Raw genomic sequence first — 71,005 nt, forward strand, 5'->3', positions numbered from 1 at the left:
ACCCCAAGTTAAATGTTCTGGGTTATAAGAACACCAGCTGCAATTATTAGGAATTCTGGCATAGAAGCTTTGCTTCAAATTGGTAAATGGGGGCAAGCAGTTAATGGATAATCAGAGCTGACTTGCATAATGGTGCAGCTGTTTTACTAACCCTTCACATGATTTCCCCACAGCATCCCCAGGATAGGTCAAAAAGAATTGCTGTCTGTGAGGGACTTGTTCCATGACACCAGTATGTTTGTTCTGCCTGTAATGGCTGTGTTATCTGTGTTCTGTTTTCCTTTCCTTCTCCAGCTGTGTGCTTGCTCTGCAGGAACTCATATCTGCACTGCTTGGATAGGTCTGAACTGCTGTTACTTATTTTCATGCTCTTTGTCTGGATCTTTTCTCCTTTTCTGCTCACCTTCTGTGTCTTAACTGCCGTGGAACTTTGGAGCATTACACACTGATTTTGAAGGTACAGTGGAAGCAATGGCTTAGCGAGCTTCATAGCAGGCTGTGTAACTCAGTAAAGAAATCTCTGCTGCTTAAATTCTGCTTCTGGAGGTTGTTAGGTTGTTTGTTAGTGTCCCCAAGGCAACAGGAAGTACCTAACTTCAAAATGGAGGCAGACCTACTGTTGCCATAATACAGCTTGGAGTGTCTTGCCAAATCTTAGCATGCTTTTCAGTTAAACCACTAAATATTTTCCAAGAGGCTTCGGTCAGACTGGTTCAGCAGAGTTCTGATTTGGATGAGAAGCAAAGAGGCTTTGCACAGACTGCCTGCAGCGCGGCTCTGCCTTCGTTAGATTTCCTTCACATTCCTTTGTTAGGTGCAGGATGTTTGGTTTGGCCGGCCGTGGGCTGGATATGCAACACCCAGTCTGGAGTGCCTCTGTGCACGTTGCACAGGGTTGTCTTCAGCTGGCTGTACTTGCTCCGAGCTAGTTTGGAAATGGGCTTGTAGTAAGTAATTCATTCAATCCTTAGGGAAAATAAGGTGTGAGCCGGCAGTGCCGTGAGGTGCTGCTATTGCAGGAGCCCCTTATGTCAGCTGTGTGTAGATCAGATCAGCTGGCTGCGCTGCTGGGTCACGTTAAAATGGCCCAGAGCAGGATGAGTCAGCTGTGCAGTTTGTGGCAGAGGGACTGGTCCTGCTTCCAGCAGGAAAAAATCCCCTAAAGAGCACTATTGCATCTAACAACTTCGTGTGAGTAGCAAAACGCTTGGGAATGCTCTGCCTACAATACTAGCAATTGCTTTCATGTACTTAAAACCTACATTTTACACGTTTGGTTTTCTTTTTTACTTTTATAGACCAGATTTGCTTTCTATGCACTAATGTAATGCCATCTCAGTTCTTTTATTAATCTGACTACCTGGGGAAATTGTTAGACTTTTGTAAACAAAATTTGGGAATAAAACTACTTAGATCAAACTTTTAATAAATGTTCTTAGTTGAGAACTGTATTTGTCTTCTGACTGCTTATTTCTTTAAGCAACTTTTACGGCTGTCCTTAACTCTTTCCTCACTGTCCTGCAATGCTGGTGTTCATACAGAAGAGTGACAGCATGCTGCTGTGGTGATGGAGCCAGCTCTGAAAGCACAAAACTGTCTGGAGTCTTGCATTTGTGAATGTTTCCTTTCTAGTTGTTGATGAATGTTTTGGTAGTCCAGAGGACTTTAAGTACACAGCAATATTCCAGAAATGTACGTGACGAGGTACGGGGGGACAGGGAGGACAAAGGCTGATTGGTCTTTGGAGGGAAATGGAGCAGTGCAGTCATAGCTGATATCACTAGGCAACTCCTTGCTCAGTGTTGGCTGCCTAGGTGGATAGTTCAGGCTGGAATAAAATGGACTCTGCACAGACTACTGCCCAGAGACATTTTAATCTCAGATCAGTTTGTACAAGGTTAATAACTGGAATAACTTACTTTACTGAAATTGCAAATGAAAGACTTATTTCACATTCAGAATTTAACATTTCTGAATTTGAATGTTTTGAAAGGTATTTACAAATTTTGAAAAACTATTTTCTGTAAATGTGTATTTTAAATTTTAGGTTTGGTCAAGATAAACCATGTAGAGAGAAATTAAACTTTGTACTGTATAGGGATATTCTTTTGGTGCTAAATTATTATCTGTTTAAGAACCATGTAAATTCAGTCTGATGAATACAACCCACCTGGTTTTAATTTCTATTAGTTCTATGTTTATGTAGTGCCCAGAGGGAGGCTGGGGGATGGAGGATGCAGTGGGAGGGCTGATAACCTGCCTCACCAACAGCATCCTGGGGGACTGCTTGAGTCCTGCTCAAAGCATTTGTTTCACCCTGAGCTCCTTTTTTACAAGAACTCTCACACATTTCACTGCAAGTTGTAAATTCCTGACAGTATTAACACCTTTGAATTTATTAGTTTCAATAACTCAAATTTTTCATGTCATCTGATTGCACCAAACAGTACTTCAATAATAATAATAGTAATAACATTAATAACTCAAATTTTTAATGTCATCTGATTGCACCAAACAGTACTTCCTGTCTAGGAATTTAGTTTTCTGAAACTGCAAACCTTAAATAATAGCCAAACCATAAGCTAAACAGAGGAATAAACTGTGACCATGGAATATAATACTGGGCAAAATTACCTTTCTCTTGCAATGCTGCTCCTGCTTACCAAGGAGAGGCCTGAAACCACCTCAGGAGAAAGAAAAGGGCACCTGGGGTACAAAAGAGCTGAAGGAAAATCTTCTAGATACCAAAACTGTATTGGCTTCCAGGGTGCAGAAGCTGTGGACTTTTAGTCTTTTCTGGGTCCTCTTTAGTCCCTTCAGATTATTTCTGCATTTTAAGTAAGTCAATTACACTGTTGCCTGCTTTTTAAAAATCAGGTTACTTCCCTGGGCTACCTATCAGTAATTCTTTAATCCTTTAATGTTTCAAATATTTACACAACATAATTCAAATCTGTCAGCTTCTCTGTACTGGTAAGGTGGCAGCTGAACCTGTATTTTCCTTGGAAGATGCTGCATGAGGTACTGAGGGAAGGTGGAAATCAGAGTGGGATACCCTGATGAAGGATCTCTGGCCTCTGGGTGGGGGGCAGTGGGGCAAGAGTGGGGTGCACATGGGCTGTCAGCCAAGGAGCTGCAATTTGTGCAGGTTTTGCTTATTTCTTTCTTTAAAAAAGCAAAACAAGTTGGAAGGTGCCTAAGTTTTCATTGGTGCATCATCCCCATGGGCCAAGTGCGTGGTTTTAAGGATGCAGTAGCAGTAGCTTTGTCCTGTGTGTGCTGAGGCACTTGCTAAGTCTTTTTCCTGGTTCTTCTTAGCAAAGCAATTCAGAGCCCTGGGCATCCTCCTGCAGGGGCATCTGCTAGCTCAGGCTCAGCACAAACACCAGTTTGTGGGTTAATATGCTAATTTTTTGCATTACACAGTCACTGGAAATGAGCAGAGCCAGCTCACCCCTAACTCAGGGCCCTGCCTGCCCAGCCAGCAGCAGTCACAGTCACATTTTCCCTTTCAGCCCAGTAAAATCTGGATTATTTAATACAAAAGGAAAAGCCACAGCGTTTCCCCACCCCAGGTGCCTGTTCTGCACAGATCAACACAGCTGGCAAAGCTCTTACTCCAAGCCTGCACAGAGATGGAAAGGCAACATAGATGTCCCCTCCTGGAGGAGGCTGATTGCAGGTAGGGCTGAAATGTAAAAGGAAGCTTCAGACTCCTCTTATCTACAGCCACCTTGGCACATCTTAAGCAAAATGCCAATTTTTTTGTTTCATACATGTATATATATACACACACGCGCACATATATATGTTATATATATTATATATAACATATGCATCCTCTTCATAATTTAATGAGGTACCTAATTATTTTTTTAATAATTGCTGTTGCCAGACTCCTTAAAATCTGCAATTCCTATTTTGAAGGTGGATACTAAGCTAAGTCCTTAGTAAAAAAGTGAAATGCCCCCAAATGAATTAACATTTCTTTATTGATTATAAGTTATTATTTATACATGTTGTTTATATTATTTGTTATATATTTCTTCTTATTAAAAATTCATTAATATTTAATAAATGTTTAGTTTATAAGCTAGGCTGTGGTTCTGCTGATAGGACATGAGTATGTTGGATAAAGACATAGGTTTGTTGGTGTTGACTTGTCTCCATGTTTAACAAGTCCTTTAATAGCCTTTTCCAGAGGAAAAAAAGAAAGAAATAGATGAATTTAAATGTAATTATAAATTTGTTTCACTGACATTACTAGTAACAGTAACTAATATCACCTCGCCTGCTGCTAAAGCACTTTTATGGATTACAATGCCCTAATTCTTTGGAGAAGGAGGGGATGTACATATGTGGCCCAGGAGGAGCAGAAGGAAAACCACTCTGGACGGGGGCTCTGCTCTCCTGCAGTCGCTTCCTTGTGAGGGAAATTCCTGCGACTCATTCCTGGGCATGCATTCCCCAGGCTGCTACACACGTGGCACAGCCCAGGAGAGCTGAGGTCACTGCCTGTGACGTGACCACTCTGCTCCCAAACAGCCGCTCCAGCTCTTGCCTGACACCCACCACTGTCCACCAGCCAGCCCTGGGCCAATGTCACCTAAGCCACCACTGTCCTCCAGCCAGCCCTGGGCCAATGTCACCTAAGCCACCACTGTCCTCCAGCCAGCCCTGGGCCAATGTCACCAAGCCAGCCCTGTCACCTGCCACCTGGCCAAAGTCTCCCGAGATGCAGCGGGACAAGGACAAAACCTCTCTGAAGTGCCAGCTCAGCACTACCAGGCACAGCAGCCGTTCCACTTGTAACTCCAAAAATCCTCAACACGTGTGACACAGGCCACCACCTGGTCATGCACGGCAATTTTCAAGTTAAACCACAGTAGCCTGGGAGGGAAGAAACTGGTCATGAGGCTGTTGTCACCTCCCCTCTCTTCTTGCTGCCCTGTAAGGCAGAATGAGCTCATTTCCCACCTGGCTCTGTGCCTGCTCTTCAGTTAACCACATCCAGCACTAAGTCACTTGGAACAAGAGCAGCGTGTGCTTGTCAGTCCCCAGAGGTGCCTGAAAATGTCCCTCCTGGAGCTTGTGCTGGGAGCTGCTGCTGATGCCAGACAGGAACACCTTCACCACTCACTCACTCACTCACTCACTCACTCACTCACTCACTCACTCACTCACTCACTCACTCACTCACTCTCTGCTGCAGCCCAGGCTCTTGCTGAGCCGTGGTCCTCCTGGGAGCCCCTTGCAGCCCACCCGAGTGGCTCTGCTGAGCACTCCTGCAGCAGCAGGGACACCACTCTGCAGCGACACTGAGAGGGAAGCTGAGGCTGTGGATGTGCCTGCTCAGAGCTGAGCACCCCAAGAAGACATCAGAGGCCATCAAAACATCCACTCTTAGGTCTGCAAAGAGGTGAAGAAGGTGCAGCCTCCAGCTTTCATGACAAAAGGTTTGCCAATACCCCATTCCTTGGCACAGAGGTCAAGGCCCAGGCACCAGGCATGGCCCCCACACAGTGGTGAGTATGGAATCAGAGATACTCTGGTGAGGATCCACATCACTCTCCTCCCTCAGAACTACACTTGAAGGGTAAAACCTGCACAGAAATTTAGAAAGGAGACAAAAGCACAATTTCTTTCCCCAAAGCATCCCTGACAGTAAAATAACTGGTCAAGAATCAACCCTTTTTCTCTTCCCTTTATGTAATAGCAATTGCAGAGCAAGTCTCCCATCTCCATGCCTGGACACAACCAATTTTAATCAATGGAGGGGATTTATTTCTCAGTAGTGCCATGAAATCAAGGCAAAAGATGGAAACAACATCCTGGAAGGACTTTGAGAAGCATTGGCCATGGTTTGATGGGAAGAACTGAGAGCACCTCCTCGGTGGAAACAGCATCTCCAAGGGGACAGTAGATTCCTCCCTGCATCCATTAAATGACATCCTGAGAGCTGTCACTGCATGAGGAACACAATCTGGGAAGTATGGTCACCAAAGCTGGTAACCCTGAGCATCTAAAACCACTGCATGCGAAGACTGTTAGTTAAAGGTTGCAGCTTTTAGTGTCTCCGAGCATAAAATGTCTTTCCATTTTTCTTTTGCTTTCATGTCCCAGGCAGAAATAAAGACAAGAGGAAGAAACTGCTCAGTTCAAGTACCATGTGAAATGAAAACTAGAGTAGGGGAGGAAAATAAGCTGCCTTTAAAATCTGGGATAAGATAGAGTGGTGAGGAAAAAATGCTCATCACTAGGCCTGTGTTTGGCAGGAGGGAAAGAGAGACATACACACTGAAACAGGGAACACAAGAACAGTTGGTATGTGCAACAAGTTAGGTCAGCCTCAACACACATCCTCCCTCCCTGCTAGCCTGGTGACAGCAAGGATTACAGGACAACAAAGTGCCATTCATTACCGCACAGACAAGGAAAAGCAAGCCTGTTAAGAGCAGTTCTGCCCTTCCCCTCCTGTTGGTCTTAGTGAGGCCACAGGAGCTGGGAGGGTCTAAGCTCACTTTGTCTTGGTGTAAAAACCAAACCTTGGGCCTTGTAACAAATCCCCAGTGGTTAGAAACCAGATGGCACAAGGTGTCCCTCCTATCTGCCCATGCTACTTCAGCAGATTTTTTTAGCCTTTCTGTGCTTGGTTTTCTTACCAAAATGAATACAACTACTTGCAGCAATTTCTTTTCATGCTAAAAGTTTTCTCAAACAAGAACTGTTCAACAAGCACAAAATACTGTGGCAAGCTCTGTATACATGAAACCAATACCTGAGGGACAGCCAGTCCTCAAACTTGTGCACTAGCCAAGTTTTCCATTTCAGCAAATATGGACATCATTAACCTACATACATGAACAGAGGACACCCTGTCTTAACAAGGGAACTCACCAGTGGCCAAAGACACACTTCACACTGAAACAGAAAGAGCAGTTGTTACAGAGGATCTGCTGGGAAGAAATGCTCTTGTGACTTCGATTCCCCCTGAACTTAACTCCTTCCCCCTTCTTAGAGCACAGCTGTGCATTATGAAATTGTTAAAAGAAGAAAACTCCCCTTCTTCTGCTCTTCCTTTGACACTGGTGCAGCCCAGCTCAGCAGAATCACCCTTTCATTTATGCTGCATGTGTGAGACCAGAAGCACAGGAAAATTTAGCACACAAAACTGAGGAAAGTGTTTCCTTTTGTAGCAAGGTGCGAGGTACTTGCCGTTAAAGACACACATTATTGAAAACTAAAGTCCTGTCAAATGACCGCTGACAAGAACTAGGAAATGCAGTTTTGAAACTGCATAATCAGATAAAAAGTGAAGATTTAGGGTTTCTTTGGATTCACATAGCTGGAATTCCATGAGTACCATACCTGGAGCCTGAGGTACACGCAGAAATCGTAGCTGCCTTTCTTATGCTGAAGTTAAGGCTTGCAAGGTTGAAGCAAATCTTAGAGCCAACAAGGATGCAAGGAAAACAGGCTACAGATATAAAGGAGCAGATATTCACCTTTCTGAGCCATTCTGACATGAACTGACCTACAGATCACGTATCTACAGTTCTTCCACACAAGTCACTGGACAGTGAGAGGGAAGTGCTTTCAGGCAGGTTGGATAATGCCCCAAACAAAATGCAAACTCTGCTCATCCTCCTGCTGCATCTCTGTCAACAAAAGGGATTTACTCACTCCTTTCTCTGGACAGGAGAGCAACCCTCACCCAGAGCAAATATGCCAGAAAAATTTCCAGAATCATATTTTCAAAATGACAGACATATATATTTGGGACATGGTTGGACTCAATGACCTGAAGGGTCTTTTCCAACCTATAAGACTCTCTGATTTTACTGTATCAAAACGTGTTCTGAAGCCAGAGGACATTCAGAAGTGAGACCAGCACCAGAAACTGCTGCCTGAGTCAAGCAATGATTTGGTAGATGCACAGCAACAGCTGGAATTCCATGTGTCTTGCTGGTGAGTAATCATCTGCCCAGTTGATCCAATTGACTCGAATCTCGCTCAAATCCAAGTGCTGCTCCTGTCAGTTGCAGGACCAGTGCTGATGAGAATCCCACTCCCCCAGCCCACACCATATCAGTTTCAGAGTGCCCAGGCTGAGGTCCATGGAGCAGGTTCCCACATGTCCCCCACCCTCCTCAGCACCCAGCCTTGTCCAGCTGCCTCCCTCAGCTCTGTAGTGAATCTCAGCCCACCTTACGTGTGGACACTGTGATGCAGTGAACTGGGAGGCCCTGCTGAAAGCTAAATTATAATTGAGTTCTTCAGCAAGTTTCAAGACAAGCTTTATTTATTTTAGAAGACAAAAACATCTGCAGGATGGGGTGTTTACATTCAGTCTCCTAGGTAAATTTAAATATTCATATGGCACACGTTTTCATAGTCAAGTGTCTCCCTACTGGCTGACACCACACTGAGACACCAGCCTGTGCACAGCCACTGCACAGCTGTGAACCCAAGTCCTGAACACAAAGGAACACGTTCAACTCCAATCCTCTTGTGCTGCCATGGGCTTTGCATGGTAACATTTCTTATTCAGAAGAACACTGTTCTTTACAAGATACAGATTTTGACTATCCAAAGTCTTCCAAATGAGTGGAATTTCAAAAGCAGTTCTCCTGTCTTTTCCTGTCTCTCCATTTGCATCAGCAAAATCACAGGCTGTATTTAGGTTTCTGAGCATTTACTTTGTGCATTCATCATCTTTGTTCTAGGCAATGACACTGCCACGGAACCCAGCTACAACTGCTTTGGATCCAGCCAGCCTGGGTGTTATCTGGGCTCAGGAGGGGATCTTGCCACGAAGTCTGGCAGGATCAGTGCCATTCTCTACAAAGGTGTTTTAACAAACTTTGTCTCCTCTTCAGTAAACTCTGCTGAAATCTGTCTTTGTGAAGTTGCTTTGCCTGAGTACATTTTCCCTGGGAAGTACTCCCCAGATTTAGGCACAGCTTTTAGTTTCTCTGTCTTCCGGTGATTGGTTTTCACAAATCTTAGCAGGTTCACAATAGCAGCTGGTGTGATTCCAGGGATACGGCTGACCGCACCAATCTGCACATGGAGACAGGAGCAAGTTAACTACCACCAAACCTACACGCTGCATGGAGCCACTGAGAAATGGGATCAAAACCTGTGGGTTTGCCTTTCCCTGATTCTTTCACCCCCCTGCCCCTTGGGAAGACAGAAGGGATTTCACGCTGCTCAGCCCTGCTGAATTCTCACCGTCTGGGGGCGGTTTGCATCCAGCTTCTCCCGCACCTCTGCCGAGAGTGAGGCGTCAATGGCAAAGTAATCCAGGTCGTCTGGCAGCTGCAGCGCCTCATCACGACGCACCTCTTCCATTTCCTGCTGCTGACTGACCACACACCACTCGTAAGAAGCTGTGGTGATCAGGGGAACAAGAAAGGCAGATACAGATGGATACTCATGTGAAACAAGTCACTTGCAAGAAGCATAATGAGAAATTCCACTGAGGTGGTCAAAAGCTCCTAAGGAAATTTCCAGCCTCATAGACTATAGAGCCTAATTCACATCACTGCTTTGGAAGAAGTCCTACTCTTTGATTTGTTACAGGAATTTAGATACATAGGTTATTTTTATCTTCTCATCATAACAAAGGATGGCCTATTTGATGGGGCAGTAAGGAGGAAAAAACCCAGAGTGATTTTACCCACAGAGTGAAACATCCATGCATAAAAAGGGCTGTGGCTTACGGTAAAAAGTTCACACTCTGATCAGTGTTTCATTTCTCTAAGCAGCAACATGAAACACACTAGGACAACTGCTGTCCTCTTACTGACCAAACATATACAGGTCATCACAAGAGAGCCTAATCCTTGTACTCTACCTTCTATTTTCAATCTCTCTGCCAGCTCTCTCCATTGAGCAAGCTTGCCCAGGGGCTCTGGGACAGCCTTTGCCAGAATCTCCATGTTCACATCTTGATACTGAAGGACATCAAAGGCACTGTGAAGAACAAGAGTAAGCATTTATGGCAAAAAGGAGCCACACTCGTAAGGCAGATTTATGGCTGTTCCAAGCTCAAACATACAAAATTCTTAGCTTAAGCCAGAACAACTGTAAAGCCAAGCTCAATTCTCTACTATCTCCTCTCAGTACACAGAAGAGCTGCTAAACTCTTGAAGAGAGATTCCTCACATAAATTTACAGCAAGACAGAATGGACAAGGGAAGGGAACCAAGGGAAACCTTCCACACAGACTCTGTCAGCCAGGAGGTCTTAGTCACTGATTTAAAACAACAGAAAAGATGAGATGAAGTGGGAGTAAGGGACGTAAGGGCTTTTGTGTACAAGAATAGCGACCACCTGACACCAGCCTGAAATCAACTGCTGTTTTTACCAAGGTTTTAGCAAAACTGCAACCCACTGCAAAACCATCCCCAGCTGGTGAATGTGTAAGGACAGCAAGCACTGTCTGGGCCAGTGGAGCACTCCCTTGCTTTGAGAACACATCACATGGAATAGTAAAAACACCAGTGTCATACTTATTCTATAGGCAAACATCGGATGTGTGTCCTCTGAAGGTGGTAAAGTTGGAATCTTGGAGTACTGACAGCTTCAGGAAGGATGGACAAATGCTGTGAAACCACTAGCCAGATGTGCTAAAGCAAGCATAGGTCAAACCAGAAAGCTCCATGTGTTACACTTACCTGACAGGTGACCTGCGACTGCTACTTATGGGAACTCCTGGTAGTAACTGGGACCATTTGGATATGCTGAACTGAAGTGATTTTAGTGTTGCGATCCCATCCTCTAATGCAGCTCTCATCTTAACCGCTTGCTCATATCGCTGCTGTGACACACACCCAGCTTCTTCAAACCCTGCAGAGACAGACGGTCCATGAGACAAAGGTCCACAGCCAGGCAGGGCTGGTCAGTGCAAGAGCTGCCACAGCAGAACACCTCTGTGAGTGAGCCTGGCGTCGGCGTTGTCGGGCCGCAGGGCCATGCGGAACTCCACGCGGCTGGTGAACATGCGGTAGGGCTCGCTGGTGCCCAGCGTGGTCAGGTCATCGATCAGCACTCCCACGTAGCCCTCGGTGCGGCTCACGGTGAACGGGGGCTTGCCCTGAACCCGCAGGCACGCATTGATCCCAGCAATCACACCCTGCACAGGCAAGACAAACCAGACATCCATTGCTCTCCTCTTAGCAAGAACATCAGCACATCTGCACAAAGGCTCACATGTCAAACCGCACCCAGGAAAATGCAACAGTCTGTGCCAGTAATCCAGGCTGTTTCCTTCTTGTGGCATTATGAGTGTCTGAAGGGCTTCTTGGCCCTCACTGATGTGTCTGGAGACAATTCCCATGTTTTCAACTATACCCACTGCACAGTCTCCATGCTGAAACACTTGAAAGGACTTTCAATTACTATTGTTACTGCAACTTTAGTGATAGCAACTGCAGGTACTTGTACAGATACAAGTGAAAATATCTTAGGCAAGTCTGGAGTCAGGGTGAGCAATAAAAGTAAGAACATCTCAAGAGCACAAAACGGGTCTAGCAAGAGTATCACAAAGGCCAAGGTAATATCCCTTTCTGAGTGCTGAATAGTCAGATTCGCCTACCTGAGCTGCAGCTTCTTCATAGCCTGTCGTGCCATTTATCTGGCCTGCAAAGAAGAGGCGCTGAACAAGACGCGACTCGAGAGACGCAGTCAGTTGTCGGGGGTCTAAAAAGTCATACTGCACCCCATAGCCTGTGACACAACAAGAGAGATGTTACAGGAGGGACCGTCAAGTAATCAGTGGAGCAGAATGGCTTATCAATTCTATTTATGATTTCTGAACAAGCAAACTAAGAATCACTGTATCCAGTAATTAGTTTTGCTTCATATTTCCTTTGTTTTGCTACGCTCTAAACAAAACCTGCTTTTCATTAACTAGTAAATAAATATGACCAGTAGATTCAAAACAATTCAGTTCTCTTACCTGGCTGTAACATCTTGGCTTTTTCCAAGCCTGGAACGGATTTGATCACCTGCTCCTGGAGCTCAGGAGGCAGTGTCATGGACATGCCTTGGGGGTAAATGATGTTGGAATCCAGGCCTTCAGGCTCCAGCCAGACCTGATGTTCTCGGTCTGGGAAGCGCAGAACCTTTGATTCAAGAGAGGGACAGTACCTGTAACAGTAAACAGCCATGAGCAGCACCTGACATGGGGAAGAAGTTACTTTACAGAAGCAAAGCAGGAAAGACCCACAGCTCCAAAGAGACTTCCAGCGTGTCCCCTTGACAGCCTTGCATGACACCACACACTCACCGTGGGCCCCTGGTTGTCTCCCTGACGTGGTTGTTCAGGTGGAGGTTATCGCGGATAATTTGCTGGGCCTTCAGGTTCGTGCGAGTCAGGTAACAGGACAGCTGATCTTCTGGCTGGAACAAGCCAAAGCTCAGCCTAAGTTAATCTGGTCACCACACTGTATCCTTACTAAATAACTCTGATATCTCCACGACCTTTCCCATGATGGGTGGCTCTCACTTCTGGGATCAGCAGGGCTGTCAAACCCACTGTACAGACCAAACGCGAGCGATCTGAGAGCCTGAGCAACATGCCCAAAACCAGACTGAGAACAGGATGGAATCTGGGAATCTGGAATTCAAGTTGTATCCTACATGCCGTATTCCTAATTACAGGATGGATATTCCCATTTAAATCAACATGTTACATCACAGCATTCAAAGTAATCACAGGGGAAAAAAAGCTCTGGAGTTAGAAGCGTAAGTGCTGACCTTACAGCAAACAACTAATTAATGGGTTTGGTGAATTAAAAAAAATTATCTAGGAGAGATAAAAACCTCAAAACTCTGCAATCAACATGAAAAATTCAAAGTTTGGGAAAAACCTCACCATGTGAAGTAAAGTATTCCATTGATTTTTCTGAAAAAGAGTCATTAGACTCACATTCAAAATAGTGATAATGTAGCACCATAACTCTTTAAAACTGCCACTGAGTGACATATTAGTTAGCCAAAAGTCTTGTGATTTTAAGTGGCTTTGATTTAAATCTGTGTTGGCTGAGTGTCAGTACAAAACCCTGAGAAATCATCTTGCTGCAGTTGCAGAAAGAAACTACATGGACCCATAACCCTTATAGACCCTAATCAACTGCTGAAGATCAAAATTTAATAAAGAATTGGTTAATGGTTATCATATAATTTGAGATGAATTACATGCCATAGAGCAAGTAAGCTACCTTCAAAAAATTAAGAGTCAAAAGCCTGTACACCCCAGAAAACTTCATCAACAGTAACCAGAACTGCAAATTTAATAAAGTACTGTTTAGCTGGATAAAACCTGGGTTATCCATAAAAAAAAAAGATAGATGAGATGTTCTGGAAGTAACAAAAGAAACAGAACACCTATTCCATGATGCAATAAATTGGGCAAGAACGCTACCTTCAAAAAGTTAAGAGTCAAAAGCCTGTACACCCAGAAAACTTCATCAATAGTAACCAGAACTGCAAATTTAATAAAGTACTGTTTAGCTGGATAAAACCTGGGTTATCCATAAAAAAAAAAGATAGATGAGATGTTCTGGAAGTAACAAAAGAAACAGAACACCTATTCCATGATGCAATAAATTGGGCAGACTTCTGGCAGCATCTATAAAAAATCCTGCATGTTATATAAATGTCTGACAATTATTGTTTCTTTCAACACGTTTATGGAGAATAAATTCCAGATATGTTCTCAATTATTACTCAAAAGTGTTATTAGGAAAGTTTGTCTAACAGCTTTTTGCTGTTAGATTTAAAACTTAAAAAAAGACAGATGAGATGTTCTGGTAGTAACAAAAGAAACAGAACACCTATTCCATGATGCAGTAAATTGTGCAGACTTCTGGGAGCATCTATAAAAAATTCTGCATATTATAGCATATATAAATGTCTGATAATTATTGTTTCTTTCAACACGTCTGTGGAGAATAAATTCCCGATATGTTCTCAATTATTACTCAAAATTGTTATTAGGAAAGTTTGTCTAACAGCTTTTTGCTGTTAGATTTAAAACTCTTTGTTTGAAAACCTCTCCTACATATACCAAGGCCTTCAAGTGATACTACTTTTGCCCCATCCTGACTATAAAAGGTTATTTCAATTCCTATATCCTCTGGGGCAAATTGCCTCCTGATTAACAGCACTTACTCTGTGCTGTTTAAGTACATTATATAAAAACAGCCAATGTTCCAAGATTTTCTCCAGAAAATTGAACTTCTTCTGCTTTTAAGTTACTGTTCATCTGCCACCTCTCAGGTCTGTAGATAAATCCATCCTTTCTCTTTCCTAGTCAATACTACAAATGATCTCTAATTTCAACATCTTAACCTTACAAAGCCAGACACTGTGAATCTCCACAATACAGGCATAATACTGGAAGATTTTGTAAAACCAGCCATGCAACCAGCACATGAAGAATACTAGCAGCAGTATCACATTTCACAAAACTCTGACTCCACAAGTAAACAAAGTTCAGTTCTCAAGTTGAGAAGTGAGACTAAAAGGGTATTTACTTTCAAACGAACACAAGTAACTTCTGCCTCACACTAAGAGTCCTCAAAAACATAACACCTCCAGTACCAATACATCCCAGCTGCCTTTCCCAGCCACTAACTCCCTGGCTGATGATGAGCACGACATTCCCAGAACCACTTCCCACCCGGCTCTGTGTGCATCTGATGGGTGGGATTTGCTCTCCCACCTTGATCCACACGGCCTCGCTGAGGAAGCTGAATGGCACTGGAGGGTTGTCAGCTGCACGTTCCTCCAGACCACTGAAGTCAATCGTATCCTTGGCAAGTCGGGGCGGTGTCCCAGTCTTCAGCCTGCCCACAGCAAATCCCAGTTTCTCCAGAGTGTGAGCCAGCCCGATGGCTGGCTGGTCCCCCAGCCGCCCCGCTGGGTGCATCTCCAGGCCGATGTGGATCATACCCCTCAGAAACGTGCCGGTGGTCAGGATAACACTCCCAGCACGCACTGTGCTCCCATCCCCTGGAACAGCAAGTTTTCAGAGATGTTCACATTTTAGTAGCAACAAAGCCTCAGAATTCTGGTGTTTCTGTCTAAAAGTAAAATACCAGTGTTCACTGGGGGTTTATCTGTCTTCTATTATAAAATAACACCAGGTTCTCCATAATAAAAGCATCAACAGTAATAACTACAATAAGCAACATGTAGTTATTTCTGTGTATTTATTATTCCTAAGCAAGTTACCCCTGAGAAAAATCTATATACAGGCCTTTATTTCAGAAACCTTATTTATTATAACAGCGAAGGGTAATGAAGTACAAGCCTGTTATTAAGAGGACCCCACAGTCCTGTAACACTGAGGGCAGTATATACCATTTACCAAATAAAACCTCAAAACACAGCATGGAATTTAGTATCACCAGCCTGAAGAAAATTAATGTAGTTAATGTCCTAAAAAAGAAAACCACTCCTGAGAAAAATCTACATCCAGGCCTTTACTTCAGAAACCTTGTTTATTGTAACAGCAAGGGGTAATGAAGTACAAGGCTGTTATTAAGAGGACCCCACGGTCCTGTAACACTAAGGGCAGTATATGCTATTTACCAAATAAAACCTCAAAACACAGCATGGAATTTAGTATCACCAGCCTGAAGAAAATTAATGTAGTTAATGTCCCAGTATACTACCAATCCAGGTATTTTTGACATTGTATTACTTTATATTATACATATTAACCTGGTTTATTTCACACTTACCTGAACTAGCTCCATTAGCTAATTAATCTTTCTCATTAATGAATTAAAATAGGATAAATTAATCTTTCTCATCCGTGAATCAGAAATATTTGTCCCAAAGGCTTGCTCTTAGTGTGGAGTAACTGGAGGCACTTCGTGAGTTACTAGCACATACCCAGAACAACTCCTGCGACTTGGCATTTCCCAGGACAGCCTGGTTCTGGCTCTGTCAAGAGAAGATCCTCCACAGATGCCTCACGAACTGTCAACAGTGGTGTGTTAAGGATTTCTTTCTGTCACGAAAGGAGTTACTGCAAAAATCTGGGAAGTTATGAGACATATGGGCAATCCCAAACCCTGCTGATTCATCTTTCTCATCGGTGAATCAGAAATATTTGCCCCAAAAGCTTGCTCTTGGTGTGGAGGCACTTAGTGAGTTACTAGCACATACCCAGAACAACTCCTGCGACTTGGCATTTCCCAGGACAGCCTGGTTCTGGCTCTGTCAAGAGAAGATCCTCCACAGATGCCTCACGAACTGTCAACAGTGGTGTGTTAAGGATTTCTTTCTGTCACGAAAGGAGTTACTGCAAAAATCTGGGAAGTTATGAGACATATGGGCAATCCCAAACCCTGCTGATTTCTGAAACATCTATTACCCACTTCCATTCTTACCAGGTCACTTGGCAGGCACTCAGTTATGGTACTATCCTGATTTATCAGGTAGAAGTTTTCACTCACATAACGTTTGAGCTCAAGTAAACTAACTGGTCATAGAGCCTGACCTGTATCTAAAACACTAGAGAATTTTTCAAACTGTGCTAAGCTCCAACAACTCACACGGCATCAAAGTACCAAACAGAAAGGTATCTAGGTTTGATCGGTAAATAATGAAACCCAAAACATAGCCCCTTCCTTCGTAATCCTCAGTCGCGTATCCCCCTCCCAGGCCGCAGGAGCCGGCCCTCACCTGCATGTTCTCCTTGTAGAGGCCGCGGTCGATCTGCGCGCGGAGGCCCCACACGGCCGGGCCCTTGCAGCGGTTCAGCACCTTGTAGTGCACGCCCGAGCGGTCGCACACGCGGCCGCACAGCCCGTCCAGGGCGTCCACCTCCCGCATCAGGTGCCCCTTCCCGATGCCGCCGAAGGACGGGTTGCAGGACATTTCCCCTGGGTAATGACACAGGGACACCATCGGCACCGCGCAAAGGCTCCCGCGACCGCCCCTGCTCAGCGCCGCTCCCCACGCCGCGCAGACCCGAGGCGCCCTCGGTAGCCTCCCCCACCCAGCCGGGGACCCGCGGCGGTACCGATGGTGCCGATCCTGTGCGTGAGCAGCAGCGTGCAGGCCCCGCCGCGAGCGGCCGCCGCCGCCGCCTCCGTGCCCGCATGGCCCCCGCCGATCACCACCACCTCGTAGCGCGGCGCTGCCGCCGCCCCGACTTCGCCGCCCGCCCGGCGGTGCCCGGGGCGGCGGGCCGAGCGCCTCCCCGCGGCCGCCCGGCCCGGCGCCCCGTGCGGCTGGAGAAGCCGGACGCTGCCGGTGCTCACGTGTCCTCGCCCCGCGGGCGGGCGGGCGGGACCGCCCGGGCGGGAAAACGCTCCCCGCGGATTGGAGGGAGGCCGCAGCTTGGTCGCTGCTCCCGGAGCTATCCTGTGCCCTTGCTGGAGTTGGCGGCACCGGGCAGAGCCTCCCTCCCGCCCCGCTCGCCGGGTTTCGTTTCCTAGGGTTGGCGCGCTTCCTGGAAGAGGAACTCGCCTGAAGCCAGAGGCGGGAACCCCGCTGCTCGCGGGGCCGCGCTCGCCGTGTTGCGGGCGCGGAGAGGGAGCAGCGGCCATGGACACGGCGGGCGGCAGAGGGGCGCGGCCCCGGCGGGGGACGCGTTCCGCAGCTCCGCGGAGCCGGGGCAAGGAGAAGGGCGCAGCCCGAAGTCCCTCGCGGGGTCGCGTCGCGGGTGAAGGCTCGAGCGCCATCGGGACCCTCCGGGCACCGCGGACGGACGGAGCCCCTGCCCGGGGCGGCCGCTCGGCGCGGCGAGCCCCCGCTGCCCGGGAGCTGCCGGCGGGCACGGCTGCTGCCGCCGCCCGTCGTCCCCCGCCGGCGTCGGACGCCTTGCGGCTCCGGGAGGTGCTGTCGCGGCTCAGCCTGCCCCGCGAAGACGTGTCCGAGGCTTCGAAACTGGTGAACAAGGTGGTCTCGCACCTGGTCCAGGCCATCCGCGGCAAGGACAGCTGCTTCAGCTCCATCGAGCAGTACAGCGCCGGCAGCTACTACGAGCGTGTCAAGGTGGGTGCCGGGCGGGAACGCGGGCCGGCCGCTCCTAGCTGGCCTTTCCCGCCCAGTCACGGCCCTGTGGATGTAAGCACATCTCTAAGGATGGCTCTGTGAAGTTACCACAGCGCATTATAAAATGATCAGTAACCTGCAGAATGGTTACGTGCATTGAGTCAGAGACGCTGCCTGAACGGGACGCGTTCAGGCTGCTTGCAGCAAGCCTGCCCCCGCACAGCACGCAGGTGAGCCCGGTGTAACATCGAGATCAGTCAGGTATAGCACTGGGCCAGGTTTTAGTTCGTAGTTTTTTCAAAAAGCAGGAGTTACGGATGCAAATTGAAAGAAGAAAAATTTCGATTAGATATTAGAATTTTTTTACTGAGGGTGAGGGGGGGTGCTGGGACAGTGGTACAGAGTGCCTGAGGAGATTGTGGATGCTCCAAACCTGGCAGTGAAGGCCAGGTTGGATAAGGCCCTGAGCAACCTGGTCTAGTGGAAGGTATCCCTGCCCAGGGCAGGGTGGGTCAGGACTAGCTTTATCTCTGAGGTCCGTTCCAACCCTTTCACCTTCTGTGACTAACCAGTACCTTTTTTCCTTGTTCCAGTAGACTGAAACCAAGTTAAACATGGGGACACTTTTTTTTCCTATCAAAAGCTAGTTTCAGATCTAGCGTGCATTTTTTCCTCACATCCTAAGTGCAAGAGGATGTCTGAGTATATTTATGCATTAATTATTCAGAACAGCTCCAGAATCTTAAAACTATCTTACAAAATTAATAAGTTGGAGAGCTGAAAAGTGAGCTGCAAATTGCTATTTTCCACCCGAATGCACAGTAATCTTGCAGTACCATAGAAATAAGCTCATATTTCACATCAGACATGATTAGTATGCTAAGGTAGATGAAACCACAACTGGTAAAAAAATCTCAGGAGAATAAAACCTAAATTGCACATTGACTGTTGTATTCTTATTTTGCAGATATCTGAACCAAATGAGTTTGATATCATGCTTGTAATGCCTGTTACAAGGATTCAGCTGGATGAGTCTGATGACACTGGAGCCTATTATTATGTGTCATTCAAAAGAAGTCCAAAAGAAAAGGGTTGGCTGAAGTTTTTAGAGGAAGATGGAACATTATCAGCCTTTAAAATGCTTCAAGCATTAAGAGACATTATTAAACAGGAAGTAAAGAACATTAAAGGTTGGTACTGAGAGAATAAGCTTTATCAGGAAGTGGTAAAAACCCAGTCATATTGTGCATATGTATTGCCCCAGTGTTAAGAAGATACATTTTCCTGCCAGTCCTCTGTCTCTTTGTGCCTAGGAAGTGGTAAAAACACAGTCATATTGTATTGCCCCAGTGTTAAGAAGATACATTTTCGTGCCAGTCCTCTGTCTCTTTGTGCCAATGGAGCTGTAACCACTCCTGTCCTCAGTATCTCAAGCTGGCTCTTGTGTTAAGAATCACAAATACACATAGGTAACTTGTTACATTATTAACTCCACTATGCATATTTTCTGTATGAAAATAATAAACATTAAGGGTTCTGTTGCATGCTTGCTATTTCCTACATGACCTACACATCTTGTGTCTATCTGGAGCATACAAAGAGCCATTTGCTGAAGTGGTAGAAAAACACAGAGCTTTCTTTTATACAGTACCTAATATTTTTTATTGATCAGAAACTGCATCCCAGTTATTTTTATAATTATTTAAAAAATATGTATGTAATGTAATTATATTAAAGTGACCTCAGTTAGGTTTATTTTTTCCCAGAGCCTTCAGAAACATTGTGGCCAGATCTCTTCACTGTGTGTTTTCAACAGGGAAGCAGTTCAATGAAAAACATTATTATATTTTTAATTCTTAGACAGTAAATCAAGCAAACACAGTAGTGTTCCCTGTTTCATAGAACTCTTCAACAGACCTTCTCACTGTTTCAACATCCTGTAGGATAAAGAGCCATTGACTGAACCCAGGTATTTCTTTTGATTGCTTATGAACTCTTTAGTAACAACTGTAACATTCTTTAAAAAAAAGTTTTCATCTTACTAATCTATCTAGCTCTCTCTCTAACATGAAATATCACTTTCTTTGTTACTAGATGTGGAAGTCACTGTGGCAAGGAAAAAGGCTGGAAGCCCTGCAATAACTCTTCAGATCAAAAATCCTCCATCAGAAATATCAGTGGACATCATCTTGACTTTGGAGGCTCAGCAGAGCTGGCCCCACAGCACACAGGCTGGCCTCAAAATTGAACAGTGGCTGGGAACAAAAAAGAGGAGGGATTTCAGATTTACATCAATTTATTTAGTAGCCAAGCAAAACAAAAGAGAAAAAGTTCTAAGAGGTACCACAAATATGGATAATAATAAGTTATGAATTATCTTCTCTCAACTTGATCACTTACAAGTGCTATAGAAAGGGTATCCAGATCTTATTCAGTCTTCGATGCACCTCATCCTGGATACATTCAGCTCAGACAACTGAAATCCCACTTTAAAGCATCAGATTTGTGGTACTGCTTGTCCTGTACCGAATTGTAAATACAAACCCACTCTGCCAGGCTGTACACTAACCATTACTAAAGAGCATTACATTAAATCCACTCCAGCCAGACACATGGATGTGAGCCTTGCCTTGTGCTAGCACTGTGCTTAACAGCAGCTTGCACTCTCTCTTGTAAGGAAATTAGAAGAAAGTTGCTAAAAATGCAGGGAACTTCCCCATACATGAGACTGCATCCACAAATCAGACACTTCTGCAGGAAGCAAACTGTTTTCTATCAAGATACATTATTTCTCACTGAACTCTGGTATGGCTACAACATTTTTTCCTCCAGACCACTGTCACATTGAGTCTCCTTTAGTTTGCAGAAACATTCTGACTTGTCAGTGCATTATGGTAACTGATCTTTTCAGCAATAAGATTTCAAGCATTCTGGTACCTTTTTAATTAGCATTACCATGTTATCAAAGCCCAGTACAGAAGTACTGATTTATTAGGCAATGTCTTCCTGTGCAGATTAAATGCAAAGAGTAACTGAGCCAAACAGGCAAGGAAAACAGTAATTCATGAAAAGAAGACAAAAGTGATTGCCAGTATTAGAAACAGTGCATTGAGGTATATCAGCAATTATTTTCAGAAGCATGAATAGAAGAAAAAAAAGAAATGCTTTAGAACAGTCATCTTACAAGAGTAACTCACAGACCTATTACTTGCACAAAGAAAATTTCTGTTCTCTTACTGTGTTTTCTGGGTTAAAAGGCTGTAGATTTCTATGAATAATGCAGTTCTCTAAATCATGTTCAGCAAATCTAGGGACATTCAGAACTGAGCCTAATTTTAAAGTAAATCCAAACATCCTTAGGAATTTTAAGCATCCAAACAATTATGTCCTATATTAATTACATTCGAATCGTCTTAGTGAAGCAGCTGGGCAGTTGAGGAGGAACTAGCTGCACTCACTGAATTATTATTTTTATTGGCTGCCAAAAAATTGCAGGTCTTTAAGTCAATTACAAAACTGGGGCTTTTTTTTAGTTACAAAAGCTGATGCTTAGTGCTGTGTAACCAATTAACAGTCTTGTGCTTGACTAATTGTCTTAGTGAAGAAGCTGGGGAGTTAAGGAGGAACTAACTGCACTCACTGAATTATTATTTTTATTGGCTGCCAAAATTTGCAGGTCTTTAAGTCAATTACAAATTTATTTTTTTTTCTAGTTACAAAAGCTGATGCTTAGTGCTGTGTAACCAATTAACAGTCTTGTGCTTGACTTCAGGGAACACCTGGCGACTCTCCTTCTCACATATTGAAAAGGACATGATAAAAAACCATGGCAACTCAAAGACATGCTGTGAATCCAATGGATCAAAGTGCTGTAGGTTGGTATTTCACAGGAATATTTTACTTTAAGTCTGTGTGAGCTGAGCCAGCACTAACACTGTTTCAGTTTAGCACTTAAGAATTTGATCTGACAGTATTTACTCATAGGGAAGCAACAGTAATTCTTTTAGGCATAATTGTTTTACAGTACTGCAACACTGCATGCTGAAATCCTGACTTGCATTTATCTAATGAAAGGTGGAAAAAAATCACATTGCTGGTTTCCACCCCATACTTGCCTTAGAATGCAAATAGCTGCGACTTGTTCAATTCTCCAAATTCAGTCCTGTTTAGAAGAAAAAGCTTTAAAGGGGACTGATTCCACTTTCTGAGCAAAATTGCACTTTGTATCAAAGCAATTTCTAAAATGATGGTGAGAAAACTGCTGAATGATGAAGATGAATAAATGATTTTTCACTTTTATGAGAACTGTTTTCCAGATTTCTTCGACAAGGAAGAACAAAACGCACAACTAAACAACTAAAGCAAGAAGTTAGTTTGCCAATTATATCTTGTACTGAATCAAGAAAGCAACAAGAGAATTAATGCATAATTGTGTTTAAATACCTGATCTACATATTTAGAACTATGGAGAAGGTACCTAATACATATATATTTTTTTTTAACAGGAAAGGTTGTCTTAAGCTGCTGAAATTTCTTCTAGAGCAACTTAAAATGAAATATCCAAAGGAATTGGAAAAATTCTGTTCCTATCATGTCAAAACTGCTTTTCTCCACTCCTGTGTTATGTGGCCAAATGACACAGACTGGTACTTGGGAAATCTGGATCATTCTTTTCAGCAATGTCTGGGATTTTTTGTGGATTGTCTGCAAAAGTCTCAGCTGACTCACTTTTTTATTCCTCAATACAACTTGCTCAGCCTAGAAGATAAAGCAAGACATCATTTTCTTTCAAGAAAAATAAGCCAAGAATTGAATAATGGATTCCCAGTATTTCATGAGAATTATTAAGAACATTGTTCACAACAGATATCTAATCATGTTGACTTACATATTTGAAACAAAAAATTCTGCACCATAAATGACTCTTCAGTAGTCTGTACTACAAAACCTGAAAAACCCAAACCAAAATAAAATCAAAACCACTAAGAGAAAAATGTATACTTCAGTCACACTGCTTGGCCATAACCCTTAAAAGAAATGTTTTAAGTAATATTTACCTTGCCTATCCAAATGTGGATGTCACCTGCAAAATATCTTCAGGGTATACTAAGAACGTATAGAAGAATTTGCAATAGTTCATTTCCCACATGTAATTTCTGTGTTTCCAAATACAAAGGCATGAATGACTGCATAAAGGGAAAGTGGACAATTTTATTTAAAATTAAGATCCAGTGCAGAATATCCAAAATACACTCCTACTTTCAAAAGAAAAGAAACAACCAGTCATTGGAGCTACTTCGACATTAACCAGAACAACTTCTCCAGAGTACCTGGGTGGATATGAAGATCTTTTGCAGAAGACAATCACCAGCAACAATTACCACAGAGAGAATATTTTATCTGAGTAATATGAAGTTCTTGAAGTAACTTATCCTTTGAGTCTTCAGAATTACTTTAGAAATCAATCTTTTAATTGGGCTTTGGATGGGAAACAATTGTTACCTAATATGCTGCAACAGAGTAGATGGTTTTCTGCCAATGAGCATTTATTTGTATGATGAATAATGGAGTGAATAATGGAGAATATGGAGAATATGGAGAAAGAAATGCATCTTTCAACCTATAACAAAGAGGAAGACTCTTGATATAAAAGGTTTTCAAAACCAATATGCAGCATGAACTGGACACTCCTGAAATTGAAATTCATATCCATTTTTCTCATATTGAAGAAATGTGTGTTAGGAAAAAAAATTATATTTCCTTTTACTAAAATTGCGCAGGTGAGAAGTACACAGCATTTGAGAACTGCTGTGCTGCAAATAAGTCTTTTGCTTCTACTTATAGAAGCTATGGGAAGTCCATATTTTTAGCCTACTTTTTGAAGGCAAAATAACCTACTGGCTTGAATAATGGCCAGATTTACCTCAATGATGAGCAAATTAAGAGGAAAGAATATTTAGAGAGACATTTTACTAAAATATTGTCATTTTACTGAATTTTGTTAATTCATTTTTATTTAATCATATGACACACAAATAAACACAAGTTCAGGCCAAGCATCAAGTGAAGGAATGACTCCTTCCCACATAAATTTCAAAGAGTAGAAAACATGCCCCATTATTACTGGGAGTCTGTGACAGAACCTGACATCCAAATGTAAAGTGTGAATTGACTTTATCTGGAAGAAATAAAAGCTGACCTTCAAATGTATTATTTTCTCCATGACTTTGTTAACATTGCTCTAGTAAATTCTGGTTTTACTCCTTAAGCTAGAATATTACATCCACAAAAACCAAAAGCAGGTTTTCTTCCCCAAGTTAGTCACAAACAAGTACTTCCTGTCATGCTCCCCTCCATTACAAGAAAATGCAGACCTCTCTCAAAAAATCTTGAGACACAAGTCTTAATAAAAATGACTACCAATGTTAAGTCTTAAAATAAGAATAAACATAACTTGCTTCAGCAAACATAAGTAATGGCAAACAGAGCAGTTTTCATTATCCTGAGAAATCCTGCATGCCAACAGCATATCAAGGCAAAAAGGTATTTGAAAAAGTATTGAAAAGGTATGAAAAAAAGTATTTTGAAACTACATTGACAAACACTGCTTACAATGAATAATCTGGTTCTCTGAATATAAAAGGAAAAATTATCTTTTACATTCTTATATAGTAATATTGCATTTAACTAAAAAAACCCCAAACCTACCAACAAAGCCACAATATTAGTTTTTCACCAGTAGACAATGGCTTTAGAAATTTCATACATCACACAAGAAAGAAAAATTATGTGAAAATAGTATCCAAGTGCAAAACCAGATTTATTCCTATATAAAGTTAATCCAGTTTTCTAAGATGCTTTTGAGAAGTTTGTTTAAATAGGACAGGTACAGAAAACAAACACTAAATGAAACTGATAAATTCAAGCCCAAGGAAGCTAACACTAATTAAAATCACTTTCTCTGTTTCAGTAGCTTCAAAGGACTACACTTATTTTGAGGGCTTTCTCCAAGGTCTTTGTATATCCTTTTCAATTTCTTTTCTCATTTGTGATTGTTTGTATCTTTCTGCCATTGCAATAAGCTTGTCAGGAACTACCTATTAAGAGAGGCAAAAAAAAAAAAAAAGTGAATTTTAAATAAATATAAACTTTCAGACTGCTTTATGAAAATGCTGTTGATTTGTGTGTTCCCAAACTTGCTTTCATTATTTATGTGGCTCCTGTCGCTTTGCAGATTCTTTTCTGTAAAAATGCAGAGGGAAATTTTTAAATAAGGTGTACTGAAATATACCAAAAAATAATGATCATAGTGTGTCTGGATTTTCAATAATATATCTATGCTTGTATCATCATAACTGATGGCAACATATAACTAACCAATTACCTTTCTGTTTGAATTATAATGTTGCATCTTTTAGTTACAAGAAACAGCTGGTAAAATCATCCAGTGCCACTTAAAGGTGATATACTATATACATCTATTGAATGTTGATTTGTATTAAATTCCTTATGAAAGTTTTAAGAGCCTCTGAAGACAAACTTTGTGACTTAAAGTGCTGTCATAGGAATGGTTGTCACATGCTTAGAACGGAGCTAAAAGGCAAGCAAAGAGGGGCAGGAGAGAATGGTCAGATCTCCCATCACTGGGAGGTCGCAAGAGCACCTTACCAAGAGCCACAGGGGCTTTTGGCATGTTTGTAATTATGTGGAAAAGGTGACTAGTATCTCATCAAAATACTCTCACCTCAGAGTTCTTAACAACTGAGGCTAGGTGTGACGAATTAGAGACAGGTTTTTGTGACAGTGATGAAAAAAACCACCCAGATACCATTCTTTTGCTCACAGAACAAAGGCAATATCCAACAAGACTTCTTGAACCAGGTTGGGCAAAATGCTGACATTAATGCAATGTTTACTGCAAAAAGCACAGTAGGCAAGAGGTCTACTGTGGCTGTACTGTCAAGAGGTCTCAGATCACTGATCTATCAAAGCAGCCCACTTCAGCAATCTGTGATGGCACATGGCCATCACCTCCAGAATCAGTTTCCTGATCAGAGCAAAGGGCACTGTGTGAATGTGCTATTAATATGACTGTTCTGTGTCATTTGTGTCTGCCAGTGGCACAAATACAATGCAAACAGCAGAGGACAAACAAATGTAAATCCCTTAAAAGTCTCCCTAAATGTGCCTGGGCTTGGCAATGCTTGAACAGGTGGAGAATGCAGCCAGGACAAAAAGCCTGGTGGAGCAGGAAGTCACATTCCTCTAGTTCCCATTTCTTTTGTCAGGCTTCATAATTGAGCAATGCTTGCCATTTGCTACCAGCAACTTCTTGAGCTGGCATGAGGGACAGCTCGCTAGTATATGTTTTATGTGCTGAATTGCTCTTACTGGTAAGCAACTATCCTGGCAAAATATGACAACTCTGGAAGAGTCCATTCTTCCTAAGTTTGTTATTTAAAAATAAAGTTAACGTATCTCTAGCTGAAAGGCACAACAGACTTATCAATGGAGATAGAAGTAATGAGACAAAGTTATTTTTCAGTTGAAACATGGGGTGATTTTCTTCCTTAGTATCAAATCCTCCCCTAGAGCTTGAAGCACAACTTACTCCAAACTAAAATCGCAACAATTTCTTGCAAGAGTGATTTTTGAGCAAGCACAAGTCAAGAGTGGGAAGAAGTGAGGATACAGAAACATAAAAATCTCAGTGGGGTAATAGTGGCTTGTTGAAATTTTTCATGAACAATCTGTGTCTCCACTAAACATTCAAGCTAGGGTAGTGTCATCCAAGTGAGAAAAGGATAAAGCTGCCATAAGTTATATGGAATGCTTTTGTTGGGATCACTGTTTTTCCACCCGTTTTTCCAATAAATCTGTCCATGCTTATTAATAAGCATTTATATATAAAAGATTCCTTCAGCATGAAACAGACACCTTTTTGTTGTACTTGTTTTTTCTTTATATATGTGTAGATTCAAAATCACAAAGAACGTTTGGCTAACAAAAGCAACTAACTTGTTTTGAAATCAAAGTATTCTGAGCCTTCAGTTCTCTCTTACATGATGCTTTAAGACTGAAGCAATGCTACATTCATTTGTCATGAGAAAAAAACTCATTGCTTTGTCTGTAGGGGTACTTCCTTTCTATCAGACATAACTAAGTTTGAGAATGATGTTATGACTAATAGTAACTTCTGAAAGCAAGGATTCAGAGTTCCTCTTTTCTCCTCTGAACTCAGAGACTTGTACCCAGTTGAACTATCACACATTACAAAACACCCACAACCAGTTTGGGAACTTCACAGTCTGCAGCTGGAGACAAGACTTGAAAGGTAATTGCTAACTCAGAACAAAAAACTGAAGGCACCTCTAAAGTACCTTCACAGTATCATTAGTGGTTTCACCTCTTGCATTTTCTGAATAAAAACAAGCAAAAAACCCCCACCCCAACCAAAAACCCCAAATCTGTAACTTAAGGAATTATTAGGCGATTACTCTTCTACACCTTTTTTTCTCCTTTTCCTCCCTCAAAAGCATCTTACTAGGTTTGCAATAAAGCAACACAGTATCTTTCAAAGAATAGTTATAAAACAAGATTGGGGTGAAGTTCTAACCCAGGGTTTAAAGTCTGAGTAAGTGTCTATAGTAAAAACCACAGATTCTAGATAAAATCCATTTAGTGTGCACTCAAACTCCCATCCAAAAAAACAAACAAACAAACAATGTAACCCAAACAAACAAAATTTCAGCTCAAGTCAGGACTTGAACTGGGGGTTTACTGTAAATCAGGCAAAATGTTGTTCTTTGTTACAGCAAGAAACAGTATCACAATTATCTGTTTTCTTAGATATGATATCAAATAAAAACATGCTTCTTTAAAGAAAGAGATCACATTCCAGTTTCACTCCCCATACTATTTACAAGCACCAGTAATAAAGCTTGGAAAAGTACATGCAGGCGTCACAACTGTCAGATACAATAAACAGATAAGACAGTTGAGCTTCTTCTCATACAAGTATTGTTAATATTTAGACTGTTAAACAAGAAATCAGTACATGCACCAAAAGTGAAATGGAATAAAAATGGAATAAAATTTTATGAAATAAAATAAACCATATTATTTCTCTGCAGACCTCAATGTGTATCTTAATCACTTTTTCTTTGGACATGGAAGGCTTTGGCTAAAATTCACAGCTCCTTCCTGGGTCTCATCTATAAGGTAAAATGCAGCTAAGGCTATTTAGGACAAGACAGACTGAAATACCCATTGTCTTTCCCTGAGACACCACAAACACTCACCAAGGTGAGTCTAAATAGTCTTAGACCTTCATGACCTGCTTCAGGTGCTAACCCAGAACCAATATAAATCTTACCCAGTAATGTATTCTTACTTGGTTTGCTCTTTCCAGAATGTCAATCAGCTCGGATGCAAACTTCCAATCATTGCTCGTGACAAGTGTTACTGCCTCCCCAGAGCGCCTAAACGAGCAAGGAAACAACTGCTGATCCTCCAAACAACTCTGGCCAGGCTTGTGCTACTGACCTAGGCAGTAATGAACTCTACTACAGGCAATATTACTGAGCTGATAGAAGTGGCTTGAGCATTAACCCTGCACATGACAGAGAGCAACTCTTCATAAAAATCAGAATACAGCAATTCACCTAAAATTCAGCAAATGCACAACTAATTTAGATTTTTAGATAATAAACATAGCATAATGGCAATATATTTAAGTATGAAGAGACACACATTCATATCATGATTAAATGAGAAAAATCACACTTGTACTAGCCTGCGAAAGCAGCATCCAAAAAAACTACCACTAAACTACACCACCATGATTGGCTGCAGACTTTGAGCCTACAGATGCTTCTTTGCAATGTGCTGTCTAGAAAACAACATAAATTAGCAGCTCATGAAGATATAAACAAGGAAGTAACACTCCAGAATATCAATGTACACTGCTTTTCTAATTCTTCCTCATATTTAAACGAGCTTTCAAACACTCTTGATTCAATAACAGAAGAGACTTGTTTGCCTTCAATTTAACAGTGAACTCATTTAAAGGCATAAATCAGTGTGTTACTAGAACATACTTTGATAGACTGAAGTCTTCACTCCCCCACCCCACAACACCTGCAGCCTCTAGAATTTGACAAGAAAAACACCTATGCAGTGCATAAAACATAACAAAACACTGATAATACATGACTCTTTTCTGCTAAACACTTACCCTGCTCTTCCAGTACGACCTACTCTGTGAACATATTCCTCAATGTTGCGAGGGAAATCGAAGTTGAAAACATGAGTAATATCATGCACATCGAGGCCACGGGATGCCAAGTCAGTAGCCACCAATATTCGAACTTTGCCTACAGTATGACAAGAAGAGAACAGGAGTTTATGGAACAAACAGAAAACATACTCCAGTCTATTGATTTTCTAGCTTATAATGCACTTAATCTTCCTAACACGAAGTAAAAATATGTTTGTTGAATGTCACACTGAGTTAGCTCCAAAAATGAACTCGTGGTAAGCACCCAAAATGTCATTTTGCTATTATTTGCATTTCACAAGTAGAACAGCAGAGTGCAGGAAAAGTAAGAAATATGCCTGGTTGATATAAAAGAGTCTGTCCAAAGAACAAAAATGTCTACAACTATATTCTCAGCTGACACTCTTGTCACAGCATGAGTCTTTTATTGGCATGTGTTCATGTAACTCTGAATTGTGTTCATACAACCCTACTAGCATAATCTGGAGCAGGACTGTTTCACTGAAAGCACTATCATCTGACATTTAAATTTACCATTCTGTAGATATACAATAAAAATTTTTCCAGAAATGTCAAAAGTAAAATAAGCCTTACTTTAAATTATTGCTCTTCAACAAAATTTTGAATGTTTGGAAGTTTAATCTCTTTGTTTGCCGGGTCTTTTTTTTTTGTCAAATTAATAAAGAAAATGTGTAACTCAGAGCTCTTTAATATTTTCATTTCTATAGTACTAAAGAGACATGACACTTAGAAATAGACAAGTTTTGAACAGAACAAACTTTAAAAGCCTGGCCTAAACAAACCAGTACTTCAGTATAAACTCACCTTTCTTGAAGTCATCCAAAGCCTGTTCTCGATCACACTGTTCCCTGTTGCTATGAAGTGACTGTACTGGAATTCCTTGGATACCAAAGTCACTTGCCAAGTCATCAGCTCTAGGGTGAAATAAAGTCATGGCTCTTAGCATTAAAGAAAGAAAGGAAATAGTGCAGTATCTAGATTTAGATAAAAAAGACAGTAACATGACAGCAAAAGCTAAATATGTGCTTAAGGACAAAATGTTACCGAGGTCAGCTGATACTTATAAAACAAGAAAGCAAGTCTAATCCACATAGAAATGTTTACCTTTGCTTATACTTTATACGAATACTAGATAATCTTTGTGTTGTTCACTCAAAAAGTTCAAGTATGATACAATGACCACCCCCACATTAATCAGGTCTTGCATGCACCAGAGGTGTATGAAAGTAAACAGTACATCACATTGGTGTATCCCCAAGAATCCAAACATCCCACGTGAGCTATGTGAAACTGAGACTTACCATCACCATTAATGATATTAAAAAAGATACAAACTGCCAGTCAGTCTGAAGGAAGAAATAAATAAATAATAATAATAATACTAGCAGCACATTGTGGAGAAGAGGTATTACACTTGATAGTTAATATGTAAACTAAGAAACTATTCAGTATTTCTGTTAGGAAAAAAACCCCAAACAGAGATGATACTGGGAAGTGATTACATACGTAAGCTTTTTGCCCACAAAAATGATGACCTTATCTTTTGGCTTCATAGACTTAATGAAGCTATGCATGAAAGCTCTCTTTTCCTCCTCGGGGATAACAATAACTTTTTGTTGTACTGTGCTTACTGCCTGTCAAACAGCAAAAAGGGATGTTAGGTAGAAACAGATTACAATAATATTTTTTTTCTGTTAATTCCCATATTGCCATGCTATAAAACTAGTAATATATGATACCATAAAAAATTATTTTAATATGTATCGGTTTGGAGTTGAAACAATGCAGATTTCTTATTTCCTCATTGCTTTAGGAGAATAGTAAAATTTACCTTTAAGCAGTTTGCCAAACCATTTATTTGCAGAGATTTAAAGGGTACCGATTAGTGAAGTGAAAGAAATATATTAGTGAAAAACACATTTAAGTTCTTTAATTTGCTAATATTTTATGTTATTCCAGAGCAAGTTGGCAGTCTTACTTGAAATTACAGGCTTTTAAAGATGCTGTAAATCTCTTTGAAATGATCAGTTCTAACTATTCCAAAAACAGTTCATTAAAAACTTCACTTCATTATCTCTGAAGGTTACCACAGAATATCTAAAGTATAATTAATAAGTAGGATAAAATGTCTAGACATTCTCATGGCATGGTATCCTGATCTTGTGGCAAGAGTTGAAGATTCAATCAAGTAGACAAAGATCCTCCCTCCACATGGGACCCCTTCTCCCCATCAGATGTCACCTCTTCAATTGAGAGCATCTCCAGTATAAAGAGATTAATGCCCTAGGGAATAGAGCTACAAGAGCAGTTGATGTCTTTCAAATGCCAATCCTGACAAGAACTGCCCTTTGATAAAAGTGTAGATCTGAACAGAACAGACAAAAAGCACGCTTTGCCTCTATTTCTACTGAAAAATGTACTGGATATTAGGTTTCCTCATTCTCTATCACTAAAAAAAATGGAACTGAGAAGGAAAATTTCCTAAGATCTTGGGCAAACTACAGTTTCTGTAAATTCTGCTGGTACTGAAGCCAACTACACACAGGTGCACAGCAATGAAAAACAAGCAACTACATTCACATGTTAGAAGTTTTGGACTTTAAAGACAGTTCTTACTCTAACACATACTTTCTGCTATAGACAAGTGTCCTCCAAGAGTTTAGTACAAATCTCCCACTCCATTTGAGAAAGATGCAGTTAGGAAACACAAATTTAGATAAGGATCTGTATGCCTTAGAAGGAAGACCTTCAGAAGGAAAACCAAATAAAGAACAAGAACTTGCTGAACTAAAATTAACATTGCAAAACCAAGGGATCACACAAAAACATCTGGCATTGTGAAGTAGAACATTCAATATGATTGATACTCATCACCTGTTATATCTTCTACTGAAGAGCTAAGACTTCCACATGTTGTTACAGCAAACATGTTGGTTCATACTTTTAAAATTTTTCTGAACTTTTAAGGAAACTTTAAAACAAATAGCACGGAGCTATTTCTTGAAAGTGCAGATTGATTACAAAAGACACATGTATTTACTTACACACAGTTAGTTACAAGCAAAAAACTTCCTGGCTTAAACATAGGTTCTTCTACAAAAGGAAGGGGAAAAACCAAAAAAGAAGAGGACAACTTACTGCTAAGTCAAGAGTGCCGACATACACAATCATGGGATTTTTCAAGTAGGATTTTGCCAGGCGACGGACACCATCAGGCCAAGTAGCACTAAACAGGGAGTGAAGAGGAAAACACACACACATGAGAATAGTGTGCCAAATCTTCTCCAATTCATTAATTTCATCACATGCTTCTTTTCTTTCCTGTCTTATGCACCAGTGAAACAGATATCCAGTAACAGTATTGAGTTTAACTAATCCTAAGTTAATAGTAAACAGCACTTGAGCTTTAAAGGTAATTTTGTTGGTTACAAGTACGGGCAACAATTACAGAACCTTTCTATTGAAGCTTCAGCTGAGTTTAGTAGTTGAACAATACCCAAATAAGCAAGTTTCTAGTCTGTTTTCTAAAGCAACAGCTTAAATGCAAAATACAGGAACAAAAATTATTTTTGGGATACTTGATTGTTAAGTTCCCAAAAGCTGCATAATTTCAAAATTAATCCGGGTACAGACTAGCACAGATACTGATCAGAAAGTCCGGAAATACATTTGGTCCCAGATGGAGAACTGTAAGCTGGCATTTCAAATTGATATGGCAAATTCCAGCACTCCCAGGATACCTTCCATTTTTTGGGACAACTCAACTGTCCTTATATCTGATGTTAAAAATCAGAAAAGTCAGTACAAAACGAAAAAAAAAAATTGTCAAACGACTCACGTGGACTGACTAGACCAAATTAGAAAGAAAACTAGTAAAAATTTTAGTAACTGACACATTTGGTTTGAAATTAACTTGTTCAATAATAATTAACTTGTTCAATAACCTTATGTTCAAGTCCTGAGCACTATCGTGTTTAGATACCTTGTCATAACAGTTTGTCTGTCAGGACGCACATCAATTAGGATCTTCATAATCTGTGGTTCAAATCCCATATCTAGCATTCTGTCAGCCTCGTCTAAAACCTGTTCAGAAACAAAGTTATTTATTTTGCCTAGTCCCTCAGATAAGAGTTTGTTTCATCAAGAAATTACACAGAAAAAGATTTTAATGGTAACTGTTTTAATTGCAGAATCTTCTCCATAACTTACTGCAAAACCTGTTTAACTTCTATTCTACCTCTTCAATTTCCTTGACACTTTTTCATTCAGTATTATATTTGCAGGCAAAACAAGAAAATTCACAGTTCCTTTAAGAGTATTTAAAGTCAATAAAAAAAACAACTGTTTGTTTTACCAATAATTAGGTTGATGGCTAAAACTAAGCACAAACTAAAGAACCCCCAAAAAACCCATAACCAACCAAACCCAGAGGGGAGCAACCTGCTCAACACATGTAAGAAGTTGTTTGCAATTTGAAGGGGAAATCTCATTTCTACCTCATTAGAGAACTCATACAGGATCAAAATATCACTTGTCAATTTAGCTCCTCATTAGAAGTAGGAAAAAAGCCAGAGCATACATTCTGGAACACACCAGGACACAGTACAACTCCCAGAGCACAAGCTTGTGTCATCTGGTAAAAAAAGCCAGAAGTGAACAAGTGAACTGGAGCTCTGAGAACAACTCTTTGGAACTAAAAAGTTTTCTAATTTACAAGCACACTTGTAAATATTTTCAGTCTCATACAAAGAAAGAAGGCTGACATCTGAAACTCATTTATGTCCTTTGATTTGTAGAAATTCTATTCGAAAATTAAAGAGACATGGATTGTGCTTTTAAGTATTGACAATTTTTAGTCACTTATGTGGAAATACAAGACATTGATGATAATCCCTTTCTCATGTCCTAATTTTGCTGTTTCATTATTATCTGATATTTTATTATATCAAAGGGGTTTAGTACATTTTTTAATGTAAATCTCTGAAATAACCACAAATTATCAACTGAGAGACAAGACAAGAATTCTATTTCTTGATTTAATTATCTTTATTTTTAGAGGGCGCATGGAGGTGTCATTAACTACATGAATTCTAATAGAAGAGCAAGGCTGAAACATCACTGATTTTACACAAATAGTTGGTTGCTATGCCTTTTTCAGCAGTAGAAGCTTTCTATGCTATCTATTAAGCTTACTGGCACTTTGCTGCAGAGGGAAAAGGAAGCATCTGTGTCTAATTGATGGATCAGGTAGCTGAAATTTACTTTTCTTATTTCTGATAGATGCTTCACTATGATTAAAGGCTGTAATATATGTTAAATAGATATTAGTACTGATTTTTTCAAGTGTGTCACAGCCCTATCCTGGTTTATAAACTAAATGTCCTTCAATGGGCATAATCTTAGGTCTTTTGTTTTCTTTAAATATTTATATATTTGTTTGTTAATATTGTTCATTTTAGTTCTATTTCTTGGCAAGAAATTTTTACTTTTTTGCATTGAAGAAAAAAAAAAGCACTACTCCAATCTACCTTTTACATCCTCCTTCATGATTTATACATATATATTTTTAATCACACTTTCTCCTAATGTTTCCCAATTATTCATGCGCAATTCTAATTTCCTTCCTTCTGCTTTATCAGCATGAAGTCCAAGGAATTAAGATTATTTCATCAGACTGCTGATGAATGAATACTGATTTACACCCAACACAGGGAAACAAAAATTGTATTTTCATATGACGTACTTTGAACAATCAAAAGGCTGTTTTTGACAGAATCTACAACGTTACTTCTGAAATACTGAAAAAACAGCAGCCAATCTTGAATAAATAGCTTCCTAAAAATCTGAATCAAGACTTGATCAACTTGGTGGCTCTGTCAGGCAAGAAGAGAAATTCTAAACTCAAATTCATCTTGAGTCCATTACCTAATTAACAGAGCCTGGTTTTGTGTTGTTGTTTTTCTTTTCTGGGGGGTGGGTACATTTGGTTGGGTTTTAACAATTGTATCCCAGTATAACCTTGGAAATCCTTTGGGAAACAATTGTATCACATAAGTAAGTAATACTCAGTTTACTTTGGGAACTTTCCTTAGACTCAGTAATATCTTTAAATGAAAACTGTAAATTAAGCTTTTCAATGAAAAGTGTTCTTCATGCAAGGTGGTAAATGTGAAATCTATTACCACTCTTTTTTCCTAAAGCAAAGCTGCAAGATTAAATTATATGTTGGCTGAAAACTCACAATGAAGCTCTGGAAACAGAAAGCATCATATATATCGAAAAGCAAAAGAAACAAGGATATATATATAGGAAGATCACAAAAATATAGAATTTTCAATGTCCAATTTTTCACATGAGGCTTTGGTAGCACAGAATTTCCTTAAAGCCTGAGGCATGAGACCTTAATCACATCACAATACATGGTCCTTGCACTGGTTCTTCTTAAAACATTTAACTGCTAGTGGTGCAACAAAAAATGTTTCTCCTCCTGCTTCACATCATCATAGTTTTCAATTTGATAGTTAATTCTTTTTAGCAATGTCATACTGCAGTATATGCTGCATATACTGGAACATGCTTTTGGTTCAATACCCATGGAACCAGTGTGTGCCTGTGGTATGACTATACTTCACCTTGGCAGAAAGGTGACCTATGTTCCTATAATCCTCACAATGCAGGTTTTCAGGCCTGTTTTCCTCCTGCTCAGCAATTACATGTTAGTCTTCTACACAATGCTACTCTACTGTCTTCCTGTGATAAACTTTTTTCCCAAATGGCCACATTTATAATGATGCTATACCAACAGCTGGCCTTGCCAGTAAGCTCACAACAATCACTTAGAATTGGAGCTAACTTGTTACAACATTGAGAGAATTTAACCCTCACAGGGTAGTGGGATGGACAGAGAGCATGGCCAAATTGTCAAACTAGGCAACAATTCACAGACAAGATAGGAATAAATTGAATATATGGAAGCATTTTACAAACAGCACTGGTCTTACCTGTTCAGCACAGGAAAAGGCAAAAATGAAATGAACACATAAGGATTATAATAACGTTATAAGGCTGTTTTCCCACTGAGATCAAAAGAAAGTCAGTCCCCCAACATTTAAATATCTGTGTGTGACTCTGCTACCACACAAGTTCTAATAAAAAATTTGAGACACTGGTAACCTTTAAAAAGAAAAGGAAAAGACAGCTTCAGAAAGGCATTTCATCCATTAGTAACTAATCCTGACAAAATGAATTTTAGAATGCCATTACTGAAAAAACAATTTAGCATCTTTAAAATGCTTGCTGTGCTAAAAGCCCATTTTTCCTAGGGAATATTTCACATCTGCAGTGCAATTACACTATGAATCATCCCTCCAACACCAATTTCAGCGTTAAGTTGTATTGTAATTAATACTTTGGAAGTTTAAAGAAAACTCCATTAAAGCTTAAATTCAAACTGAGTCAACCATTTCCCAGCTGGTGCATTACTCATTGCGTATCAGTTACTTGCCAAATACGTTATGCTCTTCAAATTTATGAAGTTGTTCATTTGAAGATCATTCAGTCTGCCAGGAGTAGCAATAACAATATCCACACCTTTGGTAACCGTGTCTATCTGTCCTTTCCGGTCCCCACCACCATAGACGCAAATACTGTAAAATAAAACAGTTTTACAGACACAGGGTATTAAATTTCAGCTAAAGTCAATACCACCATGTTGCTTTAAGTGTGTCACCTGATATTAACAAGTGGAAGGAACACAGTAAGTGTGATTGACAGTACTGCAGTAATTAATAAAATTAACACTGAATGACACTCTCTCAACAGTTCAGCAATAGTTTTCTGCTGAAACTGCAGTGAAACTAATCGTGAAAGGAAGATAGCTCATATGTTTTGGGTTCTTCTGAAAATATTTACATACAAAATAGATTAACATATGAAAGGATGCATGATTTTACTAATAGTACTATCAAAAGTGAGACGTTTTGCTGTTGGGGTGACTGTAAAACTTATTCAGAGTGCTACACAAAGTTAACAGAGATCCCTAAAAGCAAGTTTCAGAGCACAGTAATGGCTGTTTAATTGCTTAAATGACGATCTACATTTAGCAGGTTTGTGGATGAAACCAAACTGAGGAAGGAGCTGATACACTCAGGGGAATTAGGTTTTTACCAGAAGAACCACAAAAAGGCTAGAGAAATGGGCTGATGAAAATACCATAAAGTTAAAAAAAAAAAAAAAAAGAAAAAAAAAAAAAGAAAAAAAAAAAGAGAGATGAAATATACCCCATGACTCAGGGCCAAAGTACTAGAAGATAACCTTACAAAAAGATTTTTGTGGGCTAGAACCTGAACATTATTCAGCAACATAATCTCTTAGAAAAGAAAGCTAGGTGTGTTCTATGAGAAGGTAGCAATAGGAAGCATAAAAATAGCATTGGCCCATTACAGGATGAGGATGGTCACTTTACAAAGAGGGACAAAGACTAGGAAGAGCTGTTTAACACGTTCTTTGCTGCTGTCTTCAACACAGATGATGCACCAAGGGGATTTCAGTGCCCTGAACAGGAGAAACACAACTGCCAGAATGATCCACTCCCAGCTGAGCTGCAAATTATACAGGATCTGCTGCTCCAGCTGGATTTCTACAGATCTATGGGGCATGATGGGATTTGTAACAAAATCCTCAAAGAGCTGGCTGATGTAATTGCAAAGTCTCTCAATGATTTTTGAGTGGTCTTTGGAATCCAGAGAGGTCCCTGATGAAGTTATGGAGAAGATTATTCTGGGAGGTAAGACAATGGCCACAGCCAGCAGCTCCATGATGGTGAAGTCCTGCTTGTCAAGCCTGACTTCCTTTTATGACAGTAACCCACCAGGATGATCACGGGAAGGAGGTGATGCAACCTGCTTGGATTTCAGTAAAGCTTTCTCAATACTATCTCTAACAGTACCCTTCTGGACAAAATGTCAAGCTCACAGCTGGATAAACACAGCATAGGATGGGTTAGCAACTGGCTCACAGGTCAGGCATAAAAGGTTACAGTGAATGGGGTGACATCAGACTGGTGACCTGTCACTAGAAGAGCCCCACAGGGCTCCATCTTTGGCCCACATAACATCTTCATAAATTACTTGGAGGCAGGACTGGAAGAGGTACTAAGCAAGTTCACAGACAATACAAAACTGGGAGGAGCTGCTGACTCCCTCCAGAGCAGGGAGGCCCTGCAGAGGGACCTTGACAAAGCAGATGGCTGGGCAACCACCAACCACATGAAGTTCAATGAGGGAAAGCGCCAGATTCTGCACCTGGGATGGGCAACCCTGGATGTACAGACAGACTGGGGAATGGGATACTGGAAAGCAGTGCCATGGAAATAGACCTGGGGGTCCTGGTCAGTGGCAAGTTGAACATGAGCCAGCAGTGCCCTGGCAGCCAGGAGGGCCAACTCTGTCCTGGGGGCATCAGGCACAGCATCACCAGCCAGGCAAGGGAGGGGTTTGGATATTAGAGAAAGGTTCTTCACTCAGAGGGTGGATAGGCTCTAGAACGGATTCCCAAGAGAAGTCATCACAGCACCAGCCTGACACAGTTCAAGTGTTTGGACAACACTCTCAGTCACATGGTGTGACTCTTAGGGATGTCCTATGCAGGGCTAAGAGCTGGACTTGGTGATCCTTGTCCCTTTCAAGTCAGCATATTCTGCGTAATGCTTCTTAGCTGTCAACTCAGAAGGAAAAGAAGCAGAAAAACTACGTAGACTTTGACCATGAGATTAGTCAAAACAGAAATTCTGAAAACTGGGAAAATATAAACTCTGCATTTACTACTATCTCCTCCCATGTTAATTCAACTACTACAATAATTGCATTTAAGTCACAACTGGTAGGAGGAAAAAAGATATTACTTAACAAGCCAGTGAAAAGCAACACTACCTTTTAATTCCTTTGTATGCATACTTTGAACACTCTGCCTCTACTTGAAGTGCCAGTTCTCTAGTGGGAGCAAGAACTAACATTCCAGGTCCCCCACGCTGATCTTTGGATCTGCAACAAAGCATATTTAGAATGTTGGTATATAAGGATGGGTGAAGTCCATCATGCTTGACACTGAACATTTTTATACCGTTCTAAGCTTCCTCTGTAAACTGCTGCTAATGGAATCTATGGTGACAAATTTGGTGCTTATTCCATCAGATTTATAATTTTTTTTTTTTTAATACATGACTTATCTTTACTAGAAAATCATCTCAGGAGTTGGGTGCAGGAGGAAGTAAGTGCAGGGGGAAGTATGCACAGCTAAACAAATCAGACCTGTGAGCAGTCCTTACATTGGTTGTGAAGTCAAGTGAATGAATCCAGGCATTAAGTATGCTAATGTCTTCCCAGTACCAGTCTGCGCTATACCAATAAGATCAATTCCTTGGAGTATAATTGGCCATGCCTGGGACTAACATAAAACAACAAATACTTAAATGTAGACTTCATTTTTCTCTTAAGGTTCAGTTAAAGAGTCATCGAAATTGAAGACATACCTGAATTGGTGTAGGCTTTTGAAAACCAACTTTTCTTATATTGGCCATAATATCAGGATAATGCTCAAATACATCTTCAAATTTACAAACAGGATTGGGAATGCAGCGCTTTTCACCTTCTTTCAAGTCATCACAAGTTATATCATTATTTTCCTTCCTGTATAAAGTAGTGCAATTGTTTTAAAGTCTCACTATCTGAAAAATTAGAGCTAACATAAAATACTGTGTTTCTTAACCTTTTTTGAACTCCTTGAACAAGAAAAAACAAGTTCAGGCTCTTGAATGGGACTGAATTAGACTTCTTAAAAGTCCTTCTATAGGAACACTTCTCCCAGAGGTATCAATTACCATTTTTTCTTAAGAATGACTAATTTGAAGTTATGTATGTTATTAACACGAACTGCACTCCTATCAGGCTACAATTATACCTGATTACAAATTAAGTAGGTATGACAAGTTTTTAAACCCAAAGACAGCCCAGAATTCAGATGAATATCTTCACCTTATCAGTCAGAACTCTATATTCTGACAAAAACCTCCCCCAACTGTTTTCAGAGCAGCTACCTGGATATTCTAGTGAATACCAACAGAACAATTTTGGAAAAAAAAACATGACCAGTAAGACAAGCTCCAAAAAAAACCCTGGAACAACAAGACCCTACAAGCTGGCAAAACCCAAATCACAACACATATAAAAGACTATATTAAAAACTGCTGTTCCAAGGCTTCCTCCAATTTACAGCTATTAATATGCTGTCCCCTGGTTTCAGCCAAGAGCAGAGTTAATTTTCTCCCACTGGCAGTGAGGGGAGCTTGAAGCCAGGTGGGCATGCCTACATTGTTACTCTGTATCACCCAAATCATCGTTGAGGGGGGAAGGGATTTTCACTTTCCAGGAGAAAGGGGTGTGGTGGTGTCATGTTGGTTGGACTTCCATGAGCACTCTTGCATGCAATCACCTTTTATACAATGTTTTCATTAGTGTTGCTGCTGTTTTTCTTATCTCATTGACGTTCTCCAGTAAATTCCTATCTCAATCCATAATCTCTGCCTTTTGTCCCTCTCACACAAGAGGGACTAAGGGAAGCAGAGTGGCTGCTTAGAGCTTAATTTCCATCTGGTTTTAAACCATGACATCTGCATAAGCATATTGATTTCAGTCCTGTACTCCTCTGAAGACTCCCTCCAGTAAAAAGCTTTTCTTCATATGGGGTGTAAGCTAGGAAAAGAATGGGCAATTCAACTTCCCCTCATGTTTATAGAATTATTTCTTTCAGTTGCTGCCTTTTTTTCCTTAAAGCAAACTGATTAGATGAAGTAGAAAAAAATTCCTTTATCACACAAGTTCTATTCCTCAGTACATATTTTTAACCTACAAGAACAATGTTCTGTAATTTTCACTAGCTCCAACAACAACACATCCATATACTTTAAGGGAAAAGGTGAAAGCATCTGGAAACAATTCCATGCTTTGCTCACCGTGGCAAAGTTTCTCTGGCATGCAAAGAAAAAAAGACACCTTGCAAAAAGAAAAGTAGTAAAAAGCTAACACTTCAATAATGCTCACTAACTTCATTAGAACTACTAAAGAGAGCTGTAACTATTACCAAGGCCTGAACCAAATCACTTGAAAGAGATGATCTGTTTTCCTTGCAAGGTACTGATATAGGTTGTTGGATCAAAATAAATTGATGCAGTTAACAAAGCATGTACTCACCAGGATGTGCTTGTAAAAACAAGACAGATAAAAAAGGAAGACAACAGTAACAAAAGTTGGAATTTGGTTTGAAAATAGTTTTGACTAAAAAACGCAGGTGAAAAAATGCAGCTAAAAGGTAGTCAACCTGTGAACAATCCTATTTGGAAGGACCTAGAAAATGTGAACGTACTGTCTCATGAAAGGCAAAAACCAGCCAAAAATCAGTGAACTGTTATGAATTTTTTCTGCTCTGAAATTCAACTAAATCAAGATTTTTAGAGAAGCAGAAAATCCCTGAAATTAATTTTCCAGGCAACTAATAATCTCATCTGCTAGTTGTTTCATTCCCAAGAAAGAGTTCTTAAAAACATTAAGTTGCTACAAGACCCCAGCATTGGTGCCTCTGTTTCAGTATGTAATCTCCCACTTTCTAGGCTTTACAGTTTAACAGTAATTTTTGCCAAGCAGACGATTTCCTAAAGAAATTATCTTACCGCCACAGTTCCACTTCTTCTTGTGACATAGATGCAGTCCTGGGTGATTCTTTGTAGAAGTTTTTCTCAATTGGAGGCAAGCCTTAAACAATCACAAAAATCCAACTTGAATCAGCAAGAAATAATACAGTCAGTGTACATCTGCTAGAGCTTAAGATGGAAAGCCCAGGACCCAGAAAGTGCCTTGAGCCAGAAGACCAGCTGGACACGATGGAAAGCCATTGCTCATGTACAAAATGAAGGCTGAGACAAACACTTCAATATCTGCAAAAAACCCACTCCCCACATTTAAAGTTCTGAAGTAATATCTACTAACATATACAGTAGTATATTTGACAAGTCCTAGTTTTGCTTTTTGTTTTTCTGGTGGCCACATAAAAAACAGCACCATTTTCAAAGGGTGACATTCAAAATACCACATGAGTAGCAGGTTTAAGGCACAGTGATCAGTATCATCCATGACCATGCTGAGAAATGCTAACATGGCCAGCTCACTGCAAATACACTAATGTGAGCTCTGAAAGATTCAGTTACCTCAAAGCAAGTATCAGAAACATTTAAGCATTCCAACAGATTTACCACATAAAGGCAAGTATAATACAATCAAAATTGTAAAACTAACCTGCCCACTTCATAGATTCGTATTTGGCCCTGTTTTCTCGAAGAGAAGCCCAGTTAATCACTGGTTTCTTTGGGTTATTTTCAGGCTTGATGGTGTCCAAGGTTTTTCCTGCAGAGTTAGTAACAAAATGCTGCTCTTTGATGGAACAAACCATGGGGAGAAATCTCCCCTCAAAACAAACGTGTTTTCAATTGCAAGGCCTCATATATTTTAAATAGACATGAAACAAATATATAAGTAGAAAATTATTTCCTAGATCTCTGCCCTGAAACATTGTTAAAATGTCTACAAATTCAGTTTTGATAAAAAAAGGGAAACATTTCAACATCTTTAGCTATTTAAAGGGAGCAATGACAGGGCATGAAATGCTTCTCCTCCAGCTATAAACTAGGTTTGTTGTGCAGCAAGGTTTTGAAAAACGTGTGAAGCCAGTATATGATATGCAGAGAGAAAGCTTTAACAGCTAGAAGAGCTAAGCTTAGGTCTAAAGCATCCAACAACACCACAATAAAGTCTCAGTCTAGTTATATTCTATACTTCATTTTTTATGAGGTTAACACTTCCTAAATAAGTGCAGCTTAACCTGAAGATATAAATAGCAACAGAGATGTGTGGAAAATTAGTGGAAAGGCAGGAAACATAGGGATAACATTGTCAAATTCCTGAGGTAGTTTTAAATATTTCTTGTCTCTTGAAACATACTCATCCACCTTCTGGGACACTTCTAAAAAGGAAACACACAACTACTCCAGTCCTTATTCTAATGCTGGAACATAATTCCTGGATCCCTTCCTCCTCATCAGTGCATCAGATCAGAATTGTGGATGGTGTTTGCCTGTGCAAAAACTTGTTGGGAGCACATACACTATATACCCACAATAGAAGCAGCATCCAAATGTACAATAATGATTTCTATATCCATGTAAGAAAGCTAGCACAGGGAAGCCTAGCAAAGCCAGGCATGAAATGCAACATAAAATCTTAAGACATTAACATGCCTTGAAAGTAGGAGGAAGTCAGCATGGCCCATGCTATGGTCAGCACTTTACAGACTATCTTTACAAAGGTTTACTGAATTGTTACACACCACAGATACCAGATTGAAACTGGCACTAGAGCCAATCCTGTTATTTTGGAGGAATCAGACTGATAATGCAAGAACCAAAGTGGTATAACATTCTGCATCCATTAAAAAAAAACTAGCTTTCACGGAATCCTGGCAGTTTGGTGGGAGCAGGAAACTTTCCACAGTTGAAAAAAGGAGATATCTTGGTATTTCTGTTTTAAGAAGATGCCATTGCCCAAGAACAAGGTTGAAATTAACTTATTTCTTAAAATACTAACAATATAAAACACTCCAGCAAACTACCAAACATATGGAATAGAATTCATAATATTTTTCCCCCAACCCCACATTTCTCACCTTTCTCTGTCCCACCTCTAACAGAGTTTTGTCCAGAACTTGTAATAATATTGTCAATCAACATCTTGGCTTTGTTTTGCACATCAATGCTGCCAAAAATCTTTACTTCAGATTCATAGGTTCCTCTTGTAACCTATGTTCAAAAACATCACTGAGTTGTTTTTTTTTTTCATACTGCAAAGACAAACATTATACAAGAACACATACTGAAAAAAATTTTTGATCTTTTGTTCCCTGAAGTTCAACTTGTTCGATGAAAAAGTCCTTTAATCCCTTTTCCAAAAGAGAAGGAAATAAATGCACACTTAAGGAAAAAAAAATCAATAATATTTTTCTATTTCCACATAACATCCAAGTGCACCCTCAATTCCACTTTCTTTCAACCAACTGCAAAACAGTGGCATTATTACTATATTAGCTATTATTACTATTAGCTATTGTAACACCCTTCAACTTCTTCCAACTGGTTTACACAGAAACAAAACCAAGTATGTTCCCAACAGAGCCCATTTCTTGACAACATACAGCACATGGTACCTTTATCCTGGAACCCGAAGAATCCTCAAGTTCTTTAATTTTAGCTCCACCCCTACCTGTTATAGAGACACACAGCAGGTATTACAGAGATTTAGGACAAACTGCCCAAACCTACACATTAATTGTATGTATTTTGTTTGTGATCAAACCCCGAGACTTTCATATGTGTGCATGTATCTACAAATAAAAGAACACCAAACTGCGGGAGACTGCAGGCAATTCTTTTGTCAATTAATCAAATGCAAGGTTTGTGTGTAGGGGAATGCCCTTCAGCAGGAGGAGTAAAACTAGACCAAGAGATTGTCACCCTTCCTGCGTGTGATAGAGGGGCTTCAGAACACTTGCACACTGCTGGCCTTGAGAAACAGACATCAACTCAATCACTTTAGGGCGGAAAAGTTTCCCTGGCGAGTGGCAGAAGCTCTGCAAAAGCAGCCTGCCATGCCCAGGTGGAGAGGGAGACGCACGGGGACTGCGAGGGCTCCTCCCCGGCCAGACGGCCGGAAGGCAGGGATGCCCTCCCTCAGGGCACAGGGAGGGAGCGGCTCCTCCCCACCCGCGTACCTCAGCGGGTCAAGCACCCGTCATTACCTATGAGAGCCCCGACCAGGGCGCTATCCAGGTGGAAGCAGAGCGGCGCCGCAGAGTCCCGAGCCTGGCCGGCCGCAGCTCGGGGCGGCCGCTGCCGCGCCGCCCGCCTCGGGCCGCCGGAGCCTTCAGCGCCTCGCGGCTCCCACCCCTCCCCTCCGGGATTCCCCGTGCCCTTCCCCCGGCGCCCGCCGCTCTCCCCGGAGGCGCGGCCCCACGGAGGGGTGCTGGGCGACCAGCAGAGCGGCCCGGCAGCCGCGGCCCGCGGCCAGTCCGGCGCGCCCAGCTCCTCGTCGCTGCTCGCGTCCCAGTCCGACATGGCCGCCTCACCCGGCCCGGGCGCCCATGCGGAGGGGCTTGGCGCGTCTCAAGCCCGGGCTGCGCTGATTGGCCGGGGCGGGTCGCTCGCTGAGCTGTGATTGGCTGGCTCCGCACGGGGGCGAGGCTCTATGGCTGCCCCTGCCGGGTCTTAGCGGGGTGAGGGGATCGGTTGGGTTGGGAAAGGCCTGCGGGACCATCGAGTCTGAGCCGTGATCCAGCACCGCCTTGTCAAACAGACCGTGGCACTGAGTGTTTGAGACCATGCCATGTGCAGTGTTTCCTTAAGCACTCTAAATGTGGTGACACCCCTGCTCCCTGGGCAGCCTGTTCCAATGCCCACTCACTATTTCTGCAAAGAACTCTTGCTAATGTGCAGCCTAAACCCGCCCTGGCACACTTTAGGGCTGTGTCCTCTTGTCCTGTCTCTGGGAGAAGAGGCTGACCCCCACCTGGCAACAGCCTCCTGTCAGGCAGGTGCAGAGAGCCATAAGGGCCTCCCTGAGCTTCCTTTGCTTTGGGATGAGCAGCCCCTGCTCCCTCAGCTGCTCCCCACAGGACTTGTGCTCCAGACCCTTTGCCAGCCTTGCCCTTCTCTGGACTCGCTCCAGCACCTCAGTGTCTTTCCTGCGGTGAGGGGCCCAGAACTGGGGAGAGGACTTGAGGTGTGGCCTCACCAGTGCTGAGTACAGAGGGACAATCACTGCCCAGGTCCTGCTGGCCATATTATTGCTGATATTTTCTGATTTTCCTCTCTCCCTGCTCCTCTGCCAGCACAGGGTGACCCTGGGTTGAGCATAGCTGAGGAAGAGGAGGAGGCAGCAGAGGCAGGAACATAGTTGAGAACGTGGGAAGCCCCCAAAGTCTGTAGGGTGCAGGGGGAAGGCAGGCAGCCTCAGGGAAGGCAAGGGGGTGGGGGTGGCACTGTGTAATTTTGCCAGGTGCCCAGGCTGCTGTCATGCTGATACACTGCAGTCTGATTTTTTAAGCGAAGTCATAATACTTAATCCAAAATGAAGCCTTAATGATGCTTTAATGAAGCTTTTATGTTCAGTGTGACTCAATGTACTAAAGCTGATACAATACTGGAAACAGAATCACAGAACGGCTGAGCTTGAAGGCCTCTGGGACCCATCTGGTGCAACCCTTCTGCTCAAGCAGGGACACCAGGAGCCAGTTGCCAAGGTGGCCTGTGACTTTCTCCAAGGACGGAGATCCCACAGCCTCCCTGGGTAAACTGTGTCAGTGCTTCATTACCATCACTGTGAAAAAAATAGAGAAAGCCAAATGAAAACAGTAAAGAGCTAACATACCCCATACCCCTTCAATTACACTAAAAAATTCTAAATGGGTGTTTACATTTCCTTGTTAGCTAGGGTCCTGGATTCTTATTGTACAGAGCTGAACATGGAACATTTATCCATGTGTCTTTATGGATACATATCACCTGTGCCTACTTGTGGCAATCTTCCAGGTAATGCAATAGGAAAAACTACTCTCTGCTGTCTTCTGACCCTTCCCTAACAGCTCTGTGCACACAGGAAGCAAGGCTGCCTGGTTTAACATCAGAAGAGAATGTGCACATTTGCTTCTTTTCCTGTCCTGTGTTTATTCTTAGGCAGAGCTTGGTAGTGTTCACATTGGCTGATATGGAAAACCTCCCTTTCTGGCAATCACAGCTTTAAATTTCAGTATCTTAAGATGATGTTCATCAGAGAGGCTGGGGATCACCTGCACATTGAGCTATCTGGGTCCCATCATGAAGCCTCCACAAAGCCACAAGACAAGGCTCTCTGTATTGAGTATTTTACACTCAAATAGTGAAGCTTGTGTTCAGCCAGGCTGTAGGGAGAGCACAGTGGCGAAAGTAGGCGTGTTGCAAATGAGTGGTTCAGGTTTGGTGCGGTAACATTCTGTAGCAACTTTCATGGTCAAATGCAGAAGAAATTGCTTCACCTAGGCCTCAGGTCAAACTGAGATGACAGATGTGTCTTCCGTGAGAAATCCTACTCCCCACACAGGTCCGCAATTGCCAATACTGAATCCATTGCCCTTTGTCAAACAGGGAAGGCAGCAATGACTTCCAAGCTCATTTTCATAAAGGAGCTGCAACATTAAGAGAAAGTAAACTGCTGTAAACATTTACCAGAAACTAAATATGTCAGACTGGTTTCTGCACATTTTATTCTAATAAACTTCCTTTATGGTGTTTTGGTCCACTTATTAAAAAATTTCAAAACTTCAAAAGGAAAACAATGAGCAAGCTTAATTGTTTTTTCTTGTCTGATATGTGGTCACACCATACGATCTTTTATATAAGGAAAAAACTCAGTAGTCAGGGTACTTTTCAAGTCATTTTTATTAACAACAATATGGATTCAACTTTGTCAAGAATTTACAATTAACATTGTAATGTACTGGCTAATGTTGCAGTGTCAGTGGAAGCAGCCATCATGCTTTCTAAGCCTACTACAAAACTTTCTTTTTGTCTTTCAAAGAAGTCAAAAACGCTTCCAATAGCAGATGACATTGGATATGTCAAATTGTCCTGTGTGTGGCCACAGCTGAATGAACGGCCACATTTGCATCCAGATGAATGGATAGGAAAATGTTAAATACTACATGCTTCCACTGACGTTGCAGGGGACAAATCTTATTTCAAAAACAAATTAATCTTTTTAGACAGTGACAGCACATTGTGTGATGTTGTAATCCATTTGAATAAAGTCAATTAACACACCTGAAAAAAAAAAGTGAAGCGGAAATACCTGGGACAAATTCTTTTCCATATTTCATTCAAACCCAGTGAATCCAAAAGGATTGCATGACATATAAGTCAGGATAAAAGTTGGCCCAGAGAGGCAAGTTCATTTCTGGTACAGGTGGTTCAGTTCCTGTAAGGTCAATGGAACTGAGTCTGATTATCCCAATGGAGGCTGAGCTTCACCCCGTTGGGCAGTGAATTCATTGAAGTCAGTGAAGCCATCCAAGGATGAATTTATCCTCGGGTGTTTAAACCCTTTTTTCCTCCATTCCTTTGCTGTTATATTTTCTTTTCCTGCTTATTCCTACTTTCTGAATATTCTGATTTTCTCTGTGCTTTAAAAAAATGTCCCTTCTCTCCTTCCCTTTTTATATCAATACTTTGTGCGTTATTTTTTATATAGTCAATGTGACAAGGGTAAAGTCAGCTAAGTATTAGTTTCCTCAGGAAATAACTGGAATATTACCATTTTCACTTCAAACAGATGCCCAACAAAATTAGGATTTGAATCTGAGTTCCCAATTCAAGAAAAATTCTTGAATTTCATAGAATGAATGAATTCCATAGAATTTTTGCTTGAGTAAGGATTGCAGGTCCCAATCCAGAAATACTACTGTACATCAGATGTTCTACTATACATCAGCAATTCAGCATGATTTGACTTATCACAGAAAAGCAGGTGAATTACTCATCACCATACTATAATGAGAGCAGTCACTCTAAGTAGGAGTATCTCAAAAACATATGGAACAACTGTGGGCACTGTAAATAAAAGTGTATGATCTTTGCAATCTTGAATCCTAGGCTAAAACATCATATTCATATTTAAATAAAAAGTATAGATCATATAAGCCAGGAGCAAATACAAATTTTTTAACAAATATAGTCATTGAAACCATTCTTTTCAGCTCTCTCTTCATTCAGGTAGAAGAACATGCTGACCAGAAAACAGTTATTTAGGTAAGGCTTAAGTCCTGAAGCTCTTACTTAATTTCAACTTCTCTCTTCAAACAATTCTCAAGTAGATTGTAAATAAAAAAAAAAAAATTATTTGTCCTGACTCATGAACAATTATTAGTTGTCATGAGCTGGACTTTAATAAGGAGCTCAGGACAAGACTTGAAAGGCCAGGCAGGCCCTTCTTTTGTGAAACCAATAAATGACTGTCAGTCATGACACTGTCTTTTAAAGAGAGAGCATAGAAACTCCTCATGAGGAAATACGAGTAAAGCTTATAAAAGTCCAAACAAACAATTCTTCCTCTTTAAAATTTCATATATTCACTACTCTTTCTATTTTCTATCAATATTATGTTAAAAAACCCTATATGATAAGACTTGCATCTACAAAAATAATAATAACGGTGAGCATAAAAGAAAAAAATTAGAATTTTAAACCTTAATTTGAAAAGATACGATCTTCTGGGTTTATCAGTACTTTGTAAAGACATTAATATTTTCATACATAATTTATAGAACTCATTCTTTTGTGCACAAAATTGTATTAAATAAATTAACTTAAAGTTAGAAGGACTCAAGCATCTCATTTAAGGCAAAAATACCAAGTTTCTGTGAGATAAATTATCAGCAAACCCCAAGGCCCTGTTTCTGTGCAGAATTGGGACAGTCAGGGCCTTTGCTCATTTCTCCCATCGACGCCTTCCGGGTGCAATGGGGGTGCAACCATCTGCCCCTGCAGATGAAGGTGGAAGAGTGGTGTCCAATTCATGATGCCTTGGATTTTCGGTCTCGTCAAGGAGGGGAAGGGAGTTTCACTGTGGACACACAGTTGCCATGTGCCCAATCGCTTGCTCCTTAACTGAACCTAACGGCACACTGATGCTTAGGTCAGCAAGAGGCTTCACATGAAAGGCAAGAAAGGCACCATAAACAGGAAAAAGGAAAAAATAGCCTAAAAAACTATTATAACTTTTAAATTTTCAATACTTTAAACTTACATATCTGTCTGGATAAACTGCAGACATTCAAATAAGTTAACAGTTAAGTGAATTGAGATGTGGAAAAAATGTATTTATCCTCACAAAATTGCTGTTGTAATCAGGCTTCGGTATGGTCAGATTGCACATAAAGGAAAACAGGAAAGGCTGAATATGGTGAACTATATGGCAAATCAGTGGTGAGGAAATTGTGCTTCAAGGTGTCTTTCAGGATTTAACAACTGAAGTTTGCTCCGGCATAAGCCATGGAACACAGAGTACCATCCATGGACCCCGTATAATGACACAATATATACACTCTACAGTTTGCACGTACTTTCACATAATAAAGTTCTCATGTAACATCCAGGAATACTTCTGTAAAGCAAATGGAAGCATAAGTTACAATGGTTTCATAGTAAACAGATCAGCTCCTTCACAATACAATCTACAGCATTTAGCCACAGTTAAGACTGGAGTGATGTTTTTGATGTACATAGCAAGTTCCCAGCGGGTCTGGGCCTTGAGAAAACACTGCCCTGAGTGAGCTGGCACTGGCACACCCATACATTCGGTATTCCTGCTGCTAGAGGGAAGCTGAGCCCAAGCTGGGTTGTCTACAAGCCTGTGGTGCAGGTGGGGTGACAATCTGGCAGGAGGCAACACACAGAAACCTCATTCAGCTGGGAAGAGTGAAAGCTGGTTTAGGCTCTGCAAGGGTTCTCCCAGTGGCAAAGCCTTGCTGGGGATGTGCAGGCAGGCACTAACACTGCTCCTGCACCTCAGCAGAAGTGAAGTGTAGGCTAGAGTAAGAAAAAATAAAAAGAGGATGCATCAGGCAGGAATGCTCAGTGTGATATAGGCTTTGAATTTGAAAACTTGGGTTTTAGCAGGAAGGAGTCTGTGAGTCCTGTGTTGGAAAGTTCACAAGAAATTACTGTAATTGGGACAATTGAGCTAAGAGTGAGACCATTTTCCCTGTCTCCTCTTCCCCTTTTATTAAAAAAGCAACAAGCCCTTGCCTTTTTTTTTTTTTTGTTAGTTAAGGTGGCTTTCTCTACTTCTATTTTTGTTTCTGATTGCCTGCATGTTTTTTTTTTAATTTTAAATTTTTTTTTTAATGACACTCAGTATCTGTGAGAAAAAAAACCAAAACATGTGACTTTTTCCTTCTTCATCTTTCTTGTTTTATTTTATGGGATGATTTCCCTTCCTGCACGTCTAAATCCATATTATTATTTACTTATTTTCCTATTGATTGTATTGTCTTTCTCCCTTCTGTTGTGTCCTCTTTAGTTTTACTCTGTATTTCAGTTCCTCATTTTCCCTTCTTGCCCAGCCTTATGAAAGTGCTGTTGTAGTACCAGGCTGGGACTGCAAGGAAAATTGCCAAAATTTTCACAAGAAGGAAATATTGCTTTGACAATAAAGGCAGCACCTGCTTCCTTCCCTCACCTACTGCTGCCAAAATGGTTCAGATTCACAAGTCAGCTTCGCAATGAAACTAGAAGGAGAGATTCACTTGAATTTTCAGTGCAGTCCCCCATGTTACTTACTTCTGAGGCCAGACCCAATCTTAAAATACAAACCTTTTGTAACAAAATAGTTCTTGTTATAAAGAACAATGTGATAGTGGTGTGTCAGGTACTTCTGCCACAGCACTAGATCACCAAAAATCACGTATTAACAAACTGTTCTTCAGAGCAAAAAATAACTGATTACTGATGAGTTAATGTGTGTATCTTGCAACTGGCAGCCATTTCTAACCCCATGTTACTCATTTCCTTGGTACCTTGCTAGCAGCTGTAGATAATCTTTTTGTTGTAAACATAAACTATCATCTAAATCAGGACATTATATATATATTTAATCAGTTCAGAAGCAAAGTGCTTTAAACCTTAAGATTTTTACTTCTGCCCCATAGAAACAGCACAAGGTCTAAATGCTCAAATTTTTGTTTTTTGATACATCCTGCAGCATTAGCTTTGTAGGCAACTCATTATTTAAACCTACTGTACTACATGAAAGGCTGCTGTACTGTAGGTATAAATTTGGATGTTAGCCATTGCTTAGACATGCTTTTTCATGCAACTAGGAAATATGGGCTCATTCAACTGCTTTGCAAATTCATCCTGATTTTTGTGATTTTATCTTATTAAAAAGGCTTTCAAAATAGTTCATGCTATGATATGTATGACTAGAGGAATGACCCAGCCAATGAAGAAAGCCAGAAGTTATTTAAGTTTGACATGGAGCAGATTGAGTGCTTCTGTACCATCCCCTGGCTTGCAGATGTTTTGAGATGATCTTGATATTCCAGTCCTTAGAGAGTCAGCAGAGAGAGTTGTTTCCACTAACGGGCGCGAGATGGCTTCAGTAGTCTCTGTCCCTGCCTCTGTCTCCAACTCTTCATCTGTTATAAATAATTTTGACTCCCTCCATTTGGAGTATACATCTTGGCTACCTCTGGAACCACTGGAGTCACTGCCAGTAATCTGTATATTCAGTTCTTCTGTTGACTGTATAAGGTTTTGTACAGATAAAGATTTTCCTAAATCCATTTGCACTACAGGTTTAACGGAGAGCAAATGTTCCCCTTCCGTATCCAGACTTTTTCTCCATGTGAGATCCTTTGTCGCACTGGGCTGTGCGACTTGTCCATTATCCTTTGATGCAACAAGGCAAGCGGTGACATTAGAAATATTTTCCTGTGTGGTTACAGGAATAATATGAATGGGCTCAGGCCTATTGATATGCTTCATCGATGAGAAGGGTGGTATTTGTAATGTTGTCGGAGTTGCTGGCTTAGTTGTCTGGTTTATTTGGTTTGATGCATTATTAACTGTTGCAGGTCCATCATTTGGCACTTGTGTTGCTTGACTATGCATAGCTGGACTAAAAGCATAGTAAGCCTGAGTGCTAAATTCATTTGGTGTCAGTATAAGCTGTAGGCCACGAGGCAGATTGGCACTGGCTGATCTGGATACACATCCACTAAGTTGTGCAGAGTTAGACAAATCTTTGCTGTCTGATGGACTCTGATAATCAGAAGTCTGCTCACACTCGAAAGCTGGCGTTTGAAATGAAGCCAAAGTGAGCGCGGATGCAGATCCTTTTCGCAGAACTTGTTGATAAATATCTAATAGACAGTCCAGTTTTGATTCAATGGATTGTACCTATACGAGAGGAAAAGGTCAACATTAGTGCCAAATACTAATTTAAAATATCTGGAACCCAAGCAAAAGGAAAATGCAACTGCTGAAGAGAAAAATGGAAGTAGCTCAATATATGTTATTGACCCTTGAAAAAGAATGTCAGAAGCCATGTACATTTTTCATAGGCAAGCTGAGAAAAGGGGAGAAGAGGCTAAGGTAATAAGATGCATATAATTTTTACTTCAATGTATAAATGAAGCAGGCACTAGAAAAAAATATAAAATTAACCTGTTCAGCTTTTGAAATTGACAATAAAACACAGAAAAGGCATGAGCAATAAAGGAAGACAGAGTAACACAGATAATCACTCTACCTGTTTCTCCACTTTGACTACCCGCCCTAACATACTGACATCATCAGTGGTCTCATGCTCTGCAGGATTCTTCTCTCTGTTTCTTTTATCTGCTGTGATTTGTCCTTTCCCAAGAATTTGGTCAACGCTGTAAGAGAAACCAAAAGCTGTTGCCATTCATGGAACTGGCATAAATGTGGAAGTGTTTGCTATATATATATATATCTATATCTATATATCTATATATCTATATATATATACACACACACACACACACACACACACACACACACACACACACACACATATATATATATGTTAGAAATAAAAAAGATCACAGTACTTCAGGAAAGCACCCAAAGAAGAAGACAAATTATTTTATTAATTAAGGGAAAAAAAGGAGTGATTTTGGAGCATATTAGACTGCTTTTCTTTTTTGTTGGCACTAACCAGGAGCCAGAATTTAGCCATTATCTGGGAAAGCCAAGGCTAGACTTGCAGAAAGAGGGAAAGAAGAGGTGGCCTCTCCAACGGCTTGATGTTATGCAGAGACAAACATACCAGTGCCACTCCCAGCTCTCCCATCCTAACAACAACATCCACTCCTGGGAGAGTTGTCAGTTTGTATGATGTGTGATGTAATGTTGTTTAGTTTGGCTTTTTAATTACTGTTGCTGGGAATCTCTAACATAAAAACTGCATAAATTGTACATTAGCAGTAGTTCTCAATTTCTTTCTGTGAAAAGAGGAAGTATGGGATGGGAAAGAGGCAGTTCTCAATGTCTTCCTCAGCCTTTTGACAAAAGTCCTTGCTTACAAATGGACTTTACAGATAAAGGATTACCTTTTCTAATCTTCAGACTTCCATTTTCTGAGAAAAATTTGGATACATGTTTTTTGTTTGGTTTTGCCCACAATTCAGTTTCTGGCTCAGCTGTGTTCACAGAAAGAGAGGCTGTGTAACACAGAAATGTTAAATGTTGCCAATATACTTTATGCAGTGAATGACATTAGATGCTTATGCAGAGTGTAACTAATTCTTTCCTTACCGTGACTGAAGACTCTTAATCCTGCATAACATGTCTAGGTGACCTGCTGAATACTGTTCAATGACATCTTTGACATCATATGGGCGAAGCGTTTCCTTAAACTTTCTCTTTGCAACATGAAACTTCATAATTCTGTGGGGGAAAAGCATTTTATACATTAATTTTCAACAATTGTGGAACCATAGGTATATTTCACTGACAAAATTTGATAGCTCATTTTTAAATGGAAAGTATTTTCACTACAGCTTGCACAGGTAAACTTTCACATGGTTTGTTTTTTAAGTACAAATGAACTGTAGCTATGTCTTTGAATTGTTTGAGAGGTCAGGTAACACTTTTAAAGACTGAAGAGCAGGTTTAGTGTATCAGTATATACCTGTTTGACTTTTTTATGCTAGGTGCTTGATATGAAAAGTATGCCTGACTTAAACCTGTGATTAGTTTCACTGACTTGAGTGAGATATCATATCAGCTACATTTGTGCATAAGATACTTCTGCTCTTGTTACAGGAAAGATTTCTTTAGTGAATTGATGACACAAATAACAGTATTCTTGTTCTGGTGTTCATTTCAAGTTCCTTGCTCTCCTCTTTGTGGGAAGAAAATAAAAAAGCACCCCAATAAGTTTTCATCAGTTTTAATATTTTAGTTAACATTCAGGCCTAAATATTTGTTTTCAACTTATTTGGCTGACTTAGGATCAATTTTTGCAGGCTGAAGTTTTCATGTTTGTTCCCTACTGGAATATATAGGAATTATTGCTTAGTTAGCATTCACGATTTTTTCCTTGAACTTTACTGCACAACAGTAAGGTTTCAGGTAACAGTAAATATCCAAAATTGATGAATGGCATACATGTTTTTATCTGAGTCTTGCAGAAGTTTCTGTGATATGTGACATGAACATGTGATGTCTCCTGAGTAGCTCTTCTTAGAATAGAAAGCTTGATATAAAATCGCAAATTTTCAACAATAAAAATGACAAATTTGGAAAGTTAATGACAGTGAGATGATTTTCCTGGTCAGCTGGTAGAACCTGAAATTTTCCTTGGTTTACATAAGGATTGGGAGAGAAAACAAGGGATCACGTGTATTAGCCATGCTGGCCTGTGCTGCAGAGCTTATGAATTCCCGTTAGGGCCAAACTGCTGATATTTGCTACCTATTGCAATTGAAAAAGCAGAGACTGTAAATTGGTATCCTATCCCAAATGTCAGTAGTCATGATATTTCCTCTGGGTTTATTATGATATGTGTTTAGCAGCTGTAAGACAACAAATTATAATAAAACCCAAAACATGGTTCTCACTCTCTGATAAAAATAGATTTTTGATGTTTTATTGGAATTTAGAAAAGTCGTTCTTCATATAGTTAGGACAGATATTATGATAATAGGTATGTAGAGTTGCATTGATAGTATATGGTGATCCTCTACTCATTTTTGGATCGTACATAAATATTCTTAAAGATAAGTCTTTTCTCTCAGTACTTAGATTGTTGGTATTTCCCATTCTGGTGACTTTCACTTAAAAATGAGATTGCTTGTCACTGGTATAGAACTTGAACTATGATTCTCATTATAGAAATTAAAAATGGAAAAGGCCTGTTAGGAGCAGTCCATCAACTTGACACTTCAGGGCTGATCTCCACACACTTTCAAATATATTATATTGGATCATGGGCTTTTCTCTTTTGCCTTACCAGCCAGTTTTACAAACCAATGGCTTTTGGTATCTTTTGTAATCTGGAAGTCTGTAAAGCTGTGATGAATCTGGGATGCAGATTTTTTTTTTTTTGTTTAGCTGTAAAATGATGCCAAGATGTTGGTTTATAGGACCGTGACAACCTAATCTTCTGAATCTAGCTCTTTATTGAGTTACGAAGACTGAATAATGCAGCTGACATATAAAATAGTATAATAGTTTTGTTGTTACTATTATTATGTTTCAGTGGTCACAATGTTTTACTTCATGCATTTAATAAAGTAAAAATATTAAACTCTATTAGAAAAGAAAAGCCAGACGATTATTGGCATAATTGAAGACAACTGAATTTACCACAACTGGGTGATTTTACAAGGGAAGAGGCAGAAGACTAATTATTATTAAGAACCATGGAAGCTTAATCAGTTAGCACAAAAGTCTTCATTACTACTTTGCAGCTTTATAACACTTTTTTTGCTTATCAAGGCAGTCTGTTCATAATGTTCAGAAGTCAAACAGAATTGAAAGCATCACAGCTGTATCTGTACTACACTACAGTGAGCTGTAACTGTACTGTTTCTGGTTTAGGTATTAGCTCATGTGAGTCCATCTTAATTAACTTCAGCAGGGTTTGGAACAGATCCATATTGCTTACTTCTTTTTGTTCAAGCACACAAAATTTTACATGAACTGTACAAAAAATATTGCACTATTAAAAAACTGTCATTTTAAAAGCCTGCAAGTTAATTAAGAAAAAGAAAAACTGAATGCTTTCAGTGATGGAGCCTTGCAACGGCTTTGCAATTATTAAATTTGGTTGAATGTCCATAGTTATTTAGTGTTTTATAAAATCAGTTGGCATCCTGTATCTTGATATCACAATGTAATTAACTTTCTTTACTGTGAGGGTGGTTAGGCTCTGGAACAGATCACGCAGGGAATCTGCAGATTCAGGGCTGGAGCAAGCTGGTCTCAAGACCCAAACAACCTTGGAGCGACCCAGTGGGAGATGTCCCTGCCCACAGCAGGGTGGTCGGAACTAAATGGTTGTTACGGTTCGCTTTAACCCAAACCATCGCATGATTCCTCATGTTTCATAGATCACGGATAGATTATGTACAACTCCGTAGACTCTGAGTTCCTATGGGATAAAAACAAGGTAGTTGCAGGTAACCTATCCGTACAAAAAGGGGAAAAAGCCCCGCGGCGCCGGCAGGGGGCGAGCACGGCCCGGCGCTGCCGCCGCCGCTGAGGGCGAGGCCGCGCAGGCCCCGCGGCGCTGGGAAGCTTCGCCTCCGTGTTTAAATCGCTCTATGCCATCCAGCGAGGTGGCGTTTTATAACCCACATCTAATGTGACAGGCGATACGCGGTTGTAAACACACCCAAGCCACAAGCATGACAGTGTTCTGGTAAGAGTTAGTCATAAAAAGTAGCTTATTTCAGTCATCCATCCAGAGAAGAGCAGGAAAAAAAATCTGTTGAAGCAGACCAATACATAAAAGTTAAATAACAGCTAAACCACAGGTTCCACTAATCTTTATGTACCCTGATGATTTATGGAAAGTTACAGGTCCAGTACCAACTTTTGTCTTACTGACCCATAGTGGCCCAGAGCTGCACCCGTTTCATTTATCTGTCTCAGATGCAGGATCAGCCTTGCTCTAAAATGACAGTGTTTTCTGTACGTGCAGGTTGCATATCTTCCCTGGCATTCACTGCATTGTAATTTGCCTTCATGATGCCTGTTCCAGTATAAAAAGCTGTTTTGCTTGTCATTTAGTGCACTTTCCTGAGGGTGGCACCAAGTTAGAGCATCTCTAATCCTTGGTGCAGCCCTGTCAAACTCATGCCATTATTTTCAAAGCTGTGTCTTTTCAGTTTTGTCACAATTTCAGGAAGAAACAGAGCTTCATTCTACTGGGACTCAGGTAGAATCATATATGGTTACTGCCTTGAATATTAAAAGACAGGTAGGTTGCTTTATCCATAGCCAGATGAGGTGACCACAGGTTGTTTGCTCACCTACAACATCAGGAAAGCAGGTGCATAGAGATTTAGCTGTGCTGGTGCCTCTGTCTCTTTACCCTTACCTTGCCAAATATCCCTTCTTCCTGGTAAAATGCAATGTGCAGAAGAGATCAGGATCCAACACAGAGGCCAGCAGACAAAGGTATTTGAGACACAGTTCTACTACATGTGAGGCAAGTGAATCAAAACTGTCTTCTCACTCGTGTCTCGACCTGACTCATCCCCTAGCAGCCAGAAGCATGATTTCCCCCTAAGTACAGCTCTGTCCTAGCCAAAACACATGTATAAGAGCCTTGCCTAGGCTCTGAATACCATCTGGCAGAAAATAAACAATGTGTTTCCCCTAAGTACAGCGCTGTCCTAGCCAAACACATGTATAAGAGTCTTGCCTGAATACCATCTGGCAGAAAATAAACAATGTGTTTTGATTTAAAAGAAAGAGAGGTTTCTGAAATAATACATTGAACAAATTCAAAATGGCTACTAAAAATACATTTTATAGGTGTTGCAGGAACATTGTAAAGACTGAACATAAATGGTAAATTATATTTTCCATCTTTGTCTGTTAAATATGTATGACTGTTCAACTGTACAGTTTATCAGCTCTAGAATTCTCAAGTTTCATTACATTTAGCCACAGTTATTTTTTTTCTTAGCAATAAATGAAAACATATCTTTGCAATCACTAGAGTTAAAGAGAGAAAAGACCTATTAGGTCAGTACTTTCATCTTCCTGCCATTGCAGTTATTTTCTATTGCATATTTATTTGTGCTTCTCAAATCTCATTTTATATTCCATAAATAGTACAGTAATTCCATCATTTCCATGTGGAAAGTATTATTGAAATGAGTGCTTCTTGCTATGGAAAATGATCAGAGATATTACAATATAGGGAAACAAGGTATCCTAATCTTCCTTTTAGTCTCTTTTATACACATTCATCATTATGAACTAACAGAGCTGGAAAAGGCAATGTTTTTTGTTAGTCTCCAGGATCTCTGCAGGATATTAATGGCTTTTTGTTCATAACAAGACTGGGGATGGTTGAGTAGTGCTGAAGACCCTGCTGGCACACAGACTCAGTCGTTGTTAGCAAGGACTGCTTTGTGCACTGCTCTGATCCCAGCTGGAGGCCGTGGATGAGCAGGACTGATCCTGAGTGGGCCCAAGGTGTGCTGCAGTGCACACCATGTTTCACCACACTGCCCATCTGCTCCCTGTCACCCAACACTGTGCATCGAGCAGTTTTTCAAGTTGATGCATCAAGAATGGATTCAACTGTCTATGTTTATATTTGGGGTCTTTTCTTAATGCGTCATAAAACTATGCAAGTGCCTTCTGTCTCTGCCTGCTTCTATATACCAGCATGAAAGGAAAACCAGCCCTCACCCTCCCCCACTGCCTTTGCAATTCAAAGCTGTTTCTAAAAACAAGCTTCAAAATGAGGCACAAAGTTTCCATATAGGCAGATGTTATCATCTTGAAATTCTACAGTTACTTTATAGAGTCTCAGATCCTTCTTCAGATGTTTGCATAGATCCCAGTGTAGCCTGGTAACAGATACTCTGAATAATCAGAAAGAGGTGTATCAGCTACCTGATGAACTGAATTATCAGTCTCTTGATTTTGAGAGATTAAAGTATAGCATATACAGAAGTCTCAAGATCATGGCATATTACTGCTTTACAGGTGTCAAACAAAGGTAAGTTTCTGAAGCAAGATGTATGTGTCACTTGTGATCTTGCAAAACACTAAAATTTGCAGGGACATGGGAGAGATTCATGGCTAATTGATGGCAAGTGGAAATTCTTACTCTCAGCTTCAGTGGTGACATGAGTTGTTTTTCTAGAAGGCCAGGCATGCAGAGTAAAAGTTGGCGATAATATAAAAATTTGATTTTCATCAGTTAAATAGTAAATGTCTGAAATAATAAAATCTTGCACCTTTGCTCTTCTTATTAGAACATTTCTGTGGAGAAAATTTCCCAACTATATCCTTCACATTTGGTTATTTTCCATTTGGGCTGATAATGACCAAGAGCACCAAACAAAAATGCAGATGATGCATTGAACAATCCAGTGGCCCACTGGAAAATGAGCTCCATGAAGTAAGTATTGAAATGTGAAGTCTTCTTAAGGAATTTGAACAGTATGGAGAGTGATTTTCCCTTGCCAGGACAAGTGGCAACGTGCACCTGGAGCCAGGAGTTATCCAGTCTGTTTAAAATGCAACATCACAGAGAAACATCTTTGGCACCAAAGTCAATGGATTATGCTGACTGTTCTTAATGTGAGCATTTTTTATTTGAGGGAATAGGCTTGCCTTGTGGATGGGTGTGCATTGTGAAAAAAGTATATCTATCATCGGCTTAAACATTGCTAGCAAGAGATGGTTTTCAGCAGACACATTTGGCTTGCCAGGTGCAGTGGCTGTGGACACAGGCCTGGTATCTGAATCGTCCTGTGAGGTCATTTCCAGGCAGGTTGGAAAATGGTAGGAAAAGATGTCTCCAAATGATCTGTCAAGCCCTCTGTGCTACTAGAAAAGTTTCAGAAACAGCCTTACTCACTATCTCTCTTCATTTTACTCAATGGAAAAGGGGAAGGAAATACAAGTAGCCCATAGGTTATCATTGCATGAAATTATGCGATAAAAAGCTCAAGTTCTTTTTTTTCCTATAGTGCTGAGGAAACTCAGGCAGGGGTTTCTGTACAGGAAAACACTGTCTTTCCATAGGTTTTTGCAGAAATTCCTTTTGGCTGCTGCCTGTCTGTCTGCACCAAGAAGGTGCTGGACACTGATGTGATGCAGAGCCAGTGGGGTGACCCCCAGTGATAACCTGAGGTTTGCTGCCAGCAGACAGGGAATGCTTGAGCTCTCCTTGCTTGTTGCTGTACACTTCATGGTGGGGATTTTGACTGTCAGGATTTATACTTCAAAATATTCTGGAAGATAAATAGCCTTGGCAGTCCCAAGAGGATGAGTTTAAACTTTCAATGCAGGTAACTTTATAAATTTCAATGCAGTTTGCTACTTTCTTGGAAAAGGAGACTATTTGTTTTAAATTGTTTGGGTTATATTTAGTTTAGTGGATAGTAGTGGGCAAGACTTTTCACAATTGAATTAATGTAATTATTCTGTTCTTACCAGGAGAAATTTGCAATAAAAGTTATATGACTGTCTCAGGAATATGGAAATGCAATAAAACCCTACACTTTTAAAGGAAATAACTTTTCCAGGCAAAGTGACACATACTCAGTAAAAGTACATCAAATTGTACTTTGGATAGCATAAAATATAATGGAAAACAGCATCCATTACTCTCTTTTCTGTGTCAAATCATGTAACATTTTTAGATATTGAAAAACTGATAACAGAACTGATAAAATGTTTTAATTTAACTAAAATAGAAAGGAAGCATGATATATTAGCATTAGTTGTGTAACAAATATAGCCATGTAATAAGTCCAACTAACTATCATTTTATGAATTGACATGCAGTTTATTGGTATCTGAACTAAAGGAAATTCAAGTGTTTATTCATTCAGTATTTTCTACTCACCTGATAGCTCTAATGACAGTTTTAAGAGCAGGGGTGAGATCTTCTACTGACACATCACACTGGCACCCTTTGTCATCATAAACATCATCTGTTCCAAGACTGGTGTCAGCTGTAAAAGACAAGAGCAGACTACATAAGAGAAATTGAAAAATCTCTTCCTTAGTGTTCTCTAACAGCCTGCACAGTGTTTCTGGGAAAAGAAGGACTACATATCAATCATGACAGACCTCCAGTTTATGAACTATATGATCCACTTGTGTGTGTCTGTACTTGTGTCATAAAATGCCTTGGTAGTCCCAGAGTAATTAGTAAAACTTAGAAAGGAAGAATGCCCTATTATTTTTCAAATTAATTAATAGCTGAGAACCAGAGTGTTTATTCCTGATATCCCATGGTTTTTCATCACATTCTCTGTTTTGTGAGAAAGCAGTGAACTAACAGATGTAATGGCAGAACCAGAAGATGCTGAAGTTACATTATTACAGTTTTACCACTATGGATCAACCTGGCATTTGGACAAGGAGAAGATCCATTTCATTTAATAAGCATGTTGTGGAATGACCCAACACTTTATTACAGGTGAAAATAAACAAAATACTTTTTTACCAAGAATTAATAATTGCCACCTTAAACCTCAGAGCCATGTAGGTATTCCAGGCTTCCTTTGTCACAGGAGCTTAAGCCAAGTTACTGTAAAAAAAAGTGGATCCTTTACTTTTCCTAAACACCACCTCTGCAGAGTTGCCATCTGGGAATTAGCTAGAAATCTCAGAAGTGTCCATTGTACTCAATACATAAAACAGGTACTGATGCATGACTAAGTGGTTTACAAGGTTAAAATGTGCTGGAGTGCAAATGGAGCAAGAAGAGTAGGGTCATGGATGCCCATATATCATCTATATTTCAAAGGCACGTCAACTACAGGAAAATTCTTTGGGGTAGGTGCTTTTCCTCCCAAATCATCTTCCTTCAACTGCATAAAGTCCGAGTGCCCAGAAGAATTTCACTCAAGGTCAGTGTATTTCATCATGTAAGTGTCTCTGCTTCATCAGGAAGAGAATGTAAAATGAGTGACATGAAACAGAGAAAAAAAGACGAGACTCAGTAACCCTCAGTAACAGAGGAGATTTCTTTCCAGTCCTAGGTGGCTGCCTACATTCATGCTGTTATTTAAAACAACAGGTTTAGTCATTCAGAAACACTTCAAGTAAATAATTTCAGGGGTTTAAATTATAAGCAGATTTGAAGCACAGTCAGACACAAATGATTACAGGACATTCTTTCAAATTCTTTCTTCAGGAAGACTGCAGATTAAAGATGAAAAATATTATTTGTCAGTCAAAAGTGCCTGAAAATGTCATGGTACCTTCTAAATCTAATAGGGATAAACAGTGTGGTACAATATCTTCAGGAACTGGTATTACTGCATTGTTTTCTTCACAGATGTAATGTTCAGCCATGCACTTTTTAAAATTTTTTTAAAAATTTTTTAAAATGAATCTGGCTAGTTCATTACCCTTGGGAACATATATTTTTTTTTTGTTATTCTTGCTGAACATTTATGAGAAACATCTGTAGCTTCTAATAACAGGTGAATTCATCTTTGATAGATCAACTTAATAAAGAAAGATGGCTTATAGCCCATGTTTAAGTCCACATAAAACAATCAAATGCAATAATTAAAAATTAAGTTTCAAACTGTAAAAGTGAAATTTTCATACAAAACTTTGAAGTGCTATTACTTTAAGTCATTACTGCAATGATGCCAGGAGTATTTTTTTCTTGCACTCTTTCATGAGCTTCACTCCTGACTTGGCTTATCTTATTGATAAAATATACATCTCTCCACCCATTCTGCTTCAATAACATTTGGATCCCTGCCCAGCAATGTGACTAGCTAAAATAAACTTTATAATTAATTTGATAGGTATATACACTACGTAAACCACCATCTCAGGACATGCTAAGTATTCCACAACACTAACTTTCCAGGTGTCATATCTGATCAGGCTCTCCAGTTACCTCTCCCAGTGTGGAAATCTCCTAGCTCATTTATAAGTGCCATATTAAAACCAGAGCTTTTTATGCTACTGGTATTTCCAGTGACTCTCTAAGGTTTGAATCTATACAGTTTTGCCAGTATAAATTAGGAAAAATACTGCTCAGATCACAAGAGCTATAGCTGTCTAAACCCAGTGAAACAGGAGACTCCAACCTGAAAGTCTAGAATAAACATGTTTCTGTATGGTTGTCTCATGGATACGGTTCCTGGGTCCTTTGCCAAGTACAGTGTCATTAATAAAAGGGGTTTCCTTACCAAAGTATATCTTTGCAAAACTGTTTTGAGAACTGTGTGGTGCAATTACAGTGTTTCATGTTGCTCCCTTGTGGATAAAAAACTCTGCAAAATTTTTAGACAGATGCTGGAAAATTCTTATAAATTTAAGCCAGCTTTAATAGGAGATGCTGCTCCTAATAAATCACCTTTCTTCTTTCGAATATTCCACTGATATGAATTTCCTTCATTATGGCAGACACTCAATACCACAGGTCAATGAAGCTTGTGAAAAGTTATAGCCTTGTTTGATTCCTATGGGAAACATAAATGTTTCTTTAGGATACTGAGCAGACCTGGGAAAAAAGTTTAGGAAATGCATAGTAGCAATTTGGAGAAGAAAAATCCAGCTTAAAACACCACTGAAATCAAAGTTCACATTCTTACGAATTTTTCCAGTGGAAGCTCATGTTGTGTACCACATAGTTACGAGGTGAGATGTACTTGTGTACTTGTGAGATCCTTTCTGTCCCTCTCGAGTTCGTTGTTGAGGTCAGGGCTGAGTTGGGGTCAGTTTGGCTGCTTTAGCAGCTCCAGCTGTTCAAACCTCTGCCAGCTCCCAGATGGGGCTAAGCTATGCTCTCCAAGCTGCTGTCTGCCCCCAGAGCCCTTCCTAGGCATTAATGGGGCAGCTAGACCTCCCAGTGCCAGCTCATGCCTGTCCCTGCTCACATCCACATCATTCCCTATACCCTTGTCTGTATCTTCTGCTCTCCATTGGGATGGCTGCACATGGTCCAAGTGGGCTCCACAAGGAACTGCAGGAGCAGCTGCTCTGCATGAACCTGGCTTTACTGCCAGGCTTTCCTAGGGTTAGCGCCCATGTCTCCTTCTCTCCAGCAACCTCTACCACAAGCTAACCAGCTTTCAAGTCTGTTCCATGGGCAGCTAAAGAATATGGCCTAAAAAATGCCTAAAATGTCTTTTAGTACACATGTAGACAAACCCCTGTATGTCTCTTTAAGAAGGGCTGTCAGTCCACTTGACAATCCAGACCTTTTTCTAATACCAGCATATTTAGAATTCAGTATGTGTTTTGATCTTAAACAAAGAACGTGTTTATTTCACAACTGATGAGGCATCCGCCATTGTCTTATAATCTTTGACATTACTTACTTTGGGCTACTGTCTGGTCTTTGCTGCTTTTTAATTTCTTCCTCTTTCTTCCTGAACAGTCTTTGATTTAATTACACAGCAAAGCAGCAATTACCAAGAAATAGAAGAGGCATGCACAAGCCAGTAACATTGTATTGATATTTCCCTGTTTTTCACAGTATTTATGCATTTTTCATGCAAATTTTAGTCATCTATGATAACCACAAACAAATGGGCAAAAAAATTAGGCTGTTCTAAATCATTATATGTCACCAACAAAAAAACTACAAGTTTGTAGCTGCATTTCATATGACTCTGTGCAAAAGTTATTCACAAGGTTTGATTTATTATTTCTGTAAATAGTATGTGTCTTTTCTTAGAAGTGTTTTCTGTTGTTTAATAACATGCTTTGGCATTGAAAAAACTGACATTGCTCTAATCACTCTCATGGCTCCTTGCTTTTCGTGTCAGTAACATTCAAGTAATTATCTGCCTGTTAAACAGAATAAAAAAGCTTTTTTTACTTTTTGTTATCTGGGAACATTAATATGCTAGCAACAACAATCCAGCATTAATAAATGTGTGTGCTAACATAATGAATAATCCTGTGGAGGTGCTTCTGACATAGTGACTGGTACGGTGATCCCAACATAGACCTTTTGACTAATTTTTTGGAAGCCTTCAGAAGCACTTAGATCTTATTGTGACTGTGCAAGAGGTAGATAGGGTTCTTCATGTGGGTGATAGAAATAATTTTGCTGTGGCTGACAACCCACTTTCTTGCAGAAACCACCTCTGTGCCCTCCCCACTACCAAGAACCAGGCCATGCAAAACCAATACAACATGGAAAAATCTCAATAGATGCCTGAAGTTGATATCCTGCATATGACTTGCACTTATTCTTGCTACAGCACAGTATTGTGTTGACTTGGTTAAAAACACACTGGTTTGGAAAAAATATCTGATTGATTTTCATTTAAATGTATTATGCAAGGTGAAAATTGGAGGGTGGCCTAATTTTCACAGGTGCTGAGTTACTTTGAGCCATATTGTTATCAAAATTGACAATTTGAGTTAGGAATTGAAGTCCAAACAATTCATAATGCTGCTCCACAGCCTGTTCTCCACCTTGCTTAGCAGCCTCATGTGAGTGCAGAGTTTCTCTGTCTGCCCAGGGCAGCAGTGCAGGGCACCCCAATGTGACACACTCATCTCGACACTCATTTTCTGTGTGAGCAGTCAGAAAGAAGATGAGTGGGTAATTCAGTGCATCTAACTTCAGAGTTCATCTGGCTACTGAGCTCAGATGAACCCTCTCACTCAAGAAGCAATGCCAGCAGCTTAATACTCTCATTTAGACAAGTAAAGTTGGACATGAATTCAAAGCTTTTTGGGGGACAGACTGTCCCTGTGGGAGGTGCCAGTGCATAGGTCTGCTGCAGCAGCGGGGTCCAAGCAGCTGCTTTGTTATGAGACTCTAAACTCCCTGAGTCTTACATGGCTACTGAGCTCAGATGAACCCTCTCACTCAAGAAGCAATGCCAGCAGCTTAATACTCTCATTGCCTCCTTTGTGAGCAAATAGCCTCTGCTGTGCTGCTCTATATTATGCCTAGGGTGTCTGCAAGGTAGGTGTGTATTTCACTCAATTTACCTGCCTTTGAAGTACCTTTCTTCACTATGAGTATTTACTGTGTTAGGGATTGAGCCTATATTCTCAAAAAAAAAAAAAAAAAAAAGAGATATCCTGTTCATATTTTGTAGTATTCTATATGCAGAGAATGTTTCATAAAATCTCAGTTATTTTTTTCCCCCTCAAAAATTATTCTATGTACAAACATCTTGATGGTTTATTTTCATGCAGTTTCCCTTTCTAAAAATGAAATGTGTCTTAGCCTAGTGCCTTTGTTTAAATGTGTTTCATGAAACTTCTCACATCTTCACAACTCTTATTATTCTCCCGTTGTTGAACTATGAATACAAAATCCCTTCACTACATCTATAACTGATTTTCTTTCCAATTTGCCTCTGCTTTAAAACATCAACAAGCTGACTCTCTCTCAGTACATAGTTCATTTACTTTGTTTTACTTTGATTGCTCACCAAGTTCCATAGGAAAAATAAACTGAAGAAAGCAATGCTAACTGTGATGGAACTTAATCACATACTTAATAAGAATGCCCAAAGCTCCCCCAGAGCAGGAAAGGCAGCAGCCCATGTTTACGTGCTTTCCAGAGCAGAGGCCAGAAAAAGGAAGCCCAAGGGAGTGAATTATGTATTTATTTCTTTGATCTCTGGAAAAAGAAACCAACAAAAGGAAAGACTTTCTTCTAATCAAGATAGAAGGAAGAAGGCGGAACAAGTGATGTGCTCTTCACATTAGATACTTAATATTTCTTTAGAAAAGGACACCAAAATCCCTGGTAGTAGACAACAGTGTTCAAGTGGAAAAATGAAGAAAGAGGGAATAAGACTGACAACATTTAAAAATATTGTTTACAGGGAGCTTTTATGAAATGGTTGCCATTTCCATGCTAGAAAGAAATTTCTCAGAAAAGGAGGGAAACTGGTGCCTCCTGTAAGGAGGAGCACTTTTGCATAGGCTTGTAAGCTTTGCCTTCTGCCCAGCCAGAGCCTCTGCTCTACTGGCAGTACTACTGGGGAGTTCACTAGTGCTATGTCAATAGCACATTCCTTGTCTTTCTTCTGAAACAGACAAAGCGTTCCAGATGGGGAGGAGATGAGGACGTCATTGGGAACTGCAGCGCAATGTGACACAGAGTATCTTAAAGAATATCCCTAACAATATTATCTATGTTAAAGCATTTCTGAAAATACTGTGATTTGGCTAAAATGGTAGATAGAATTGGTGGAAAGTTTTTTACATATTCTGGATATAATGATATAGTTTTCTTTCTCTGTAAGTGCAATTTTTTTAAGGTCAGAAACCTAATATCAATTATCATATAATGCAAGCAAATTCCAAATATTTAAAATTCTAGCATTCCCTTCCCTTAGTTATTATTTGACTTCTCAGAAATTTCTGCACTGGCAATATTTCATGGAACACCTCCCACTGCTTAATTAAAAAGGAATCCTTTTAATTTTGAATGATGATATGGAGGACCAGGAGACTTTCTAAAAACAATTCATTAAATGCACAATAGTTCTGCTGCTTGAAAGGCTGATCTTATTATAAATAGTAGCAAATTAGCCAGCAACTTTAGATGGCCATGTGAGAAAAGTGAAAGAAGGTGACTCTAAATCTATGGCTTTAGTGTATTTTTAGCTACAGGTTTCTTATTTTATATATACCACATTGAAGAAGTAAAAACTGTAAAATAAATTGCAGAAACATATGATGGTATCTGGAGCTATAGACTAAATGTCATACTTAATTGACTGTCTCCCTGCAAGACCTTGTAGAACATATTGCTTGATATATGTCTGATATTCCATAAGGCCCTCACAGGTCCTGTGCCCTGGGAGTTTTCCAGGTGTTGTTGAGGGAGGTCATAGACAGGGGCAAAGGGTTAGAGAACTATAGCTGTTTTAGATTCAGGTATCTACAGAATAGTCCTGTATTTTAAAAAGCCATGAAGTATTTCCTTGGTAATATTTCATAAAAATAAAACTATTCCTCAAATGGTTCACATTTGGTGCAAGTGGGTTACATGTGGTTGGGAAGTTTTATGAGCATCCTCTCAAAATTAGTTCTTATCTCACTTGTATAGTCTTCACTGCAGATGAGAGTGTCCGAAACCCATGCAAATCATACTTCTGTGTCATGGTCTGCTGCTGTTCCTCACACAGCTAAGCTTAGTAATCATTCACCTGTGGCCACTGAGTCCAGTGAGCACATCAAGTTCCTCAAGAGGTATCATAAAGAAAGAGATTAAATTATGGACTCATTTGGCCAGGACTTTGGCTGGAATAAACTAAAATAATGCCTCAAAACCAATGGCCTGTACTTATTTTCACAAAAAATGACTCAGAGCTTAGATCAGAATGCCAGATCTTCCTAGTGAATTATACTGACAATGGTAATAAATGAGAGCTCTATCTGCTCCATGGAAGGCAATAACAAGAAAATAAATCTCTTGTCTAGCACAGATTGAGATATTGCTAGTAAATTTCATTCAAACTTTGACAACACGCAGCTTCACTTTGAACCAGCAAATTTAAGCTTAGATGTAGAAGCAACCCAACTAAGGACTTCTGCCACATCAAGTGAACCTTATCCAAGGTCAAGCTGTTTATGCTACTGAAAGGAAAACTTGTCATTTTTGTAATACATAAATTACATGGTAGTAACTGAGGATGTGGGGGCTGAAATGCACAATTGCATTCTTTCCATGGCTCTTATAATATACTCTACCCTCAGGATTTTGTGCAAGTACTCTGTGGGGAATGAAAGGCTAGAGGTCATGTGAGTGTATAATGTTTGGGGATGGTGCAAGAAATCAAATATTTCCTTAGAGAATTCTTTTTAATTAATCAAATGAAATATGTTTGTAATATCTCCAGTACTGAATGCTTTTGATGTTTTATTCAAAAAAGCCACACAATGTCTCTAGGTTACAGTAAAGGCACAATAATTCATTCAGAGGCTTAGAAGCATGGGATGGTAGAAAACAAATATAATAGGGCATTTTTATCCCTCACAGAAGACTGCATCCACAACATAATATTGGTTCATTAATTCAGCTGTGGTGGTACAAGACTGGAGCATGATTTAAACAGAAAAGACTCTGTTCCTCAGAAAGTAAGGCAAGAAGAAAACAAATCAGGACAGGAACACCATTGTAAAGAAGAGATTTTGTGTGGTTGAGTGTCTGTGGATGGATACACAACATACAACGAGGCATGGGCACAGTACCTTAAGCAAGGCATGTGATCACCTGTACTATTTAATAACTAGCACAGACTCTTTCATGGGACGGACCCTGCTGGTGGGTATTCTCATGTTCTGGGCACCACTCCCCACAGAGAGTTTGGCTGCAGCTTCCCTGTTTGTGTTAACAGAACAGGGAAGAACCAAAGCCATACTGCATGAGGAGGCCAGAGGTGGCTCCTGGCTCACTTTGTGTACAGATGCACAGGGTGCTGTGAGGGGCTTCAAGGTCAGGCAGCACCTTTGCCCGTGGGACGTAGCATTCCTTTGGGGAAGGCTCTTCCATGACCCAATCCTTTTTTAAGTGTGTAGTTTGTAAAACGTCACTATTAACCATTCTTGAATGGCGAAAATATCCCTTTCATCTACCTCTTCCTGATAATCCTCTTTTAGGCTAATAACAGAGATTGGAAATACAGCCTTCTGGCACCTTTGTGAATTTGTGCATAGTCCCCTCTTCAACAGGATTTTTGGAAGTTGTGAACCACACGTCACCAGAAACTGCACCTGTTTTTAAAATCAGATTATGTAAGTCTTGATATTCACTTTCCCCTCTGCTGTTGTTGAATGCTCTAGAAAGCATCTCCAGTCAGGCCACC

The 71,005-nt window shown here is 40.3% G+C and overlaps 4 protein-coding genes across 12 annotated transcripts in view; 1 reads left to right on the top strand and 3 right to left on the bottom strand.

Moving 5' to 3' along the window:
• Positions 1 to 8,279: 8,279 nt before the first annotated feature.
• MTO1 (mitochondrial tRNA translation optimization 1) lies at positions 8,280 to 17,217 on the bottom strand. 4 transcript variants are annotated; one of them, XM_039728255.1, is made up of 12 exons: positions 17,048 to 17,217; positions 16,708 to 16,907; positions 16,189 to 16,275; positions 14,735 to 15,024; positions 12,296 to 12,408; positions 11,966 to 12,156; positions 11,603 to 11,733; positions 10,936 to 11,140; positions 10,683 to 10,854; positions 9,860 to 9,978; positions 9,235 to 9,392; positions 8,280 to 9,063 (listed from the first exon to the last, which is right to left on the bottom strand). In XM_039728255.1, exons 4-12 carry the CDS (start codon positions 14,960 to 14,962, stop codon positions 8,842 to 8,844), a joined length of 1,539 nt encoding a protein of 512 aa, XP_039584189.1. In that variant the 5' UTR covers positions 14,963 to 15,024; positions 16,189 to 16,275; positions 16,708 to 16,907; positions 17,048 to 17,217; the 3' UTR covers positions 8,280 to 8,841. The 4 variants fall into 4 exon arrangements, with proteins under 4 accessions (XP_039584189.1, XP_039584183.1, XP_039584176.1 ...); XM_039728249.1 differs by having other exon boundaries at positions 16,189 to 16,306; XM_039728242.1 differs by lacking the exon at positions 17,048 to 17,217 and having other exon boundaries at positions 16,189 to 16,334; positions 16,708 to 16,837.
• Positions 17,218 to 17,226: 9 nt separating this feature from the next.
• Positions 17,227 to 23,602, top strand: CGAS (cyclic GMP-AMP synthase). Its single transcript, XM_039728270.1, has 5 exons — positions 17,227 to 18,024; positions 18,992 to 19,214; positions 20,119 to 20,364; positions 21,797 to 21,899; positions 22,530 to 23,602. Exons 1-5 carry the CDS (start codon positions 17,575 to 17,577, stop codon positions 22,870 to 22,872), a joined length of 1,365 nt encoding a protein of 454 aa, XP_039584204.1. The 5' UTR covers positions 17,227 to 17,574; the 3' UTR covers positions 22,873 to 23,602.
• A 7-nt stretch (positions 23,603 to 23,609) lies between these two features.
• Positions 23,610 to 45,533, bottom strand: DDX43 (DEAD-box helicase 43). 2 transcript variants are annotated; one of them, XM_039728221.1, is made up of 16 exons: positions 45,218 to 45,533; positions 44,627 to 44,682; positions 44,090 to 44,222; positions 42,667 to 42,774; positions 42,045 to 42,126; positions 39,852 to 40,008; positions 39,648 to 39,766; positions 39,253 to 39,363; positions 36,828 to 36,969; positions 33,306 to 33,406; positions 32,462 to 32,549; positions 30,830 to 30,957; positions 30,128 to 30,237; positions 29,261 to 29,399; positions 28,418 to 28,505; positions 23,610 to 25,121 (listed from the first exon to the last, which is right to left on the bottom strand). In XM_039728221.1, exons 1-16 carry the CDS (start codon positions 45,531 to 45,533, stop codon positions 25,014 to 25,016), a joined length of 1,986 nt encoding a protein of 661 aa, XP_039584155.1. In that variant the 3' UTR covers positions 23,610 to 25,013. The 2 variants fall into 2 exon arrangements, with proteins under 2 accessions (XP_039584155.1, XP_039584145.1); XM_039728211.1 differs by having other exon boundaries at positions 28,400 to 28,505.
• A 2,339-nt stretch (positions 45,534 to 47,872) lies between these two features.
• KCNQ5 (potassium voltage-gated channel subfamily Q member 5) overlaps positions 47,873 to 71,005 on the bottom strand; it is a 284,582-nt gene continuing 261,449 nt past the window's right edge. For all 5 annotated transcript variants that reach the window (XM_039730331.1, XM_039730324.1, XM_039730317.1 and 2 more), the window contains 4 exons: positions 62,083 to 62,191; positions 54,789 to 54,920; positions 53,761 to 53,887; positions 47,873 to 53,408 (listed from right to left, as the gene is read on the bottom strand). In XM_039730331.1, the coding sequence (XP_039586265.1) occupies positions 52,467 to 53,408; positions 53,761 to 53,887; positions 54,789 to 54,920; positions 62,083 to 62,191 (1,310 nt within the window). In that variant the 3' untranslated portion in view covers positions 47,873 to 52,466. The remainder of the gene's footprint in view (positions 53,409 to 53,760; positions 53,888 to 54,788; positions 54,921 to 62,082; positions 62,192 to 71,005) is intronic.

Source organism: Passer montanus, unplaced genomic scaffold (genome assembly GCF_014805655.1).
Source record: "Passer montanus isolate IOZ18808 unplaced genomic scaffold, ASM1480565v1 scaffold11, whole genome shotgun sequence".
NCBI classification, from domain to species: Eukaryota; Metazoa; Chordata; class Aves; order Passeriformes; family Passeridae; genus Passer; species Passer montanus.

Coding starts and splice junctions, on each gene's coding strand:
- MTO1 (XM_039728249.1), bottom strand. CDS start 16,902: ATGTCCTGCAACCCGTCCTTCGGCGGCATCGGGAAGGGGCACCTGATG. Junction 11,141..11,602: donor ATGAAGAAGCTGCAGCTCAG/GTAGGCGAATCT, acceptor TTGCCTGTGCAG/GGTGTGATTGCTGGGATCAA. Junction 9,393..9,859: donor AGAGAGATTGAAAATAGAAG/GTAGAGTACAAG, acceptor TGATCACCACAG/CTTCTTACGAGTGGTGTGTG.
- CGAS (XM_039728270.1), top strand. CDS start 17,575: ATGGACACGGCGGGCGGCAGAGGGGCGCGGCCCCGGCGGGGGACGCGT. Junction 18,025..18,991: donor GCTACTACGAGCGTGTCAAG/GTGGGTGCCGGG, acceptor CTTATTTTGCAG/ATATCTGAACCAAATGAGTT. Junction 20,365..21,796: donor AAGAGAAAAAGTTCTAAGAG/GTACCACAAATA, acceptor GCTTGACTTCAG/GGAACACCTGGCGACTCTCC.
- DDX43 (XM_039728211.1), bottom strand. CDS start 45,533: ATGTCGGACTGGGACGCGAGCAGCGACGAGGAGCTGGGCGCGCCGGAC. Junction 44,223..44,626: donor CTTCGGGTTCCAGGATAAAG/GTACCATGTGCT, acceptor TTTTGAACATAG/GTTACAAGAGGAACCTATGA. Junction 25,122..28,399: donor AAGTAAGAATACATTACTGG/GTAAGATTTATA, acceptor CTCTCTTAATAG/GTAGTTCCTGACAAGCTTAT.